At 38.6% G+C, this 70,510-nt stretch overlaps 6 protein-coding genes across 8 annotated transcripts; 1 reads left to right on the top strand and 5 right to left on the bottom strand.

Moving 5' to 3' along the window:
• Positions 1-10,699: 10,699 nt before the first annotated feature.
• On the bottom strand, positions 10,700-14,727 carry LOC121331162 (zona pellucida sperm-binding protein 2-like). The gene is made up of 13 exons (XM_041278385.1): positions 14,700-14,727; positions 14,237-14,358; positions 13,900-14,034; positions 13,491-13,655; positions 13,049-13,151; positions 12,783-12,970; positions 12,489-12,627; positions 12,157-12,326; positions 11,852-11,946; positions 11,569-11,696; positions 11,260-11,449; positions 11,040-11,181; positions 10,700-10,705 (listed from the first exon to the last, which is right to left on the bottom strand). Exons 1-13 carry the CDS (start codon positions 14,725-14,727, stop codon positions 10,700-10,702), a joined length of 1,611 nt encoding a protein of 536 aa, XP_041134319.1.
• Positions 14,728-30,986: 16,259 nt separating this feature from the next.
• Positions 30,987-35,021, bottom strand: LOC121331161 (zona pellucida sperm-binding protein 2-like). Its single transcript, XM_041278384.1, has 13 exons — positions 34,994-35,021; positions 34,531-34,652; positions 34,194-34,328; positions 33,785-33,949; positions 33,343-33,445; positions 33,077-33,264; positions 32,783-32,921; positions 32,451-32,620; positions 32,146-32,240; positions 31,856-31,983; positions 31,547-31,736; positions 31,327-31,468; positions 30,987-30,992 (listed from the first exon to the last, which is right to left on the bottom strand). The coding sequence occupies exons 1-13, from the start codon at positions 35,019-35,021 to the stop codon at positions 30,987-30,989; spliced, it is 1,611 nt and encodes a 536-aa protein (XP_041134318.1).
• A 4,943-nt stretch (positions 35,022-39,964) lies between these two features.
• Positions 39,965-43,013, bottom strand: LOC121330625 (serine/threonine-protein kinase 19-like). 2 transcript variants are annotated; one of them, XM_041277270.1, is made up of 7 exons: positions 42,939-43,013; positions 41,988-42,101; positions 41,733-41,878; positions 41,370-41,605; positions 41,181-41,278; positions 40,324-40,471; positions 39,965-40,230 (listed from the first exon to the last, which is right to left on the bottom strand). In XM_041277270.1, the coding sequence occupies exons 2-7, from the start codon at positions 42,097-42,099 to the stop codon at positions 40,185-40,187; spliced, it is 786 nt and encodes a 261-aa protein (XP_041133204.1). In that variant the 5' UTR covers positions 42,100-42,101; positions 42,939-43,013; the 3' UTR covers positions 39,965-40,184. The 2 variants fall into 2 exon arrangements, with proteins under 2 accessions (XP_041133204.1, XP_041133203.1); XM_041277269.1 differs by lacking the exon at positions 42,939-43,013 and adding an exon at positions 42,636-42,921.
• Positions 43,014-52,381: 9,368 nt separating this feature from the next.
• LOC121294169 (NHP2-like protein 1) lies at positions 52,382-55,031 on the bottom strand. Its single transcript, XM_041217770.1, has 3 exons — positions 54,886-55,031; positions 54,107-54,227; positions 52,382-53,869 (listed from the first exon to the last, which is right to left on the bottom strand). The coding sequence occupies exons 1-3, from the start codon at positions 54,886-54,888 to the stop codon at positions 53,607-53,609; spliced, it is 387 nt and encodes a 128-aa protein (XP_041073704.1). The 5' UTR covers positions 54,889-55,031; the 3' UTR covers positions 52,382-53,606.
• A 419-nt stretch (positions 55,032-55,450) lies between these two features.
• Positions 55,451-64,486, top strand: LOC121331075 (cytochrome b-c1 complex subunit 2, mitochondrial-like). 2 transcript variants are annotated; one of them, XM_041278230.1, is made up of 14 exons: positions 55,451-55,531; positions 56,366-56,443; positions 57,226-57,375; positions 57,547-57,611; positions 57,840-57,896; positions 58,180-58,304; positions 59,283-59,380; positions 59,490-59,547; positions 60,316-60,411; positions 60,620-60,819; positions 60,931-61,011; positions 63,214-63,290; positions 63,500-63,653; positions 63,752-64,486. In XM_041278230.1, the coding sequence occupies exons 1-14, from the start codon at positions 55,460-55,462 to the stop codon at positions 63,833-63,835; spliced, it is 1,395 nt and encodes a 464-aa protein (XP_041134164.1). In that variant the 5' UTR covers positions 55,451-55,459; the 3' UTR covers positions 63,836-64,486. The 2 variants fall into 2 exon arrangements, with proteins under 2 accessions (XP_041134164.1, XP_041134163.1); XM_041278229.1 differs by lacking the exon at positions 56,366-56,443 and adding an exon at positions 56,478-56,576 and having other exon boundaries at positions 55,454-55,531.
• A 1,415-nt stretch (positions 64,487-65,901) lies between these two features.
• On the bottom strand, positions 65,902-67,428 carry LOC121331160 (PDZ domain-containing protein 9-like). The gene is made up of 3 exons (XM_041278383.1): positions 67,341-67,428; positions 66,891-67,083; positions 65,902-66,205 (listed from the first exon to the last, which is right to left on the bottom strand). The coding sequence occupies exons 1-3, from the start codon at positions 67,426-67,428 to the stop codon at positions 65,902-65,904; spliced, it is 585 nt and encodes a 194-aa protein (XP_041134317.1).
• Between the last annotated feature and the right edge of the window lie 3,082 nt (positions 67,429-70,510).

Here is a 70,510-nt window from a genome sequence, read left to right as displayed (position 1 = left end):
TTCTCAGATCTCTCCTGTCCAATTGAAACTGGCGGCTGAGGTAACCTTCACAATTGCAAAGTCCGCTTATAATAAGCAGAATTCTGCTTGTTTTTGAAAGTTGCTGGTTGGAAATTGCATAACGACCCATACTATAGCATGGGTTCGCTTCTTTTGGGCTTGTCTTGAAAGGCCGTGTCGCTTTTTTTTTTCGTGTGAGACTTGGCAACATTGCTAACCTTCCCCGTTTGTCTCACAGCAGTTTTTGGAACGATCTAATGCTGCACTCTAGTCCGTTTCATCAGTATCCTCCACCTCCCTTTCAAGTGCCCTCTGCCTGTATTTGTCCAAGCGTGGTGCTGAATGCTTGCTCAGCAGCTGTGCCGTCTGGACAGGTAGGGCATTTTAGCCAGGGTAATATACGCAGCATCACCTCATTCACCTGATCCCCTATATGCTGTATTGCCTGAATGAAAGGGAAATATATATATATATATATATATATATATATATATATATATATATATATATATATATATATATATATATGTGTGTGTGTGTGTGTGTGTGTGTGTGTGTGTGTGTGTGTGTGTCTGTTTATATGTATAAATAACGTCTAAACGTCGGTTTTCAGCCATGATGATGGAAACGCAAAAAAAATATTTTACACAAGACATTTTTCTTGTGTAAATGCCTCCAGTTAAAAAATAATAATAAAAAAAAAACTTGCATGGAAAACCCACGAACTACATAAAAGCAAATATTCTATTGATCATATCAAAAAAATTATACTCAAAAGCAATTGTGAAAAACATCTAAAAATATACTTTCAAACACATATTTTAAGATAATTAACTCAGTCTGACCATTATCTATTTTGTTTTAAATAAAATGCACCAGGAAAAACTGGAGGCAACAAGGTAGCAGCATAATTGGTATTCTCTTCACTGTCACTCTCTTGACATAGATGTGTGCAACAAACAGCTGAGAAGGACAGAAAGGCAGCTGCTTCTTTTTACTTGCTTTGTTGTTCCCCTGTAGGTGTGTACGTGATCAATTTCTAAATGGATTTGATTGAACTATAAAGAAATAAAATAAACCCTGAGGCAGCGTTTTCCTGCATCCCTGCCTTTCTTTAGCTGAATCAAATACCCCCTGAAGCGCTCATTTTTGAAAGGCACCCCTGCATCTATTATAGAATAGTGGGACTGATAAATTAATTCTTAAAAATCATAGTTTGCTACTAGCTTTGTGAAATGAACAGTTATATTATGCTGTAATTATTCTGACATTAAGTGTGTATCTTACAATAACACGGTTAAGATAATTACAACACACCTATACTTAAAGCCTTTTATTTCCATTATATGTGGTTGTCTAACTATGTGTAATAATTACCAAAGAACCACATGCTCATTTACAGGGGAATTTGTGTCGTTGGTTTTGTGTTTGTGAAGGATTCATTAAATCCATAAAATGTACAAATCAATTCATGATACTTTCTATTCGTGTTTTCTTTAAATCCTCAACTTCCTCATATATACAATTAATAAGGGCTTCCACTTATAATGTTTCTAAATGCCACTAGCTTTTGAACAATCAACTAAATTGCAAGAAAAACTCACTCAACGGCCATCAAAAGTGAAGCAAACAACCACTCTTTCTAACACATTTCATGGGCAATTGTACTTTATGAATGTCATTTAAGAATAAAAAGGAAGCAGATTTGAATGAATTTTAACCAGGTTTAATTGGATGACTAGATGGCATTTGTGGCAAAGAAATTCTTTGTTAACTTAATTTATTTTCATAATAGTTCCAGCAATGTATCAATCTCTATATGCTGCGTCTCTCTGAAGGAAAGGGAAAATGTCACAGCAACTTCCCCTCTGGGAATTCTACCCTCATTAAAACAACAGGTGGTGACAGGCAAGGAGGTCCTTTCCACTTTCTAAAGAGGGTTTCCTATTAATTCACTGGTTTAAAAATAGTATTAGAGAATGTTATTATACATCAAAGGAATTAACTAAAACTTTAGTAAGACTTATTTCAGTTTACTAAAAGTATTTGACTTACCTACAGTACTGATCATCATATTAATCATTGGTAATAGCCTACTGTGTACACGCCACACAAATTGGGTGATGATGTTCCATTGGACTAATATTGAGATTGTATATCCCCAGAACAGCATATATTGTAAGGACTGCAGGCTCAATTATACATTGCAATCAATGGACACTTGTCACCACTGCATCAGCATAATTCGTCAACCCAGAGAAGATAAGCAGCCTACATATAATTGCTGGGAGAATCAGAATTGTGCAGGTAAAATGGAGGGAGATGTTTCAATGAGTGGAATTGCAATACTGGCATGGTGTTGTCTGTTAACATGACCAACCGTTGCGATTTACCCGTTACGCTGAGCTTGGCAAGCTTTCATTTTTGCTCTAAATACTACCATCTTAGTGCTTGGGGGTATGTGGTGATTTATGGTCTTCACTCAAGCACATACAGTGGCTTGCGAAAGTATTCACCCCCCCTGGCATTTTTCCTATTTTGTTGCCTTACAACCTGGAATTAAAATGGATTTTTATTTGGATTTCATGTAATGGACATACACAAAATAGTCCAAATTGGTGAAGTGAGATGAAAAAAATAACTTGTTTCAAAAAATTCTAAAAAATAAATAACGGAAAAGTGGTGCGTGCATATGCATTCACCCCCTTTGCTATTAAGCCTCTAAATAAGATCTGGTGCAACCAATTACCTTCAGAAGTCACATAATTAGTTAAATAAAGTCCACCTGTGTGCAGTCTAAGTGTCACATGATCTGTCACATGATGTCAGTATATATACACCTGTTCTGAAAGGCCCCAGCGTCTGCAACACCACTAAGCAAGAGGCACCACCAAGCAAGCGGCACCATGAAGACCAAGGAGCTCTCCAAACAGGTCAGGGACAAAGTTGTGGAAAAGTACAGCTCAGGGTTGGGTTATAAAAAAATATCCGAAACTTTGAACATCGCAGGGAGTACCATTAAAGCCATTATTAAAAATTGGAAAGAATATTGCACCACAACAAACCTGGCAAGAGAGGGCCGCCCACCAAAACTCACGGACCAGGCAAGGAGGGCATTAATCAGAGAGGCAACAAAGAGACCAAAGATAACCCTAAAGGAGCTGCAAAGCTCCACAGCGGAGATTGGAATATCTGTCCATAGGACCACTTTAAGCCGTACACTCCACAGAGCTGGGCTTTACGGAAGAGTGGCCAGAAAAAAGCCATTGCTTAAAGAAAAAAATAAGCAAACACGTTTGGTGTTCGCCAAAAGGCAGGTGGGAGACTCCTCAAACATATGGAAGAAGGTACTCTGGTCAGATGAGACTAAAATTGAGCTTTTTGGACATCAAGGAAAACGTATGTCTGGCGCAAACCCAACACCTCTCATCACCCCGAGAACACCATCCCCACAGTGAAGCATGGTGGTGGCAGCATCATGCTGTGGGGATGTTTTTCATCGGCAGGGACTGGGAAACTGGTCAGAATTGAAGGAATGATGGATGGCACTAAATACAGGGAAATTCTTGAGGGAAACCTGTTTCAGTCTTCCAGAGATTTGAGACTGGGACAGAGGTTCACCTTCCAGCAGGACAATGACCCTAAGCATAATGCTAAAGCAACACTCGAGTGGTTTAAGGGGAAACATTTAAATGTCTTGGAATGGCCTAGTCAAAGCCCAGACCTCAATCCAATTGAGAATCTGTGGTATGACTTAAAGATTGCTGTACACCAGCGGAACCCATCCAACTTGAAGGAGCTGGAGCAGTTTTGCCTTGAAGAATGGGCAAAAATCCCAGTGGCTAGATGTGCCAAGCTTATAGATACATACCCCAAGAGACTTGCAGCTGTAATTGCTGCAAAAGGTGGCTCTACAAAGTATTGACTTTGGGGGGGGGGGGGGGGGGGGGGTGAATACTTATGCATGCTCAAGTTTTCTGTTTTTTTGTCTTACTTCTTGTTTGTTTCACAATAAAAAAATATTTTGAATCTTCAAAGTGGTACGCATGTTGTATAAATCAAATGATACAAAACCCCCAAAAAATCAATTTTAATTCCAGGTTGTGAGGCAACAAAATAGGAAAAATGCCAAGGGGGGTGAATACTTTTGCAAGTCACTGTACACTGTAAACCATCCGAATCTTATAACACATGCATAAGAGAAGAACCACTTATATTTCTACTAGCTGGCATTCAGATGTTGACTTGGAGTGACCCAGTTCTCTGCCAACCTCTATTAATTTAATACTGCGGTAGATAATGAACTATTATCTATGGCTCGATTTTCACACTGAAAACAAAAAATATATATTAATTGAGACATTTAAAAATAAACTGTCTATTTGTTTTCCTCTGACAGCAAGCAACATCTTGCTAGTGCTATTACTAATAATCAAGTGTAAGAAAATTAATCTTAGATACCCTTTAAATATTCCACTACGGCTATTTGCTTGAAATGTTATTAATCTGTACGATTGTTTAGTAGGTGCTACACACTTCTGGTCTGTTCACAATGGGACTAATGATTTACAGAATTGTAACAAGGAGGAAATGATGTCCAAGTTTCAAGTGTAACCAAGCAATACAAAGAATAAGCTAAAATAAAATAAATAAATAAATAAATAAACCACTTCACAGTCAAAAAAGAAAGACAGCTCCTCATTGAAATTCTAAAGAATAGAACATTATATATTATATTATACCCAAGAATTGCAATTTGATTTTTTATTTAATTTTGCAGGATATGAGATGAATCACTGCACTCACGAATCTATTGCTGTTAAAAAGCATACATTAGAATAAATATATTCCAACTTCAGTACCTATTTCACCTGCTGTGTGAATGCATTTCAATAAAGATGGTTTTTTCCTCCCCATTGAAAATGATTTTACCTTTCTGCTTCATTAACTTTCTTTAGCAGATGAGACATTCTGATGCTTTCAAGTGCACTGTTCCTTTTAGCTTTGTAGACTAAGCATGGTTTAAATCACCCTTGGGCAAATTTAGGATAGATTGTCAGTCTCAGACTACCTGCCTAAGAGGCTAACTATACATAACATAGCGTGATCATATCTTTCTAGATAATCTCAACAATCACATAAAAATCCTTCAGTCCAATTTCATACAAACTACAACATCAGACTAGAATGAGAATACATGGCAGAAACATACACAGTGATGTTCTTGACAGTGGCAGCATCAGCAACAGCATGGCGAGCACAATCCATTCCACTTTGAAGTTCATTTTAATAGGATCTCAGTTTCGTCAGAATACAATTGATTTCCCTCTAGCTATATCCAGATACTGCCAGCATTTTTTTTTAATTGGCTTCAATGCAACCAGCATCTTATGTACCTGGATATGGATCCAGGATACATATTAGCATTCACTACCCTGATATTAATACAAAACCCCATTAAGGCAAGAAAGTACAACAGTGGCAATCACTTCTCATAATACTAACTGAAAAGAAATTACATTTAAATGAATAAGAGTCTCCACTTTTTTATTTTGTATATACAAGATACTGAACAGTGAGCTCAATGGTGCAGAACGATGGGATTTCTTTAAATACAGTTTAAAAAAAAAAAAAAAAGTTAAAAAAAAATATATGCAACAAACTCCAGCCAAAAGTTTAATAGCATACCACCCTACAGAGCAGTCATTATTTGCTGATCTTTCAATGCCTTGGTCAAATATGTAGCAGGGAATGGGCACAGCTTTGCACATTCAATTTTATTTGGAATCAAGAGCTTTGAATGGCTGATGGACTTATTTAAAACTGTGAGTGAGTTTTCCAAAATAACCAGAAACATTTTTTTTTTACCTGGATAGAAGCATTTGAACTGTGAATTACAATAAATAAATATGCTTGAAGCTGCTGTAAAGGTGTTAATTAAGTGTGCTTAATTGAGAAAAGAGACTCCAGAATGTATCAGTTTCAAAACGCTATTTAACAATTGAAATTGAAATTGCATATAAGGGATTTGGGGGGGGGGGGGGGGGGGGGTCCATTTAGAACAACCTTACGAAGTTTATCAGAGTCTCTGGAGCGGTTTGAAAGAATCAGTGTCAGAAATGAAATAGAAATCCTGCAGAAGCCTAGGATGAATTCCATCACATCACTGTTGTCATTGTCCACAGGTGCTTCTGTGTGTGTGTGTGTGTGTGTGTGGATGGTTTGACAATGCTGGGGACCTACAGCACAAGTACAGACATGATAAATCTTCCTCAGTCTCATGTGTGGTTCCTTTCCCCCAGATATCTATTGGAAACAGGAAAAACAAACAAGATACAAACCTACAAATTGGAAACACGATTCAAATTACAGCTCAGAGATAGTGGTGCTAGATCTGGCCCATCTTGTTCCTGAGGTTGCTGGTGATGGAATTAAAGAAAGTGATGCTAAGGCATACCAAATAGGAAATAGGTACTTGGGACCAGGGCTGGTTGACTTGAATGGATGAGGTAGCACAGCAATAACTAACTAACCACTACTCAGTAGTTTAGCTGCACTATACGCTGAAGCAAAGCAAAGGACAGGGGTTCTTGAAGCACACATAGGCAATTTCTCCCTAGGGCAATGCAACACACATGACAAACCCTGTACTTCAAGCATTGATGCTTTTATTGGGTTCACTGCCGCCATAAAGTTTTCAAATATTTTGTGGTTTTCTGTTGCTCCAATTCAGCATTCCAGATGTTGGTTTTGAGCTTTCGTGCAGGCCTTGCTGTCTGTCCATGGCTTTATGATTTCTCTAGTAACATGAATCATGGCCAACTGTCAAACCCGCTAAGCCAGCCCACTGTCACACAGCTGAACTCATTCCCTTCAAATATAAAAACAGCCTTGTCACAACACCTTTCCAATTCACTCAAACTTTTTTAAATCACCGATCAGCTGGGCTACAGTAGCATTTTTGTATGGTACATTTAGGATGTAAAGTTGAACTCCAGATGTGCAACACAACAATGGAAGGCAAGCAGTCAGAAAAATCTTACATGCTCCATTGCTGTTTCAGGCTTTGAGAAGGCCACTTTATAATACTGATATTGCCTTGTTGTTTCCATCTATTTTGAAAAAGTGTTGGATGCTAAGTACTTGAGCTTGAACCCCAATGTCAACTATCAAGGGTCACTATTACTCAAATTAACAGAAAGCATTAAAATAATATTTTAAAGTATGATGACTTACTGAGCCAAGACCTGATTAGACGCCGAGAGTGCAACACAACATATTTGTGACCCGCTCTGTACCAGCCATGCTCCACCTTAGATTTCAGCCTCAGACACATACAGCATCCACTTATATCACTGGATCCCAACCTGTTGTCTCAAAATAATCCAACTACATCTAAACAATCGATTTGTTCAACCAATATTTCTAGTTCTGATTTTGTCCATCTTGAATAGGAGAAAAATATATATATGTCATTCATTTGTAACTACAAAGTGCCCTTTGCAATTACAAAATAGAGTATAGCTATAGCTGTATCAATACTCAGTTTGTATGTGTTATTTGTATGTTTTACAAGAGCATATATTTTTGGTTGTGGTCTCTAGAAACAGCGTTAGTGGATTTGTCCTCAGTGGCCCATACTTTGGAACAGCTGATAACCGTGACACTTCAGTTGTTTACCATGTTTTCATTGTGCTTGACCTGCTTTTTATAAAATAAAATAAAAAATCTGACAAACAAATAAAATCACGTTGGTATTTTCACATACACACCTTCAATGAGGATTTTATTCCTGCTAAAAACACGAAAGTAGATGTATACTCCAAAAGTCAATAAATGTGAGCAAATCAAAAAGGTCTGCATGTCTTTAGGAATTCTATTTTCATTTGCTTGACATACTGTAAACTTATTAAAATTCAGCATCAGAAAGTATTTATCATGCAAAACCTTCTGCCCTCAGAACCTAGAACTAGTGATTACTAGCTATGACAACATGAGTGGATACTCAGTAAATAATTATTTCTCTTGGGGTATATCCACCTCTAAAGCTTATCTATGTATGATTTCTCAAGACAAGTCATTGGGAAAACAATGACACAGGCACACTTAAGCGCATATCTCTGTTCATTAACTAGAAAACAGCTACAGAGCTCTCCATCAAAGGACTAAACATACTCCATCACTATTGTACAACTCTGTGCTGTTCATGGCTCCTTACCTTTAATATCACCCCCTATTGTTTTTACTATTAAGTCATTGATATTTTGATTATAAAAAGGGGTTACAAATGGTTCTCTACTGTAATGCAGCAAATAATTAAATTTGGTAAAATAATCAAATAAGACAATGTGAACAAGATAGACATTTGTTCCAAATAGCAAATAAGTTAAGGGCTGCACCACAGATGCTGGAAAAGTAAAATCAGTAGTTAAACTGAAACATTAACACTACCACACAAGTTTAAGACATACAATACTTATACTTCCACTTTGAAAGCATCCTGTATTGCCGTGGGGTAACCATGTACCCGAGGGCATGCACACCGCTGCATAAAAATCCAAGCTGCTCTGATTTGAACTTTGCTTCCAAATTACCTCTCAGACTTGATACCTCCTTGACAGCTGAGATCAAGTCAGGAAAGAAAGCTTAACAGGGGAGAGCAAGAGGCAGCAATCTAAACTCGGAGCCCTCAAAGTTGAAAAGGAGTTGACAAATCCACACCGAATTACACAGCTGTTGTGCTGATCCAGCTGTCACCTACCTTTTGCTTTTCTGCATTGAAATGTTTGCAGGAAAGAGTTTTGAATAGCAGCCTGCAATTGAGCACATAGATGGGCTACCTAGTTCTAACCTTTTATTATTGATAACCAGAATCCAGTTTATTATGCCATGCATGTTGCTTAATTTCCTCTCTTGGCTAGAAAAGGAATAGTCAGATGTGTTAATCCTCACTTCCACATTCTTTGCATCTACTGTTGATAATTTGCAAAACATTTAAAAAAAAAAAAAAAGTGATTTAACAAAATTGCTAGTTTCCAAATAAAAGTAATAATGCTACAACAAACATAACCTCTAAAAAGTCAGGCATACATATTCTCTAACCTGAAGATGAACAAGAGCTACAGGACTCAAAGTCCTCTGGCTGTAGTACTGTGACAATGGGACACATAGTATTGGGGACAGAGAATGAATTAGAACAGCATCTGTGTGTATAAATACAGAAGCTTTTGGCAGTGCAGCAAAACATGAATTGACAAACAAAGCACCAAATGTTAAATTATAGAATATAAAGCTTGAGTAATTAAAAAAAAAAAAAAAGTGAAACCCCTTCAGCCATAGCAAAGATGCAACAGGGTTGTTAATGCAAATGAAAGAGTGATGCTTTAGGGTTTGACAGCTTTCATGGATATGCATGAATCTGACATCTAAATGTGGAGGTGGTGTTTGGCAGTAAGGATATCTTGGGAAAGAGGGAAGGCTGTCATTGACACGGCTCTTCAAAGTGGGAGCATGCCTTTGCAACGTTACTAAGCACAAAATACACAACAAAAATAAATGTACATGTTGGATGACAGGACTAGAGCTTCACATGGAAAACAGGCATAACACACTTAAGATTAAAAGAAATAATTTCTACCAGGAGTACAGGGCCAGCATCAAATGTCATGCTCCAAAGCAACTCCATCTCCGCATACGAGATGATGCAGGGGCATAAATCTCACTTTCACCCACCGTTTTTGGGATGGGACAACCCAAAAGTGAAATCCAATTCCACATATACACCCAGTCGTCAACTGCTGCAGCTATTTGAGAAGTTGTGTCAAGAGTAGGAGCAGGGTTCTTCCACCAATGTCTGCTCCAACTTTGTCTCTGTGAATGGCGTGTAGGTACAAACTAGTTCCCCTCCCCCCGCCCCATATCTCTTCAGTGCGCATAAGTTGTTCCAATCGTAGGTACATAGTGGGCAACAACTTAACTCGATTAGCCCAGACAAATTGTTAGCTGCAGTAATGACTTCCACTCCTGCAGAGGGACAACTTTACACAAAGCTACAGTATGTGCTGCAGTTATCTAGAATACAAAAATGTTTTGGCAATTTGGATAATTAAAAACAAGAATTTTAGATGTCTACTTCTAAAGTACACACACTTTCCACCCTTACAAAAAGGAAGTCTATAGCAGGATGACTAGACCACAGGAGTTTAAAAAAAAGGTCAAGTTTGAAACCTCTTCAAAACTACCACTTAAAGCCAGTCACACCAAATACTCCAAGTACAATAAGATTTTATTTGTACACGAGTCATTAGAAAATGCACATCAAGCAGTTTGCCTAGGCCAGCGTGGGATGTTACAAAACCTGGAGAGAGAGGAGAAAAGATGTTACACTACTGTAGTTTATATTGCCATTGTATTAAATAATGCACTGGTTAAGTCAGGATAACCCAGTAGGAACTTAGTTAGGGCAGCATATTGCCATTAGTTTAGAGACATACAAAATAGAGTACTGGATTTCTAGATCTGCACACCACCTAAAAGCAAATTGATTGCATACAAAAAAAAAAAAGTCAGTCTGTATGGGACACACTGCTGCAATGCTATTAGGAGATACTTGCCTGTTCTGGAAGCACTCAAAGGACAGCTACAGGGCCTGGCAAGCTGGTTACCACCTCACCCAGGACAGCAGTGGATCGAGCGCTGCCTAGACCTGAAACGAGATCACACATCAGCACCAACACAGGAGCTCTTTGCGAAAAGGAGTAGACAACAGTAGAACCTGCATCGTACCTCGTCTCCTAATTGAAGCTCTACTCGGGCAGGTCTTTGCACACAAATCGGAGTCTGGTTTCAGCAAGTCACAGATCAAGGTGCTGCAGTGGAAATAGATCTGGAAAAGTGGCACAGAGGCTTGTATAGGGTTAAAAGGTCATTCTAGTACGAAACACACAAACTAAGCAGTCACATACACTTAAATCCATTCTTGAACATCTCTCTACTAGACTGATATGTTCAAGCTGGTTTACCATTAGCATTGATCTTACCGAGTTAGCCTGCAGTACTCCTCCAGAGACAAAAGTGAACATCTTCACCTCAAACCTCCTGTAGTGGCTTGGGAATGGAATTCCAAGGAACTCAGACATGGGATGGAATACAGTCATGTAGTTGTCTCCATCATATGGACAGCTGGAAGAGAAAGGGTGCAGATTTAGAAGTCTGCCTGTGCAGGGTTTCCTTGCAACAATTTGGGATGTATGGACTCACCCATCAACAATGATGTTCCAGCGAGGCAAGGAGCTTGGGCTAGGGAATCCAGTTGCCCAGCAGTCATCCAGAACCAGCTTGATGTTTGGGTCCAGTCTGTTCAGCACCTGCACCTCCAGATAAAGGGGGTCCCTCAGATATTTCACTACAGGGTAAGCCTGGTCTCTATAGGGAGTTCTGTACAGAACATCTAAGAAAAGGAGAAAGACATTGGTGACCAAAGTAATGCACCCAACCAATCAGGGGTGGTTTTGGACTTGGTAATGATATGGTTGTGTAGTCATGCAATACCGACTGGACCCATCACACCTGGGTAAGCTCGAAGCACAACAATTAAGTCTCCTTGTTCCACAGCAGGAGGAGGGGGTGCATTGGTCTTCACATCCACAATTAGATTTGCATCAGCTGTGTGATCATAATAGCACTGCACAGTCAACCTGGGGGGGGAATCTGTTTGAATACTGGTCAACTGCAAGAGTATCAATTTGTATGCAACTGTCAGTTGTATACCAATAGATACTCTTTGGGGCAACAGTTACAAATCCACTCTCACAGCAAAAGTGCCAACAGATCAAGTAAAGGGCAAACTTACACATACTCGCTGTCTCTTGTAATTACTCCCAATAAAGGTTGATCTTTCAGTAGTGCACGGATCTCATTTTCATAAACCAGCTTGCCATTTACCACCTGTGAAAGTAGTTAAACTTAAACCCATTTCAGACAATAGCTGTTTGAGCATTTGATCAGATTGTTTGGTTTAAGCCATTGCGGTTTTAATGGGAGCCTAGTCAGAGCTTGCAATCGGAGGACATGGCAAAATAGGCAGATCACCAAAGCCCATATCTAAGCCTAGTTCTGGTTTGCTTTAAATGATAAAAGCAAGGGCCTAAACTTCACCTTTGATGTTGTGCCACAGCTGGCTAAGGGAACGTGGAACAGAAGGCTGTCTTTGGAAGCAACGGAGGGGCTGCATGTTGGATCCCTCAGTCGTACGGTGCTCAGGTCCAGAGGTGGCAGGGTATCATTGCTCCTCACTTCAAAATCCATGAAGCCATCTTGGCAAAGCACTATTGCACAGAAACAATTTGTTGGGAAAGTGGCCAACAGGTTTACATTTCCTATTCTGACAGGCTGGATATTTGGAAACTGAGAGCAAGCTACCACATTGAGCAACACTCCATTTTAAACAAAGTTACATTCAGATTGATTCTTGTTCAATAGGGACTCGCCTTCAGGATCTGCCCCTTTCATCTCACATGGGCAAACAGGTGTGAAAGTCATGGAAGTCTGGGTGCCTCTCACATTAAAAGTCAGTTTCGTGTCTGGCAAGACAGTCTTCACACCAGTTAGGAACCCTAGAGGACAAGCCTGCAAGAAATAAGCAAGCCCAAAATGTAGTTTCTCCACAGCTTTTACAAGATGTGGAGAATGGTGGCTTTCAAAAAGTAGGGGCAAGAACCCCCCCCCCCCACAGCTCCTGAACAGGCTTGTCAGTGGGAAAGATTCCTCATGCAATGCTTTACCATGGTCTGAGCCAAGGGATATCTCTTTGGCACAGTGATGCGCAACATGTTCTGTTGACTGGATATAGAAAGGTCTGAGGATGGCAATGACGGAAGGTACAGACGTGTCCCAATCGCCAAATTAGTGAACGTTCCAACAAAGGAGGGGACCTCAATGATAACGTTCATTCTGTTACACCTCACAGGAGCTAGAAAAGATAAATCAACATTCAACTAGAACACAAAACACCATACAAAGCTCATAGAGGTCAGAGGGAGTTGCTTACCAGGTACACAGATCATTAATACAAGTATTGTGATCTTTCCAAAGCCAGAATCATACTTCAGCGTGAGGTCTGCAAGGTAGAGAACCTTGTCCGACGGGAGTTGCTAGAAGTTAAAACAAACATTATTGGCATTCGATATTAAACCCAGACAGTCCTAATGTGGCAACAGGTTCTAGTCTCATATTACCCAAGTTGCAGAGTTCGCTGCTAATAACAAGCATGTAGCTGGGAACTTGCTTAACTGCATCAGCCAAAGCAAATTTGTTTCAAAAAAAGACCAATGTCAAATGATGCATTATTCTGAATAGACCGATGTCCCCTTTGAAGGCCACCCTACAGGAGTAATCTTGTTTTCAGTTCATACTGCAATACCAATGGAGTCATTGATCAATCTCTGCTACAAAGACTAACTTTACAGATGCCACAGACACACGTTGCATACCCCAAATTCCCGGATTCCCGTAGCTGTAAAGTATGCTCGGACAGTCATCAGGTTGTTGGCAACAGTGAACTCGTAGCCTTTTGAGCGAGCCTGCAGCAAGGTCATGGTAGTTATGGTTTGTCCATTATTTATATCAACAAGCCATTCACGGGGAGTTTCAGAAATCTATAAATGAGAGCAGGAAGAGAGATTAGTCCAGGCACCTTCGGAACATTCAAAGTTGATAGAACTTGAAGTAAACAGGATCGTAGCTCTATCAACTGCTTGGAATATTTCAGGATTAAGTGGTCATACCGCATCAAAGTTAGGAAGCTGTTGGGGGAGCGTCACCTACAAAGACGAGAAGGGAGAATGCATGAATTGCTTCAATCAAAAAGCCCAGTACTGCTATACGAGATGTATTACCAACCTCCATGAAGCTTGGAGTACAACGCGTTTTTCCTACTTCCCTTGAGATTTGCAGGTTGTCAGACTGAGTTGGCAAGCAGACCATTTGGTATTTCTTGGTGACTGTTTGACCAAGAGATTTAGAGAAGTAATTTATCTGCACAGCAAGAAAGAGGGATTTATTCTGTGGAGAAGTGAAAAAAAAACATTATAGTTTCCCCTCAGCCAAGACAATAGTGTTAAAGTAAAATTGAACAGAAGTGTGTAATAGCAGTCAGATTGCTGATACATGACAAAAAGCTGTGCTCCAAGTGATCAGTTACTCAATTTATACCCAATGCCAAATTGTAAAGTCTTACTTGCTCCCGAACTTCACATGCTCTATACCCAACACGCAGCTGAAACACTGGCACCATCTCCACTGTATACTGGCACTTCAGTTCGTATGCTGGATTGATTTGAATGGGCTTGTTGTTTAGATCTGGTGCAATACAAAAAGATAGTTATACCAAAAAACTGCGTGTGTGTGCACACAATTATAATTTATACACTAAAGTTATCCACACCCACCAAAAACAAAAAGCTGATGATCTGCTGCTGCTGCTTCAAGAGGAAGTTCCAAAATCATCGAGTCAGGAAGACAGGATACAGCCCCTATGATCCAAAACATTCTGCATTACTAGAAGCCCAGATCTTATGGACAACTTTAATATAACCGCACAGGAGTCTTACCAGACTGACTCCTTGTATATGTTTAAAATACAAATCATTCAGTTACTATGATAGTAGAGAACAGGGGCAGTAACACCTTGGATTTCTCACTTCCTTCCTTCTGATTGGAGAGTGCCATCACTTACTGTCTGCCTGTGGAAGAGGAGGTCTGTGCCAGAGCCCCAAGACTAGCTACAAAAATCAACTTGACCTAGTAGGGTACATTCTCTCTTCCTCCTTCTCTCCCCCCCCCCCATAAAAATTGATTACTTAGTTTTGCCGCAACACATGTTGCAATTAACTCCACACACTAGATAAACTATTTGGGCACATGCACTAAAGTAAAAAAGAAATAACTGAACAAGTCATGCATCAGAATTGTAGGGATATTAGTTTTAAACAGAACAAAATTGCCTTGTGAAATTGTTTTTCAATAAAGATGCTCAGTTTAAATAAACAAATTTGCTTCATGTGAAATCTGAACTTATTCAATAAAGCATTCAATTAGAGTTCACAGAATGTTACATCTGACCACACAACTGACCCTGGGGTCAACTGTAACAGACACTTCACATTTTAAGCCCTCTTGCTCTTAAAACAGGATAACCCTGGGGACTGACAAGTTGTTTGTATCAGAGTCTGGTCAAAGTAGCTCAAATCTCTGCGTAATGGAGAGAAGGTAAAAGCGTTACAATTGTCCCCGGTCTCCCACCGATTCCTACAAAGAATACATAGAAAGTGCGAGAGATCCAAGGAGGACAATGGGAATCATTTAGTAAACAATGGGCTGGATTTATTAAACAAAAAACGCAGATCACTGGAATCTAATATAATCCCATATAAGCGATTATAATGCCTTGGACTGAAAGATATATTTCAGAACAGTAAACTAAGTTAAATTCTGTAAGTTACACCTCAGCCACGCAAACTAAAAATAAAAAAAAATAATAAAAAAATGATACCGCAAAAAAATTACCTTCGTAACCCAGAACATTTAAATTCATCCATCCGGAAAATAAAATCACTACGGCAGAGTGAATCGAAAGCCACCTGAGTAACATGGGAAGAAAATAAATAAAATAAGAGAACACAATCACATAAACGTGTTTGCGTGCGAGGAAACGAGAGCAACCAGCCAGCACCTTACCCCATTGCTTCTACTGTAACGTGCGAGCGCTGGGCAGCCTAACAAACACAAAAAACAGCTCCTGCCTTACTCCAATTGAGCAAATATCTGGATATCTGCTGTACGCTCCGAATCTTTATATAGCCGCTGTAAATCTCGACTAATTTACCCATTTCAACCTTGATTGTTTAATTAAACCAAACAGCCTCAATCCAGTTGAACTTTTAAACCTGGTGTAGAATTGCTCTAGTGGAGTTGCCTATGCCTCTTCATCATCGTTATCCAACCAAAGCTTCTGGTTCTACGTGGCGGCCCTGTAAGCTGTGTCGAGGAACCGAGGAACCCAACAAGTAGTAACAGGGGCGACAGTTGGTTGTTTTCTGGGCGTACATTTAAAATGGAGAGGATAAACAGCTTTAGCAGCTGAAGCTGGTGGAATATTTGCATTTCATACGACAAATTGGGTAAAAGAGATTAAGGAGATTGAGAAAATAAAAATAATGGAAAGTAGAGATAAAATATTGATGCCAAAATGGGTGTTTAAGAAACCAAACATGTAAACTGTTAGCTACAATAATTAGCAAGAAAGGAAATAAAATGGAAAATAAGATAAAAGAGCAGGAATATGTTAAAAAAAAATCCAAAATCTCGGAAAACATGTTATAGTTTTATATATATATATATATATATATATATATATATATATATATATATATATATATATATATATATATATATATATATATATATATTATTGCTCTGTATATATTATATATATATATATATATATCTGTATATCTATATATGTGTATGTGTGTGTGTGTGTAAAAGGGGAAGATTAGTATTTACTTACTTAGGGCCATAGACAAACTAAAGGAATTTAAAGAAAAGGATAGTGTGATTTTTACAGATTATCTTAGTCGATACAGGCATTAGAATCAGAAATAGGAGACAGGATAGATATCAATTACAAAATTATTCAGTAATGACATACTAGCTATAAAAATGGTAAATATATTCTGGGAGCCTGGATTCCAAGTCACTCTAAAAAAAAACTTGACATAATAATACCTTTGAGTCCTGCAGAGGTGAATGCTGTTGCTAAACAAACATAATGGGAAAGCAGTGAGAAGGGAAGAATGTATTATAAAAATCATTAAAAAATAGGGAAATACAAACCTATAGAGAAAGAGAAAAGCAGGGAGGAATAAACTAATATTAATAGACTAAGGTTAGGACATACAGCATTAAATCATCATTTATACAGGATTGGGAGCCATGAGAATGGGTTGTGTAGTAATTGTGGGAAGCAAGAAACAGTGGAACAAATTCAGGAAATGCAATACATATATTCAGCAAAGAAATATATTCAACAGAAAATGAAGGGAAATATAAATTGAAGCAGCAACAGTAAATGACATTTCGAAGGTAGAAGGGAGAGAAAAAGAAAGTAAGTGAAATGGGAGAAAATAAAAGGGAATAAATAATGTACATATAGAAATCTAGAGGGCAAATGTATGTCTTAATACAATCCACTGTATGTTTGAAAGGCATAAAGAACACATTTTTAAAATGTCCCACTACAACAAACGAATTCAAAGTTGCCACAAAACTATTCCTTGCATGATATACTACTCAGACTGGGCGCCAAGTTAAATAAACCAATTAAGTACAAAATCCATTTTTTTGAAAGAACTCAGAACACAAGCTGTGTTGATGTCATTTGTTCAATTTGTGTTCTTGGTAAGTAAATAGCAGATTCTGAAGTCACCCTCTCTCCCCTCTGAAGATATGGGATTGTGCTTTAACATTTTCATGCTCTCTCTCCCCCATTCTGCTTGCTCGATCCTGCAGATCACAACTACATTATTAATTTATCCACAATACGATCTCAAGTGCCAGTATACAGTGGATGTGGGAAATACATTTTGATTGTAAGCAGGGTATGGTGCGTGTGAAGTACAGAAGGTTGGAGTATGTTATTTACTGAGTGTGGCATTTACATTGAGTTGGTTGCAATGTGCCATTTCATGGGGGGGGGGGGGGGGGGGGGGGGACATTGTGCAAGGAAAGCGCTGGGCTTCTTGGCATATAAATGTTGTGGCAAAACCTGACTCACGGGGGGGGGGCAATTGAATACATGTATGCAGTATTTGGCAGTGAGCTGGAATATGTTTTTTGTGGCATTCTTGGTTGTCTTGTTTAGCTCCATTCTAGATTTATTTTACACTGTAGTTTCAAAATGGTCAAGAATTTGCATTTAGACTTGGTTTATCTACTGGGAGTTTTTTCTAAGTTTATTTTTAGTGCTACAATATTTGATAGTAAACCATTTTACCAGACTAATTTCTTTAGTCTTGCGCTGTTCTTTCCAGATCTATTTTCACTGCAGCACCTTGATCCGTGCCTTGTTGAAACTAGATTTATGTGCAAAGATGTTCCCGAGTAGAGCTTCAGTTATGGGGAAGACGAGGTGGGATGCAAGTTCTGCTATTGTCTACTCTTTCACAAAGAGCTCCTGTATCCCCTGTATTGGTGCTAATGTGTGATCTTGTTTCAGGTCTAGGCAGCGCTCAGTCTACTGCTGTTCTAGGTGAGGTGGTAACCAGCTTGCCACGCCCTGTAGCTGTCCTTGAGCGCTCACTTAAATTGGTAAGCTTAACTTTTTAAAGGGGGTGCTACAAATTCCTGGGGGTGTCAAATTCTGGCATTAATGGATCATGAGCATTATTAAATTGATAAAGTAATTAAAACCAGGAGACTATATTGTACTGAACTGAAGAAACTGCTTGTTTAGCAAATAGCTACTATATACTGTAAATAATGGCATTATGGGGACTAGGGACTGTTAAGTTTACTCCAACAATATTTCACACAAGAGCATAACTTGGGATGCTACCCTTAAAAGCTCTTGCATGTACAGTACCTGTTTTTCCTGCTAGAATACCAGTTAAGATTTTCCTTTTGACATCTAAAATGTCCAGTGCCTTTTACAGGCTGTGTGTATGTGCTTCCAGCTCCAGCTGTCACTCAACATTTAAAAGAAATCCCTGACTTCAAATACTTGTTTATTCACAATTGTATATTACTTAGTTGTATTTAAGTATAGGGTGTACAATGTAGCAAGATGCAAATTGATACTAGATGTACCTTTTAAACTTACCTGTAAGCAATATTGCAGTGACTATATTACTATGGCGACACTTTCATTATGGGAGTGACTAGGACTACATAGTGTTTAATCCATGGTCTATAGATACCCTTAATATAAAGTATAAGCAATGATAAACTACATCAAACCTACCCTGCTGAAGGCATTAGTCTATATCATTTGACACTGTGACCAACACCTTCGTCCAGGTACATTTGTCTGGAGTGTATTGAGCTCAAATCAGTCCATTTTTTGTAAGGAAATGAGATGATAGGGTAGTTACAAAATTAATAGCATCTAAAGTCTGTATATACACTTCTAAAACCTGGCTAATTTTTTAAAGGGTAGAATAATGATACAATAAGTGAGACGGCTCATGAAAACATCAACCCATTCTGGAAGTTTGTCAAAGAAATGAAAGGTCACACATCATTGCTGTGCATGTTTTTTTAATTATATGCACTCAGTAAGTATATCCTGTTAGTGAATGGCAAAATAATGCATATTTCAGTGTAATTCTCAAACTTAAGACCAATAGGAAAAATAAATAAATGCTTGCACAGTAGAGATGTGGAAAGGACTGGCTCAATGAGAATGGAAATACCCAAAGAGCAAGGAACAGCAGGGAAGCAAGAGTTGTAATAACCAAGTTTTAGCTGTACAAATTCCCTTAAAACCTGATGTCCAGTCAAAAGACAGTTGGGATCCCTGCTGTTGATAGAGAGTTGGTGCTGTGTAGAAATGACAGCCTGCACTTTGACATTATATACTCCAGGAAAGCCCATCACTCTGGGTATAGGAAAGGAAAATAAATGCAATCTCTATGCAGTAAAAATATTTAAAAGAAAGCTTACTTTTATTTTTGTACAGCTGAAAAGGGCTTTTTGGCTGAAACATGTATAGCTATCTAAGCACTCTCTACCTTGACACTTTCATTAGCATGGGAGGGGGGTACGCCTCATATCAAGCTGTATTTAGCCTCATTAGTTAAACTGGTGGGGCAGGTAATAACATGAAAGTGGCTGCAGCAACAGAGCTTTGTTATTGTTGTGGGTGAACTGTAGCAGAGACCAGTTAAGGAAAAGGGGTTTTTCTTCCCATAAAGACTGGCAGGGTTGTTCTATATAGTTAACTATAAGTGAATGACATTTGTCACATTTGCATGCTATGTTACTTATTGCACAGATTTAAATTGTATATTACACTTAATAAATTCCTGCTCTGCATTGGAGGAGGGTTAAAGCAAGGCAATCTACCACAATGCCATTTCCTGAAAAAAATAAAACCTGCACTTTTGGTTGATTTTGCACTGAATAAACATGGTTTGTTTTTAGAATTCCACCTTACCTGTTATTTTACACCCAAAGAACTTTGGGTTAGATATTAAAATGATTTCTGCAATTCAAACCTTTTGTATACTCCTTTCCCCCTCCCCACCCACAACATGCTCCCGATACAGAGTCACGGTCATTTCAGGAAAGAATTTAAAAAGGGATGACAAACAAAATTCACACCCACTACCAGACAAATCAGAGACTTTGTGAGCATTTTATTTTTACCATTTACACAGGAGCCTCATTGAAATGCACAAGCAGTTTGCCTAGGCCTTGTGTGAAACCTGCAGAGTAAAAAAAAAAGTGTTGATTAAAACTACTGTAGTTGAAATCAATACTGTATTGGATAAAATGCACCCCACTGGTAGTCTGGCTAAAAATCAGGACAGGCCAATAGGAGCATAACTAGGTCTGCAACAGACCATTGGTTTACTGAGCTATTTGGGCAAAAGGCATACAAAGTGTACTGGATTTCTAGATCTGCACACCACTTAACAAATGTAAAAAGGAATAAAAAAAAAATAGTCAGTCTGTACGGGACACACTGCTGCAATGCTATTAGGAGATACTTGCCTGTTCTGGAAGCACTCAAAGGACAGCTACAGGGCCTGGCAAGCTGGTTACCACCTCACCCAGGACAGCAGTGGATCGAGCGCTGCCTAGACCTGAAACGAGATCACACATCAGCACCAACACAGGAGCTCTTTGCGAAAAGGAGTAGACAACAGTAGAACCTGCATCGTACCTCGTCTCCTAATTGAAGCTCTACTCGGGCAGGTCTTTGCACACAAATCGGAGTCTGGTTTCAGCAAGTCACAGATCAAGGTGCTGCAGTGGAAATAGATCTGGAAAAGTGGCACAGAGGCTTGTATAGGGTTAAAAGGTCATTCTAGTACGAAACACACAAACTAAGCAGTCACATACACTTAAATCCATTCTTGAACATCTCTCTACTAGACTGATATGTTCAAGCTGGTTTACCATTAGCATTGATCTTACCGAGTTAGCCTGCAGTACTCCTCCAGAGACAAAAGTGAACATCTTCACCTCAAACCTCCTGTAGTGGCTTGGGAATGGAATTCCAAGGAACTCAGACATGGGATGGAATACAGTCATGTAGTTGTCTCCATCATATGGACAGCTGGAAGAGAAAGGGTGCAGATTTAGAAGTCTGCCTGTGCAGGGTTTCCTTGCAACAATTTGGGATGTATGGACTCACCCATCAACAATGATGTTCCAGCGAGGCAAGGAGCTTGGGCTAGGGAATCCAGTTGCCCAGCAGTCATCCAGAACCAGCTTGATGTTTGGGTCCAGTCTGTTCAGCACCTGCACCTCCAGATAAAGGGGGTCCCTCAGATATTTCACTACAGGGTAAGCCTGGTCTCTATAGGGAGTTCTGTACAGAACATCTAAGAAAAGGAGAAAGACATTGGTGACCAAAGTAATGCACCCAACCAATCAGGGGTGGTTTTGGACTTGGTAATGATATGGTTGTGTAGTCATGCAATACCGACTGGACCCATCACACCTGGGTAAGCTCGAAGCACAACAATTAAGTCTCCTTGTTCCACAGCAGGAGGAGGGGGTGCATTGGTCTTCACATCCACAATTAGATTTGCATCAGCTGTGTGATCATAATAGCACTGCACAGTCAACCTGGGGGGGGGGGGAATCTGTTTGAATACTGGTCAACTGCAAGAGTATCAATTTGTATGCAACTGTCAGTTGTATACCAATAGATACTCTTTGGGGCAACAGTTACAAATCCACTCTCACAGCAAAAGTGCCAACAGATCAAGTAAAGGGCAAACTTACACATACTCGCTGTCTCTTGTAATTACTCCCAATAAAGGTTGATCTTTCAGTAGTGCACGGATCTCATTTTCATAAACCAGCTTGCCATTTACCACCTGTGAAAGTAGTTAAACTTAAACCCATTTCAGACAATAGCTGTTTGAGCATTTGATCAGATTGTTTGGTTTAAGCCATTGCGGTTTTAATGGGAGCCTAGTCAGAGCTTGCAATCGGAGGACATGGCAAAATAGGCAGATCACCAAAGCCCATATCTAAGCCTAGTTCTGGTTTGCTTTAAATGATAAAAGCAAGGGCCTAAACTTCACCTTTGATGTTGTGCCACAGCTGGCTAAGGGAACGTGGAACAGAAGGCTGTCTTTGGAAGCAACGGAGGGGCTGCATGTTGGATCCCTCAGTCGTACGGTGCTCAGGTCCAGAGGTGGCAGGGTATCATTGCTCCTCACTTCAAAATCCATGAAGCCATCTTGGCAAAGCACTATTGCACAGAAACAATTTGTTGGGAAAGTGGCCAACAGGTTTACATTTCCTATTCTGACAGGCTGGATATTTGGAAACTGAGAGCAAGCTACCACATTGAGCAACACTCCATTTTAAACAAAGTTACATTCAGATTGATTCTTGTTCAATAGGGACTCGCCTTCAGGATCTGCCCCTTTCATCTCACATGGGCAAACAGGTGTGAAAGTCATGGAAGTCTGGGTGCCTCTCACATTAAAAGTCAGTTTCGTGTCTGGCAAGACAGTCTTCACACCAGTTAGGAACCCTAGAGGACAAGCCTGCAAGAAATAAGCAAGCCCAAAATGTAGTTTCTCCACAGCTTTTACAAGATGTGGAGAATGGTGGCTTTCAAAAAGTAGGGGCAAGAACTCCCCCCCCCACAGCTCCTGAACAGGCTTGTCAGTGGGAAAGATTCCTCATGCAATGCTTTACCATGGTCTGAGCCAAGGGATATCTCTTTGGCACAGTGATGCGCAACATGTTCTGTTGACTGGATATAGAAAGGTCTGAGGATGGCAATGACGGAAGGTACAGACGTGTCCCAATCGCCAAATTAGTGAACGTTCCAACAAAGGAGGGGACCTCAATGATAACGTTCATTCTGTTACACCTCACAGGAGCTAGAAAAGATAAATCAACATTCAACTAGAACACAAAACACCATACAAAGCTCATAGAGGTCAGAGGGAGTTGCTTACCAGGTACACAGATCATTAATACAAGTATTGTGATCTTTCCAAAGCCAGAATCATACTTCAGCGTGAGGTCTGCAAGGTAGAGAACCTTGTCCGACGGGAGTTGCTAGAAGTTAAAACAAACATTATTGGCATTCGATATTAAACCCAGACAGTCCTAATGTGGCAACAGGTTCTAGTCTCATATTACCCAAGTTGCAGAGTTCGCTGCTAATAACAAGCATGTAGCTGGGAACTTGCTTAACTGCATCAGCCAAAGCAAATTTGTTTCAAAAAAAGACCAATGTCAAATGATGCATTATTCTGAATAGACCGATGTCCCCTTTGAAGGCCACCCTACAGGAGTAATCTTGTTTTCAGTTCATACTGCAATACCAATGGAGTCATTGATCAATCTCTGCTACAAAGACTAACTTTACAGATGCCACAGACACACGTTGCATACCCCAAATTCCTGGATTCCCGTAGCTGTAAAGTATGCTCGGACAGTCATCAGGTTGTTGGCAACAGTGAACTCGTAGCCTTTTGAGCGAGCCTGCAGCAAGGTCATGGTAGTTATGGTTTGTCCATTATTTATATCAACAAGCCATTCACGGGGAGTTTCAGAAATCTATAAATGAGAGCAGGAAGAGAGATTAGTCCAGGCACCTTCGGAACATTCAAAGTTGATAGAACTTGAAGTAAACAGGATCGTAGCTCTATCAACTGCTTGGAATATTTCAGGATTAAGTGGTCATACCGCATCAAAGTTAGGAAGCTGTTGGGGGAGCGTCACCTACAAAGACGAGAAGGGAGAATGCATGAATTGCTTCAATCAAAAAGCCCAGTACTGCTATACGAGATGTATTACCAACCTCCATGAAGCTTGGAGTACAACGTGTTTTTCCTACTTCCCTTGAGATTTGCAGGTTGTCAGACTGAGTTGGCAAGCAGACCATTTGGTATTTCTTGGTGACTGTTTGACCAAGAGATTTAGAGAAGTAATTTATCTGCACAGCAAGAAAGAGGGATTTATTCTGTGGAGAAGTGAAAAAAAAACATTATAGTTTCCCCTCAGCCAAGACAATAGTGTTAAAGTAAAATTGAACAGAAGTGTGTAATAGCAGTCAGATTGCTGATACATGACAAAAAGCTGTGCTCCAAGTGATCAGTTACTCAATTTATACCCAATGCCAAATTGTAAAGTCTTACTTGCTCCCGAACTTCACATGCTCTATACCCAACACGCAGCTGAAACACTGGCACCATCTCCACTGTATACTGGCACTTCAGTTCGTATGCTGGATTGATTTGAATGGGCTTGTTGTTTAGATCTGGTGCAATACAAAAAGATAGTTATACCAAAAAACTGCGTGTGTGTGCACACAATTATAATTTATACACTAAAGTTATCCACACCCACCAAAAACAAAAAGCTGATGATCTGCTGCTGCTGCTTCAAGAGGAAGTTCCAAAATCATCGAGTCAGGAAGACAGGATACAGCCCCTATGATCCAAAACATTCTGCATTACTAGAAGCCCAGATCTTATGGACAACTTTAATATAACCGCACAGGAGTCTTACCAGACTGACTCCTTGTATATGTTTAAAATACAAATCATTCAGTTACTATGATAGTAGAGAACAGGGGCAGTAACACCTTGGATTTCTCACTTCCTTCCTTCTGATTGGAGAGTGCCATCACTTACTGTCTGCCTGTGGAAGAGGAGGTCTGTGCCAGAGCCCCAAGACTAGCTACAAAAATCAACTTGACCTAGTAGGGTACATTCTCTCTTCCTCCTTCTCCCCCCCCCCCCCATAAAAATTGATTACTTAGTTTTGCCGCAACACATGTTGCAATTAACTCCACACACTAGATAAACTATTTGGGCACATGCACTAAAGTAAAAAAGAAATAACTGAACAAGTCATGCATCAGAATTGTAGGGATATTAGTTTTAAACAGAACAAAATTGCCTTGTGAAATTGTTTTTCAATAAAGATGCTCAGTTTAAATAAACAAATTTGCTTCATGTGAAATCTGAACTTATTCAATAAAGCATTCAATTAGAGTTCACAGAATGTTACATCTGACCACACAACTGACCCTGGGGTCAACTGTAACAGACACTTCACATTTTAAGCCCTCTTGCTCTTAAAACAGGATAACCCTGGGGACTGACAAGTTGTTTGTATCAGAGTCTGGTCAAAGTAGCTCAAATCTCTGCGTAATGGAGAGAAGGTAAAAGCGTTACAATTGTCCCCGGTCTCCCACCGATTCCTACAAAGAATACATAGAAAGTGCGAGAGATCCAAGGAGGACAATGGGAATCATTTAGTAAACAATGGGCTGGATTTATTAAACAAAAAACGCAGATCACTGGAATCTAATATAATCCCATATAAGCGATTATAATGCCTTGGACTGAAAGATATATTTCAGAACAGTAAACTAAGTTAAATTCTGTAAGTTACACCTCAGCCACGCAAACTAAAAATAAAAAAAAAATAATAAAAAAATGATACCGCAAAAAAATTACCTTCGTAACCCAGAACATTTAAATTCATCCATCCGGAAAATAAAATCACTACGGCAGAGTGAATCGAAAGCCACCTGAGTAACATGGGAAGAAAATAAATAAAATAAGAGAACACAATCACATAAACGTGTTTGCGTGCGAGGAAACGAGAGCAACCAGCCAGCACCTTACCCCATTGCTTCTACTGTAACGTGCGAGCGCTGGGCAGCCTAACAAACACAAAAACAGCTCCTGCCTTACTCCAATTGAGCAAATATCTGGATATCTGCTGTACGCTCCGAATCTTTATATAGCCGCTGTAAATCTCGACTAATTTACCCATTTCAACCTTGATTGTTTAATTAAACCAAACAGCCTCAATCCAGTTGAACTTTTAAACCTGGTGTAGAATTGCTCTAGTGGAGTTGCCCATGCCTCTTCATCATCGTTATCCAACCAAAGCTTCTGGTTCTACGTGGCGGCCCTGTAAGCTGTGTCGAGGAACCGAGGAACCCAACAAGTAGTAACAGGGGCGACAGTTGGTTGTTTTCTGGGCGTACATTTAAAATGGAGAGGATAAACAGCTTTAGCAGCTGAAGCTGGTGGAATATTTGCATTTCATACGACAAATTGGGTAAAAGAGATTAAGGAGATTGAGAAAATAAAAATAATGGAAAGTAGAGATAAAATATTGATGCCAAAATGGGTGTTTAAGAAACCAAACATGTAAACTGTTAGCTACAATAATTAGCAAGAAAGGAAATAAAATGGAAAATAAGATAAAAGAGCAGGAATATGTTAAAAAAAAATCCAAAATCTCGGAAAACATATATATATCTGTGATATATATATATATATATATATATATATATATATATATTATATATATATATATATATATATATATATATATGTATATATCTGTATATATGTATGTGTGTGTGTGTGTAAAAGGGGAAGATTAGTATTTACTTACTTAGGGCCATAGACAAACTAAAGGAATTTAAAGAAAAGGATAGTGTGATTTTTACAGATTATCTTAGTCGATACAGGCATTAGAATCAGAAATAGGAGACAGGATAGATATCAATTACAAAATTATTCAGTAATGACATACTAGCTATAAAAATGGTAAATATATTCTGGGAGCCTGGATTCCAAGTCACTCTAAAAAAAAACTTGACATAATAATACCTTTGAGTCCTGCAGAGGTGAATGCTGTTGCTAAACAAACATAATGGGAAAGCAGTGAGAAGGGAAGAATGTATTATAAAAATCATTAAAAAATAGGGAAATACAAACCTATAGAGAAAGAGAAAAGCAGGGAGGAATAAACTAATATTAATAGACTAAGGTTAGGACATACAGCATTAAATCATCATTTATACAGGATTGGGAGCCATGAGAATGGGTTATGTAGTAATTGTGGTGAACAAGAAACAGTGGAACATATATTCAGGAAATGCAATACATATATTCAGCAAAGAAATATATTCAACAGAAAATGAAGGGAAATATAAATTGAAGCAGCAACAGTAAATGACATTTCGAAGGTAGAAGGGAGAGAAAAAGTGAAATGGGAGAAAATAAAAGGGAATAAATAATGTACATATAGAAATCTAGAGGGCAAATGTATGTCTTAATACAATCCACTGTATGTTTGAAAGGCATAAAGAACACATTTTTAAAATGTCCCACTACAACAAACAAATTCAAAGTTGCCACAAAACTATTCCTTGCATGATATACTACTCAGACTGGGCGCCAAGTTAAATAAACCAATTAAGTACAAAATCCATTTTTTTGAAAGAACTCAGAACACAAGCTGTGTTGATGTCATTTGTTCAATTTGTGTTCTTGGTAAGTAAATAGCAGATTCTGAAGTCACCCTCTCTCCCCTCTGAAGATATGGGATTGTGCTTTAACATTTTCATGCTCTCTCTCCCCCATTCTGCTTGCTCGATCCTGCAGATCACAACTACATTATTAATTTATTCACAATACGATCTCAAGTGCCAGTATACAGTGGATGTGGGAAATGCATTTTGATTGTAAGCAGGGTATGGTGCGTGTGAAGTACAGAAGGTTGGAGTATGTTATTTACTGAGTGTGGCATTTACATTGAGTTGGTTGCAATGTGCCATTTCACTGGGGGGGGGGGGGGGGGGGGTGACATTGTGCAAGGAAAGCGCTGGGCTTCTTGGCATATAAATGTTGTGGCAAAACCTGACTCACGGGGGGGGGGCAATTGAATACATGTATGCAGTATTTGGCAGTGAGCTGGAATATGTTTTTTGTGGCATTCTTGGTTGTCTTGTTTAGCTCCATTCTAGATTTATTTTACACTGTAGTTTCAAAATGGTCAAGAATTTGCATTTATACATGGTCTATCTACTGGGAGTTTTTTCTAAGTTTATTTTTAGTGCTACAATATTTGATATTAAACCATTTTACCAGACTAATTTCTTTAGTCTTGCGCTGTTCTTTCCAGATTTATTTTCACTGCAGCACCTTGATCCGTGCCTTGTTGAAACTAGATTTATGTGCAAAGATGTTCCTGAGTAGAGCTTCAGTTATGGGGAAGACAAGGTGGGATGCAAGTTCTGCTATTGTCTACTCTTTCACAAAAGAGCTCCTGTATCCCCTGTATTGGTGGGAATGTGTGATCTTGTTTCAGGTCTAGGCAGCACTCAATCCACTGCTGTTCTAGGTGAGGTGGTAACCAGCTTGCCAGACGCTGTAGCTGTCTTTGAGTGCTCACTTAAATTGGTAAGCTTAACTTTTTAAAGGGGGTGCTACAAATTCCTGGGGGTGTCAAATTCTGGCATTAATGGATCATGAGCATTATTAAATTGATAAAGTAATTAAAACCAGGAGACTATATTGTACTGAACTGAAAAAACTGCTTGTTTAGCAAATAGCTACTATATACTGTAAATAATGGCATTATGGGGACTAGGGACTGTTAAGTTTACTCCAACAATATTTCACACAAGAGCATAACTTGGGATGCTACCCTTAAAAGCTCTTGCATGTACAGTACCTGTTTTTCCTGCTAGAATACCAGTTAAGATTTTCCTTTTGACATCTAAAACGTCCAGTGCCTTTTACAGGCTGTGTGCATGTGCTTCCAGCTCCGGCTGTCACTCAACATTTAAAAGAAACCCCTGACTTCAAATACTTGTTTATTCACAATTGTATATTACTTAGTTGTATTTAAGTATAGGGTGTACAATGTAGCAAGATGCAAATTGATACTAGATGTACCTTTTAAACTTACCTGTAAGCAATATTGCAGTGACTATATTACTATGGTGACACTTTCATTATGGGAGTGACTAGGACTACATAGTGTTTAATCCATGGTCTATAGATACCCTTAATATAAAGTATAAGCAATGATAAACTACATCAAACCTACCCTGCTGAAGGCATTAGTCTAATTATATCTATATCATTTGACACTGTGACCAACACCTTCATCCAGGTACATTTGTCTGGAGTGTATTGAGCTCAAATCAGTCCATTTTTTGTAAGGAAATGAGATGATAGGGTAGTTACAAAATTAATAGCATCTAAAGTCTGTATATACACTTCTAAAACCTGGCTAATTATTTTTTAAAGGGTAGAATAATGATACAATAAGTGAGACGGCTCATGAAAACATCAACCCATTCTGGAAGTTTGTCAAAGAAATGAAAGGTCACACATCATTGCTGTGCATGTTTTTTTAATTATATGCACTCAGTAAGTATATCCTGTTAGTGAATGGCAAAATAATGCATATTTCAGTGTAATTCTCAAACTTAAGACCAATAGGAAAAATAAATAAATGCTTGCACAGTAGAGATGTGGAAAGGACTGGCTCAATGAGAATGGAAATACCCAAAGAGCAAGGAACAGCAGGGAAGCAAGAGTTGTAATAACCAAGTTTTAGCTGTACAAATTCCCTTAAAACCTGATGTCCAGTCAAAAGACAGTTGGGATCCCTGCTGTTGATAGAGAGTTGGTGCTGTGTAGAAATGACAGCCTGCACTTTGACATTATATACTCCAGGAAAGCCCATCACTCTGGGTATAGGAAAGGAAAATAAATGCAATCTCTATGCAGTAAAAATATTTAAAAGAAAGCTTACTTTTATTTTTGTACAGCTGAAAAGGGCTTTTTGGCTGAAACATGTATAGCTATCTAAGCACTCTCTACCTTGACACTTTCATTAGCATGGGAGGGGGGTACGCCTCATATCAAGCTGTATTTAGCCTCATTAGTTAAACTGGTGGGGCAGGTAATAACATGAAAGTGGCTGCAGCAACAGAGCTTTGTTATTGTTGTGGGAGAACTGTAGCAGAGACCAGTTAAGGAAAAGGGGTTTTTCTTCCCATAACAAAGAGTGGCAGGGTTGTTCTATATAGTTAACTATAAGTGAATGACATTTGTGTCACATTTGCATGCTATGTTACTTATTGCACAGATTTAAATTGTATATTACACTTAATAAATTCCTGCTCTGCATTGGAGGAGGGTTAAAGCAAGGCAATCTACCACAATGCCATTTCCTGAAAAAAATAAAACCTGCACTTTTGGTTGATTTTGCACTGAATAAACATGGTTTGTTTTTAGAATTCCACCTTACCTGTTATTTTACACCCAAAGAACTTTGGGTTAGATATTAAAATGATTTCTGCAATTCAAACCTTTTGTATACTCCTTTCCCCCTCCCCACCCACAACATGCTCCCGATACAGAGTCACGGTCATTTCAGGAAAGAATTTAAAAAGGGATGACAAACAAAATTCACACCCACTACCAGACAAATCAGAGACTTTGTGAGCATTTTATTTTTACCATTTACACAGGAGCCTCATTGAAATGCACAAGCAGTTTGCCTAGGCCTTGTGTGAAACCTGCAGAGTAAAAAAAAAAGTGTTGATTAAAACTACTGTAGTTGAAATCAATACTGTATTGGATAAAATGCACCCCACTGGTAGTCTGGCTAAAAATCAGGACAGGCCAATAGGAGCATAACTAGGTCTGCAACAGACCATTGGTTTACTGAGCTATTTGGGCAAAAGGCATACAAAGTGTACTGGATTTCTAGATCTGCACACCACTTAACAAATGTAAAAAGGAATAAAAAAAAAAGTAGTCAGTCTGTACGGGACACACTGCTGCAATGCTATTAGGAGATACTTGCCTGTTCTGGAAGCACTCAAAGGACAGCTACAGGGCCTGGCAAGCTGGTTACCACCTCACCCAGGACAGCAGTGGATCGAGCGCTGCCTAGACCTGAAACGAGATCACACATCAGCACCAACACAGGAGCTCTTTGCGAAAAGGAGTAGACAACAGTAGAACCTGCATCGTACCTCGTCTCCTAATTGAAGCTCTACTCGGGCAGGTCTTTGCACACAAATCGGAGTCTGGTTTCAGCAAGTCACAGATCAAGGTGCTGCAGTGGAAATAGATCTGGAAAAGTGGCACAGAGGCTTGTATAGGGTTAAAAGGTCATTCTAGTACGAAACACACAAACTAAGCAGTCACATACACTTAAATCCATTCTTGAACATCTCTCTACTAGACTGATATGTTCAAGCTGGTTTACCATTAGCATTGATCTTACCGAGTTAGCCTGCAGTACTCCTCCAGAGACAAAAGTGAACATCTTCACCTCAAACCTCCTGTAGTGGCTTGGGAATGGAATTCCAAGGAACTCAGACATGGGATGGAATACAGTCATGTAGTTGTCTCCATCATATGGACAGCTGGAAGAGAAAGGGTGCAGATTTAGAAGTCTGCCTGTGCAGGGTTTCCTTGCAACAATTTGGGATGTATGGACTCACCCATCAACAATGATGTTCCAGCGAGGCAAGGAGCTTGGGCTAGGGAATCCAGTTGCCCAGCAGTCATCCAGAACCAGCTTGATGTTTGGGTCCAGTCTGTTCAGCACCTGCACCTCCAGATAAAGGGGGTCCCTCAGATATTTCACTACAGGGTAAGCCTGGTCTCTATAGGGAGTTCTGTACAGAACATCTAAGAAAAGGAGAAAGACATTGGTGACCAAAGTAATGCACCCAACCAATCAGGGGTGGTTTTGGACTTGGTAATGATATGGTTGTGTAGTCATGCAATACCGACTGGACCCATCACACCTGGGTAAGCTCGAAGCACAACAATTAAGTCTCCTTGTTCCACAGCAGGAGGAGGGGGTGCATTGGTCTTCACATCCACAATTAGATTTGCATCAGCTGTGTGATCATAATAGCACTGCACAGTCAACCTGGGGGGGGGGAACAAAATCTGTTTGAATACTGGTCAACTGCAAGAGTATCAATTTGTATGCAACTGTCAGTTGTATACCAATAGATACTCTTTGGGGCAACAGTTACAAATCCACTCTCACAGCAAAAGTGCCAACAGATCAAGTAAAGGGCAAACTTACACATACTCGCTGTCTCTTGTAATTACTCCCAATAAAGGTTGATCTTTCAGTAGTGCACGGATCTCATTTTCATAAACCAGCTTGCCATTTACCACCTGTGAAAGTAGTTAAACTTAAACCCATTTCAGACAATAGCTGTTTGAGCATTTGATCAGATTGTTTGGTTTAAGCCATTGCGGTTTTAATGGGAGCCTAGTCAGAGCTTGCAATCGGAGGACATGGCAAAATAGGCAGATCACCAAAGCCCATATCTAAGCCTAGTTCTGGTTTGCTTTAAATGATAAAAGCAAGGGCCTAAACTTCACCTTTGATGTTGTGCCACAGCTGGCTAAGGGAACGTGGAACAGAAGGCTGTCTTTGGAAGCAACGGAGGGGCTGCATGTTGGATCCCTCAGTCGTACGGTGCTCAGGTCCAGAGGTGGCAGGGTATCATTGCTCCTCACTTCAAAATCCATGAAGCCATCTTGGCAAAGCACTATTGCACAGAAACAATTTGTTGGGAAAGTGGCCAACAGGTTTACATTTCCTATTCTGACAGGCTGGATATTTGGAAACTGAGAGCAAGCTACCACATTGAGCAACACTCCATTTTAAACAAAGTTACATTCAGATTGATTCTTGTTCAATAGGGACTCGCCTTCAGGATCTGCCCCTTTCATCTCACATGGGCAAACAGGTGTGAAAGTCATGGAAGTCTGGGTGCCTCTCACATTAAAAGTCAGTTTCGTGTCTGGCAAGACAGTCTTCACACCAGTTAGGAACCCTAGAGGACAAGCCTGCAAGAAATAAGCAAGCCCAAAATGTAGTTTCTCCACAGCTTTTACAAGATGTGGAGAATGGTGGCTTTCAAAAAGTAGGGGCAAGAACTCCCCCCCCCCACAGCTCCTGAACAGGCTTGTCAGTGGGAAAGATTCCTCATGCAATGCTTTACCATGGTCTGAGCCAAGGGATATCTCTTTGGCACAGTGATGCGCAACATGTTCTGTTGACTGGATATAGAAAGGTCTGAGGATGGCAATGACGGAAGGTACAGACGTGTCCCAATCGCCAAATTAGTGAACGTTCCAACAAAGGAGGGGACCTCAATGATAACGTTCATTCTGTTACACCTCACAGGAGCTAGAAAAGATAAATCAACATTCAACTAGAACACAAAACACCATACAAAGCTCATAGAGGTCAGAGGGAGTTGCTTACCAGGTACACAGATCATTAATACAAGTATTGTGATCTTTCCAAAGCCAGAATCATACTTCAGCGTGAGGTCTGCAAGGTAGAGAACCTTGTCCGACGGGAGTTGCTAGAAGTTAAAACAAACATTATTGGCATTCGATATTAAACCCAGACAGTCCTAATGTGGCAACAGGTTCTAGTCTCATATTACCCAAGTTGCAGAGTTCGCTGCTAATAACAAGCATGTAGCTGGGAACTTGCTTAACTGCATCAGCCAAAGCAAATTTGTTTCAAAAAAAGACCAATGTCAAATGATGCATTATTCTGAATAGACCGATGTCCCCTTTGAAGGCCACCCTACAGGAGTAATCTTGTTTTCAGTTCATACTGCAATACCAATGGAGTCATTGATCAATCTCTGCTACAAAGACTAACTTTACAGATGCCACAGACACACGTTGCATACCCCAAATTCCTGGATTCCCGTAGCTGTAAAGTATGCTCGGACAGTCATCAGGTTGTTGGCAACAGTGAACTCGTAGCCTTTTGAGCGAGCCTGCAGCAAGGTCATGGTAGTTATGGTTTGTCCATTATTTATATCAACAAGCCATTCACGGGGAGTTTCAGAAATCTATAAATGAGAGCAGGAAGAGAGATTAGTCCAGGCACCTTCGGAACATTCAAAGTTGATAGAACTTGAAGTAAACAGGATCGTAGCTCTATCAACTGCTTGGAATATTTCAGGATTAAGTGGTCATACCGCATCAAAGTTAGGAAGCTGTTGGGGGAGCGTCACCTACAAAGACGAGAAGGGAGAATGCATGAATTGCTTCAATCAAAAAGCCCAGTACTGCTATACGAGATGTATTACCAACCTCCATGAAGCTTGGAGTACAACGCGTTTTTCCTACTTCCCTTGAGATTTGCAGGTTGTCAGACTGAGTTGGCAAGCAGACCATTTGGTATTTCTTGGTGACTGTTTGACCAAGAGATTTAGAGAAGTAATTTATCTGCACAGCAAGAAAGAGGGATTTATTCTGTGGAGAAGTGAAAAAAAAACATTATAGTTTCCCCTCAGCCAAGACAATAGTGTTAAAGTAAAATTGAACAGAAGTGTGTAATAGCAGTCAGATTGCTGATACATGACAAAAAGCTGTGCTCCAAGTGATCAGTTACTCAATTTATACCCAATGCCAAATTGTAAAGTCTTACTTGCTCCCGAACTTCACATGCTCTATACCAAACACGCAGCTGAAACACTGGCACCATCTCCACTGTATACTGGCACTTCAGTTCGTATGCTGGATTGATTTGAATGGGCTTGTTGTTTAGATCTGGTGCAATACAAAAAGATAGTTATACCAAAAAACTGCGTGTGTGTGCACACAATTATAATTTATACACTAAAGTTATCCACACCCACCAAAAACAAAAAGCTGATGATCTGCTGCTGCTGCTTCAAGAGGAAGTTCCAAAATCATCGAGTCAGGAAGACAGGATACAGCCCCTATGATCCAAAACATTCTGCATTACTAGAAGCCCAGATCTTATGGACAACTTTAATATAACCGCACAGGAGTCTTACCAGACTGACTCCTTGTATATGTTTAAAATACAAATCATTCAGTTACTATGATAGTAGAGAACAGGGGCAGTAACACCTTGGATTTCTCACTTCCTTCCTTCTGATTGGAGAGTGCCATCACTTACTGTCTGCCTGTGGAAGAGGAGGTCTGTGCCAGAGCCCCAAGACTAGCTACAAAAATCAACTTGACCTAGTAGGGTACATTCTCTCTTCCTCCTTCTCTCCCCCCCCCCCATAAAAATTGATTACTTAGTTTTGCCGCAACACATGTTGCAATTAACTCCACACACTAGATAAACTATTTGGGCACATGCACTAAAGTAAAAAAGAAATAACTGAACAAGTCATGCATCAGAATTGTAGGGATATTAGTTTTAAACAGAACAAAATTGCCTTGTGAAATTGTTTTTCAATAAAGATGCTCAGTTTAAATAAACAAATTTGCTTCATGTGAAATCTGAACTTATTCAATAAAGCATTCAATTAGAGTTCACAGAATGTTACATCTGACCACACAACTGACCCTGGGGTCAACTGTAACAGACACTTCACATTTTAAGCCCTCTTGCTCTTAAAACAGGATAACCCTGGGGACTGACAAGTTGTTTGTATCAGAGTCTGGTCAAAGTAGCTCAAATCTCTGCGTAATGGAGAGAAGGTAAAAGCGTTACAATTGTCCCCGGTCTCCCACCGATTCCTACAAAGAATACATAGAAAGTGCGAGAGATCCAAGGAGGACAATGGGAATCATTTAGTAAACAATGGGCTGGATTTATTAAACAAAAAACGCAGATCACTGGAATCTAATATAATCCCATATAAGCGATTATAATGCCTTGGACTGAAAGATATATTTCAGAACAGTAAACTAAGTTAAATTCTGTAAGTTACACCTCAGCCACGCAAACTAAAAATAAAAAAAAAATAATAAAAAAATGATACCGCAAAAAAATTACCTTCGTAACCCAGAACATTTAAATTCATCCATCCGGAAAATAAAATCACTACGGCAGAGTGAATCGAAAGCCACCTGGGTAACATGGGAAGAAAATAAATAAAATAAGAGAACACAATCACATAAACGTGTTTGCGTGCGAGGAAACGAGAGCAACCAGCCAGCACCTTACCCCATTGCTTCTACTGTAACGTGCGAGCGCTGGGCAGCCTAACAAACACAAAAAACAGCTCCTGCCTTACTCCAATTGAGCAAATATCTGGATATCTGCTGTACGCTCCGAATCTTTATATAGCCGCTGTAAATCTCGACTAATTTACCCATTTCAACCTTGATTGTTTAATTAAACCAAACAGCCTCAATCCAGTTGAACTTTTAAACCTGGTGTAGAATTGCTCTAGTGGAGTTGCCCATGCCTCTTCATCATCGTTATCCAACCAAAGCTTCTGGTTCTACGTGGCGGCCCTGTAAGCTGTGTCGAGGAACCGAGGAACCCAACAAGTAGTAACAGGGGCGACAGTTGGTTGTTTTCTGGGCGTACATTTAAAATGGAGAGGATAAACAGCTTTAGCAGCTGAAGCTGGTGGAATATTTGCATTTCATACGACAAATTGGGCAAAAGAGATTAAGGAGATTGAGAAAATAAAAATAATGGAAAGTAGAGATACAATATTGATGCCAAAATGGGTGTTTAAGAAACCAAACATGTAAACTGTTAGCTACAATAATTAGCAAGAAAGGAAATAAAATGGAAAATAAGATAAAAGAGCAGGAATATGTTAAAAAAAAATCCAAAATCTCGGAAAACATGTTATAGTTATATATATATATATATATATATATATATATATATATATATATATATATATATATATATATATTAGTATACTTATAGGGCCATAGACAAACTAAAGGAATTTAAAGAAAAGGATAGTGTGATTTTTACAGATTATCTTAGTCGATACAGGCATTAGAGTCAGAAATAGGAGACAGGATAGATATCAATTACAAAATTATTCAGTAATGACATACTAGCTATAAAAATGGTAAATATATTCTGGGAGCCTGGATTTCAAGTCACTTTAAAAAAAACTTGACATAATAATACCTTTGAGTCCTGCAGAGGTGAATGCTGTTGTTAAACAAACATAATGGGAAAGCAGTGAGAAGGGAAGAATGTATTATAAAAATCATTAAAAAATAGGGAAATACAAACCTATAGAGAAAGAGAAAAGCAGGGAGGAATAAACTAATATTAATAGACTAAGGTTAGGACATACAGCATTAAATCATGATGTACACAGGATTGGGAGCCATGAGAATGGGTTGTGTAGTAATTGTGGGAAACAAAAAACAGTGGAACAAATTCAGGAAATGCAATACATATATGCAGCAAAGAAATATATTCAACAGAAAATGAAGGGAAATATAAATTGAAGCAGCAACAGTAAATGACATTTCGAAGGTAGAAGGGAGAGAAAAACAAATGGTGAAAAATAAATGTAAAGTCAGATTTATAGAGTATAGAGAAATGGGAGAAAATAAAAGGGAATAAATAATGTACATATAGAAATCTATAGGGCAAATGTATGTCTTAATACAATCCACTGCATGTTTGAAAGGCATAAAGAACACATTTTTAAAATGTTCCACTACAACAAGTGAATTCAAAGTTGCCACAAAAGTACTCCTTGCATGATGTACTACTCTGACTGGATGCCAAGTTAAATAAACCAATTAAGTACAAAATCCATTTCTTTGAAAGAACTCAGAATACAAGCTGTGTTGATGTGATTTGTTCAATTTGTGTTCTTGGTAAGTAAATAGCAGATTATGAAGTCACCCTCTCTGCCCTCTGAAGATATGGGATTGTGCTTTAATGTTTTCATGCTCTCTCTCCCCCATTCTGCTTGCTTGATCCTGCAGATCACAACTACATTATTAATTTATCCACAATACGATCTCAAGTGCCAGTATACAGTGGATGTGGGAAATGCATTTTGATTGTAAGCAGGGTATGGTACGTGTGAAGTACGGAAGGTGGGAGTATGTTATTTACTGAGTGTGGCATTTACATTGAGTTGGTTGCAATGTGCCACTTCACTTAAAAAAAAAAAAAAAAAACAAAAAAACACGTTCCTTTCGTGACCCGAAGAACCGTATATGGCATATAATGTTGTGGCGAAAACCGTATTTTTGACTCACCCAAAACCTGGGGGGGGGGGGGGGGGGGGGGGGGGGGGGGGGCTCAATTGAATACATGTATGCAGTATTTGGCAGTGAGCCGGAATTTGTTTTTTGTGGCATTCTTGGTTGTCTTGTTTAGCTCCATTCTAGATTTATTTACACTGTAGTTTCAAAATGGTTAAGAATTTGCATTTCGACTTGGTCTACCTTGAGAATATAATGACTGGGATTTTTTGTAAGTTTGTTTTTAGTGCTACAATATCTGATATTAAACAATTTTACCAGACTAGTTTCTTTCCAGATCTATTTCCACTGCAGAACCTTGATCCATGCCTTGCTGAGACTAGATTTATGTGCAAAGACATTCCCGAATAGAGCTTCAGTTAGAAGACGAGGTGTGATGCAGGTTCTGCTATTGTCTACTCTTTCACAAAGAGCTCCTGTATCCCCTGTATTGGTGCTAATGTGTGATCTTGTTTCAGGTCTAGGCAGCGCTCAGTCTACTGCTGTTCTAGGTGAGGTGGTAACCAGCTTGCCACGCCCTGTAGCTGTCTTTGAGCGCTCACTTAAATTGGTAAGCTTAACTTTTTAAAGGGGGTGCTACATATTCCTGGGGTGTCAAATTCTGGAATTAATGGATCATGAGCATTATTAAATTAATAAAAACCAAGAAACTATATTGTACTGAACTGATGAAACTGCTTGTTTAGCAAATAGCTACTATATACTGTAAATAATGGCATTATGGGGACTAGGGACTGTTAAGTTTACTCCAACAATATTTCTCACAGAGCATAACTTGGGATGCTAACCTTAAGAGCTCTTGCATATACAGTACCTGTTTTTCCTGCTAGAATACCAGTTAAGATTTTCCTTTTGACATCTAAAATGTCCAGTGCCTTTTACAGGCTGTGTGCATGTGCTTCCAGCTCCGGCTGTCACTCAACATTTAAAAGAAATCCCTGACTTCGAATACTTGTTTATTCACAATAGTATATTACTTAATTGCATTGAAATATAGGGTGTACAATGTAACAAGATGCAAATTGATACAAATAGATGCTAGATGAACCTTTTAAACTTACCTGTAAGCAATATTGCATTAACTATATTACTATGGTGACATTGTTTCATTATGGGAGTGACTAGGAGTACATAGTGTTTAATCCATGGTCTATAGATACCCTTAATATAAAGTATAAGCAATGATAAACTACATCAAACTTGCCCTGATCAAGGCATTAGTCTAATTATATCTATATCATTTGACACTATGACCAACACCTTCATCCGGGTACATCTGACTTGAGCTTATTGAGCTCAAATCAATCCACTTTTTTTGGAATCAAATGTGTTGATATGTTTGGGCAGTGGTACTCAACTCTGGCCCTCGAGATCTAGTCCAGTCCTGGTCTTTATTCCAACCAGATCTAAATTATTTAATTGCCTCTTAGCAGATTCAATTAACTACATTAGAAGTTATAACATCTAAAGCAGGGGTCTGGTTCTGGAGAGCTGCTGTAGCTGCCGGTTTTCATTTCAACCAATCTCTGTTACTTAACTGAACCAATTATTGTCTTAATTAGTTAAGATAAACAGGTCTTCCAGATCTTTAGCTACTGATGACGTAAAGACACCTAGAAAACCTGCTGGATAGGGGCTCTCCAGGACCAGGGTTGGAGACCCCTGATCTAAAGTCTATAGATACCCTTCTAAAACCTGGTTATTAATTATTTTTTAAAGTGTTTCTATAGACTTTAGATTATATCATTTTGGCATCACATATTTAAAATTAAATAAAATACAAATCAGTCTCTGAATGCTAAAAACGTGACTGATTCACAATTGCTCAAGTGATAACAAACTAGTCAATGAAGGCACTGATCAAAACGTTTGTCTATTTGAAATTTATTAAACTAAAATAAAAAATAAATCTCCAAACTTTAGAAGCGCCACAATAAACTTTAGTCTTTATTGTACATGTTTGGCATCAAACAAATTTATAATTTGACACTGGAAAATAAACATACTGATAAATGTACAGTTGTGATTGACTTAACCAAATAAATATCTCTTCATGGTCAGTGGAAATGGTCCAAGATATGAAGTAAATGATACATTTTATGAAGGTATCTGGGGTCAGGTGTCTGTCAGGCGCAGTAAGACCCCTGAAGTTGTTGGAACGCTAGAGACAAAAAGGGAGGTTAGTCAATGGCACGATAGGAGATGGCCCAGTAATATGCTTTGTCACAAACGTCCCTATAGCTTACATTCTTACCATTCTACTAAATCTGCACCAATGATGTCATGGATGTGATACTGAATGCCAAGTTTCACATGGGAAGTCATCTTTCTGCATTCCAGGTCTGTCTGCAAGACTTCCTTGTATGTGGACTTCTTAATCATGCCAAGCACAGCTTTACGACCTGAGATGAAAGGAAACCACACCAGATTATCAGTAATAATTTGGTATTAACCATGCATTGCTTTATTCTGTGAAAAAATGCAATACAGTAAGCTGTCGCATATCTGACTGCGGTGTGCCCAGTCAGGGCGGAGATGTAAAACAGCGGATACATGAACCCTGTTTTAAATACCATTATACACAGCTGTAACAATTACTATATTCTCACAATTATTGTTTTGAGATTCAGCTTTTATTAAGGTGCTTCAGTCACCCCCTTGTTTGGAAAATTCAGGATATTGATGCTTGTGACAGAGCAGACATCAGCCGTGTGGGTGCGTGCATTTGCTGCTGAGTGGCAGGAGATCGAGACAGAGTTGAAGTTGATACACCCTGCAGGCGAACAGGACCTTAATTTACATATCAACACAATGAACAGCTCATGTGATACTACCAGCAATGGTGGCGCACAGACTACATACATGAAACCTTTGGTAGAAGCTACAATTTCCGATCTAATCTTGTATGTTCAATAACAAACTAACGTGGCTGAAGAGCTTGATCATGACGGATAAACGGTTAGGACTGATATGTGACGGGTGGGTACCCGTTTGAAGACCTGGTGAACTGCAGCTGATATTTGTATTTTGGGCTACAAATTTCTAAACATAAGCCGACACTGCAAATGCATTTACTTGAGTTACATATAATTTAAGCAACGCTGAACTAACCTTGAATAAAGAACTTAGTAAATCGACCGGAATTGGGTATAGCCAGCCACCAGCTCCCTGCATCCCTGACTGTGAGCACTCCAGACTTAACCAGCTGCCTAAAAATAACAGACAGAAACAACAAACAAATTTTGCAAGTGCAATTTTCTTCTGCAAGACACTTGCTGGATAAAACAATAATTTGCTTACGTAATTTCTTGGTCCCTGAACAAAAATGTCTTGAGCATTTTATCTTTGTTGAAACTCAAGTCCATGCAGGAGGGCAATACTGTCTCTAAGAATTTCTGCACCGTTCCCAAGGTCTCTCGTCCGGCTTCAGCAGCCAGGGCTTTTAATTTGTAGTCCTCCGCAAAGACCACTGCAAAGGCATCTGTGTCGAAGCCCATCTGGAACATGAAGATTTCCCCCTGGTCTTTCAATTCATTCTGGCAGCAGAGAAAAAAGAAACTAGTGCAGTCCAAAGAAAGCAGCAACTTTGCATATTGAACAGACAAACAGATTTCTTAATGGGTAATACATAAACAGAATGAATTGAAATAAAAGTATTCTTACTAACTGCCGATCAACCAGTGTTCTGTCTTGTTTAATGCTGTAGAGCTGATGTTTTAAAACTATGGGAGGGAGGGAGTCGTTGAACAGCTTGCGAGGAAACAGCGAAGCGAGATACTGAAGGGCTGCCTTGGTGTCGAGAGGCACATCTGAAGTCAAAACACATTTTTTTTTTTTTTTTTTTTTTTTTAAATAGCAGTTAAACCGTCTATATCAGAACATAATTTAAGCGTTTTAAAATATTTTGCAAATGATTACCTTGTAAAATTGAGTTTTTTCCATTTCCTTGAACTCCAAAGCGGCTTTCTGTCCCAAGCCTTTGTTTTTTAACTTTGAAAGTATCAGATACTAATGATCTTTTTCTGTTCATTGCTATAAAAACAAACAAACACACAAACAAAAAAACAATACATTATATTAATATATTATTTGTTAATTTGGTGGGAGGGTGCAACAGATATAGGACATAGGACTGCTACCATCACTAGCCAACACATGTGTTAGATGTAGAGGGAATGTTATCTCTTAAATTATTATGGTAGGATAAGATACCATCCTCATAATTATCATCTCTTTATTAAGAAAGGTTATGTGGCAGTTTGTGTTATCCAAAATGGACCAGATCTATATTTCTGGATTTTAACCTGGATGTTTACTAGAACCTGGTACCATCTATCTATCCATCTATATCCCTTCCTGGTGCGTGTATATAAAAGTGTCTAGCCCTGTCCCTTTCTCGACCCTTGTTTTTCTTAGCAGACTTACATCTGTTACAAGTTACCACAGTACAGCGTATCACATTATAAAATATCCCGTTACAGAATATCACAATACAGACAAGAACAGGTATGTAAGTACAATAAAATCAATTCAAGGAAGAGCAAAATAAAGACTACAGTAACTTACAAGCAAGAGCGAATTCGACTAATAAAAGCTGAATTCCGTTTGTCTCATGTATGCAGTATTCCACCTTTGCTTTATCCCTTTTGTTAAAGAATTCAAACGCGGTACAAATAGCAACAATTCAGATTTGAAGCTAAACTTTTATTCAAAATCAATCTGACACGAACCGTTTCAAAGTGCACCAAATCTTAATCCAACATGCAAGAATCCCAAACTGGGTTTTTATTCCAAATCAACCCAATAATGAAAGGTTTGGGACAGACAATTGTCGGTACATTGTAAAGAAAAATAAAAAAAAATACTTACTAAACACAGCTTTTATATACAACACCGAGTTTAGTACAGCTATCTGTTGGCTATGTCGCGGATCTTTGGCGTCAAATGTTTACGCTCTCTCGTAATGTTGTGCTTCCGGTGGTGTCCAAATTGTAGTCGCGGCTGATTTGATAAAAAAAAGGGGGGGCAAGTCTGAGGTGTATAATGCTGTACGTTACTGAACGAATAATAATATGTAATAATCTTATATATCATTTTAAAGACTGTCTTCGTGGATCTCGTTAGTATAATGTAATGTGCGCTGGAGTTGCAATGTTTATCAGTTCCCAGCGTAGTAAATATATGAAATACAGTATACATCTTGCTCAGACAAATCTTAAGTCTACTTACTGTATGTATCTGCAATGTCATATAGATGCGTGCACATCTTTTCTCCGGAGTTTCTTCTGGGTTAATTTGATTCAGATTTGAAAGTTTGTTCTTTGCAATGTATGTGCAGGTAAGCGTCAGACAACTCAATGCATGAATAAAAGTCAAACTCGCCAAGGGAATGGGGGCCTTGAAAACACGTTGCTCCCAGTGACAGATCCGATTGTGGTTGACGATACCTGTATCACCCGTTGTAAAACGTGATTTAAAAAGTAATCACAATGGCATTAATAGGTTTTTTTTCTGTGTCCCTTTCCCCAGTACGTGTTGCTTGGTGTTGGTAGCTTTGTCTTTAATCATTTTTCTTTGCTAACATAACATAACATAATTTTTATTTATTTTTTACTCCCGAGGAGAATTGATGACAGATTTACAGATCAGCCTCCATATAAAAGAAAAAGAAAAGGAAACGCATAGAGTCATAATAATAAATGAATTGAGACAAATTATTACAGTGATGACGTGTCTTCCAGTGTTGCCTGTTCACATTCTCCAGTGTTTAGTGTGGGAGACACCTTTACCACATGGATTGTCCACTCTGTAAGTAACATCTGGCTCTTCATGGTATTAACACTGCTGAATGGTCTGCTGTTTAGTCAGATTTCTTTGTATTTTCTAATCTGTGACAAAGATTGAGAGGAATACACATTTCAATGGGTACCTACCTTCAGCCAACGCCCATATTTAAGGTCAGTATATCAGTCCAAGTAGGATTACTCTCTGACCACTGATGCCTCTATGCAAGTCCGAGGAATGGCAGTGCATTTAGATAACAGGTATGGAATTACTTTACAGGGTTTGATTAATTGTATATCTTATTGTTGTTATTATTCAGTCGGCTGAGAGCATTCCTCACAACTCCCTATGAGACCCATGAGGGCTGGCTCTTGGCAGTGACCCTATTCCATGGGACCTATTACATCAGCAAGGTGGAGACTGAAGCAGCCAGAAGGAACAGGGACAACCGCACCGAGAGACATGCTGAAATGATCTACTGGGGATATAAGTTTGAACAGTACATGTGTGCCGGTAAATACAAAGAGAGAGGAAGAAGGAAGGGGGCTTGGGAGTTGGGTGTATACATGTCAGTGAATTCGTTACCCGTTGCTGACTAGCTCAAAGCTACAAGCAGAGGGCATTCTTGTTAGTATTACCTTTTCCTTTATGAACTGTATGCTTTTGTTTTCTGTATTATTCTCCAACATTAAGGGCCAGATTCTCAGAGCTATTTACTCCAAATTGTCATGACCCTGTTTTTTTTTGTTTTGTTTTGTTTTTCCAGATAGCAAAAACGCTCACAATAAAATTTTCAGACCATAATTAAGCAGCTCAGTAGTCTAAAGCTGTTTATTATTCATTTTAGAAGTGTAATGTTTTTTTTTTTTTCTCTCTTTCAATCAAAAGTGCTAATGACAATTTGGAGTAAATAGCTTTGGGAATGCAGGCCTAAGAGTAATAAAACTTGTTCTGTACTGAAGCTTTCTGTGCTGTTGTGCAGACCAGGCTCACTGATCACTCCTTGTTCTTTTCTGGAGAGCTTGACTGCAGAGATGACAGCTCCTGTGTCAAGGTCCACCTGGTTATTAACAATACATAGAGCTGAAAACATCTGCTGAAATTTGCCCCTCCCAAAGCAAAGCAGTAACGTGCAGAGGTCAACAGCCTCCTAGCCCCGTGCCTGCATGTCTGTGGTGGATAATTTCAATTTAAACCAGCTTTGGAAAGATGGAACATATCAATACAAAATGTGTAGATCCAGAATACGTATCTGATCAGCTGTCACCTAAGGCTTTTAAAAATTCAAATCCTTTCCCAACGAAGCCGAAAAATGGATAGTTCTCAAATAGTATTTCAGGTAATAAATAATACTCCAGTCTCGCTGTCATATTTTCTGTCAGGCAGAAGCACAAAATTGCACCTTGCAGCTCTCATAATCAGAGCCTGTCAAGTCCATTCCATGAGCAGAGGATACTTTCAGCAGAGTGTGACTCTGACTCTGAGTGTGACTCAGAGCCCACGGTCATGAGAATATATGTATGGGCAGAGGTTACTATAACATTTTCTTCAGCACCTGCAAACAAGGTACAGTTTTGAGGCAAAACTGTTTAAAAACAAATACTGTTACAAAAAAACAGTTTTATGTAGTTGTAGTAAACAAGTAAATAGTTGTTCCTTCCAGTTTCTATTAATTTTAACTGGTTGCTTTTTCCTGTTAGGTACAAGCTTTTGAAATGGTGGGCACAGTCCTTCCTATCTTGTGTGTCTTGAATCGTTGCTGGCTTCAGAGATAACGATGGGCTTGTGGTCTCGCTTGAGATTTTTGAAACTGCCAAGAGTTCTTATTTGATCAAGGTTAATTTGATCCATCAGCTTTGACTAGGCTCTATGCACATGTGGGTGGTGAGCAAGGTGAAGCCCTAGTCCATAATTACTTTGTTGTAACCAATGTGAGTCTTGCTGCCAGGAACTAAAGTGCATTTGAAATGTTTTTTTTGTGTGAGGACTCTGAAATATTAAGTGTCACATTGGTTAACTGTCTTTTTTGAATGCAGCATGAGCACAATTTTTATGGATCTCTGCAATGCCTTGCTGTCCTTTATAAAGAAGGATGATTACAGGTAAGGAATTACAGGAGCTCTCAGTGTGTTCCTATGATCATTCATCCATGCTTTTTCTCACTGTTTCATGTGGCCTGTGCCTTCAGATGTGCAAATGCTTGTTATTTCTTTATGGTGGTGTGTCTTTTCTCCTAATGATGTCTCTTATTCAGTTCACAGGGACTCTGAATGTACTTTCTTGCATGATTGGTATGTAAGGAAAATGGCAAACAGAATTCCTTGTCTCCAGCAGTCTTTCTGCAGCAAAAGTTTTTTAAGTAAGGTGCAGATTTTTTATTTATTTATTTATTATATTCTGGAATTCCTTCTAATTAGAAAAAGTACAAAACGTCAATGGAAAACTTTGCCAAATACCTGTCTGGTATTTCTTTCCTTGATATTACTGTTGAGTTGTGAACTTCAGGTGTGTGTGGAATAGATGCAGTAATTCATATCCCCAATGGGGACATACACTGGTTTGCAGAAGCATTCACCCCCCTGCAAAGTTTTCATATTTTGTTGGCACCTGAGCATATTCCACGACGCTTTCATATTACACTTTACATGTACAATCTACACAAACTACTTCACACTGATAAAGTTAAAAATGCATGTAGAACATAAATAAGATTTACAGAGAAAAACTGAGGTGCAAATGATTTGTTTGAAAGGTCACAAAATGATGTATGTACTCAAAGTAGTTTAACTTGTAGATCATTTCCCTCAAGTATGTAAAGACTTTCAAGCTGCAACTCACATAGTGATCCTACAAGGCAACCAAGAAGACCAAGGAGCTTACGAAACAAGTCAGGGATAAAGTGGTTGAGAATGCATTTTTCAAGGCGTAGAAACTGTTGTGTGTTGAAAGCTCAAGTCACCTTGCACGACACTACATTACACCTTATATATCAGTGTATAGATTCAGTAGCAGCACACATTATATATGTAATTATTACATATAATTAACACCAATAATAAATCATTTTAAAGGGTACCTACCCTGTTAGTAACAGGTTTAATGACCTGTTATAAATGTCTTGGCATTGTGCTGGATCTTAGATTGATTCGATAGTATATCTCAAGTCCCCTCCCATCACCAGGCTTTTTATTTATTTATTTATTTATTTATTTTTTATTGTGTTGTATTTTAATAAGACATGTGCAAAAGAAAAACAAATAATAATACATTATATATGATCGCAAGGATCAAACCAGTGATTACTAACTCCTAGAGCTAAATGAATACTCGGCTAACCTTGCTGGTGCAGTGGGTATATCTTGGGCTAACATAAAAGACTGGGCATTCTGTACTCTGTTTTGCACTGCTGTATTTTAATATGCAAAGTAACATAAAAAAACAGTGCTATAGTGGTTTGCATTACTCTTTTAAAGCAATAATCTGATTCTTGGAAACCTGCCTTTCATGTGAATTTTCCTGGTGATTTTCTGGCCTTTGTGAAGTGGGAGGGGGGTGGGTCACACAGTATCATCCCATGTGAGATATTTTACAGCACAGTATTTTTCCTCTGTGCTTGAATGTTCTTTGCAACCAGATCTGTTAAAACCCCAGCCACATCAGTAAAAACCAAATTAAATTCACCAAGACATTCACAGCATGCATAGACTAGCATATGACAAGAAACTGACACACTGGCTATATCCATCAAATGCTTTAGAAATTCATTCTAGGAGTGCTACTGCACTTATTGTAAACTATACTGTATTTACATTGCAACCCTGTACTGCCCTGTAAGACCGGCAAGTCGCCTTGGATAAAGGCATCTGCCAAATAAAATAAATACATAATTCAGACCTAAAGAGTGTCTACAGTAATATCTCATAACACATGCCCATTCAATGTGTAATCAAAATCTAAAATCCAAGTTATTCATGTAGTAAATATGCCCTTTTCAAATTTTTCATCATGTTTTATCTTTTACGGTAGTATATCTGTTCTCTTACCTATTACTCGAGTCACAAGGACTCTGAATATACTATTTTTTTCTTACTGTGATACAAGAAGTATTACGTACAGTATTTGCCCTTACAATAAATATGCAACTGAGGATAACAGTCCACAAATTTGTCACAGAAGTCTACCGGCGCCATCTGCTGGAGCATAAAAGAACTTGCTTGTCATGTGCAGCTAGCTTCCTGTTCTAGCACACAACTGATTAATTTGAGAGAGATCTCAATAGTGCCATAATGCTACTCAAATTAACTTCAAGTACCCTGATTTGGTAAGTGGGTTTTGCAGGATTTTGTTGGGTTCTTATTGCCGCAGAATAACCAGTTTTCTTTGTTTGGAAAATCCCCAGTATGTGTCATTCCACTGTATTTGCACTGTGTCGACAGTGTCCTGCTCTATCATTCAGACGTGTTTTAAAACTCCACAAGCGATGGTACAGCATTATATTGTTTTACAGAAATACAAACGTCTAGTATATCAAGATATACCAGTTTAGAAGTGCAGTAAACACAACAAAGCAGGTCTGCACAGCCCCAGTGTCACCAGTCACAAAAGAGGTAGTAGTGACATCTCCCAGTGCTGTAAACTTGAGGGATCTGAATGAAAACAGTGCTGGTGGATCAGAAAACCCACCATTACTGGGGCTGGCTGTTAATCTGGGCAGAGAACAGACACACCTCAGTGCCTGACCTTCCCCGACAGTCCCAAGACCTTGAAGGTGGCGGCAACGATCTTCTCATAGACCACAAACATCAGAGCGGCAGTCAGCACTGTCTGCTGCAGCTTGGCTTCCAGTCCTTTATACAGGCCCAGCACACCCTGCTTTCTAGAGCAAAAAGAGAGAGAAATTGAAAGAACTGTTCACATCATTTCAATCAACATCATTCCTGCCGTTTACTTACTGGACTCTATCCATTAGCAATTGAAAAACCTCCAGAATGCTTCCAATAAGTCAGTTTCCGGACTCTGGTTTGTACTGTACAAACTAAAAAGAAAAAAAGATTAGAAGTGCATTGCATTGTATGAGATACTCAACATGACTGGTATGTGCAAAGCAAGGGCTTTTGTGGGTAACAAGCTTAGCTTTGTGATTGGATTGATGACCAGGTACCATATAACAATCCAGTTTTAGCATTTAATGCATTCTTTTTTTAGGTTTCTTTTACATTATTATTGTCAATCTGCCTCTGGTCAACCATTACCCTGTTTACTCTGTAGGGAGTTAATACAGATCCTGCTGTGGCTGGGTTTTTGTTTCAATGCTCAGTAATAAAATGTTCTTACCCTCAGTATAGCCTGCACCATCTGCAAAGGATAGGTCACTGTTGTTGCAGTCGCTTCGCTATGGCTTCAAACAGGAAGATCTCCAAAGAGGTAATCTGGACAAAAATTTTCATTTCAATGCGATTTCCTGCTGAATCAGCCACATAAAAAGAACTAATAAAAAAGAGAAGATAGATAGCTAGATAGATAGGTAGATAGATAGAGCTGCTGTGTGTGCAGGTCAATAATCTCTACCTTCCTGTCCCTCTGGCTGGCTCTCCTCTTCATCTCCTCTTGCACACAGTGTCGGAGTGATTCTTCTCTGAGTCATTCTTCTTGGCAGATTTGCTCCAGGTTGTTCAGGTTGGTCTGACTCAAATACAAAATAACTAGAAATAACAAAAAAAAAAGGTAACATTCCCACTCGTGGATCATTTTAATTAGCAGTTTTAAAACTATAAATAGTCTGGCTAAACGGCGGTCAGGAGTTCAGTTCGAAGCGACAGACAAGCAAACCCAATGCGAGAAGGAGAGATGGTCGGGCGAGGGGAAGAGCGGAAGAGCCAGGTTCGGCTGTCGGAGCGGGGCTGAAGCATCTCGTCTACCGGAGAAAGCTGCAGCTCCTCTTGCAGCAAAAAAGTAAGTACATTAGGAAAGATAACCATGTAATAGGCCTAATATTCATTTAGTTATAAAACGAATGCTATATAAGATGTCTCTGTTATAAAGTGCCAGCGCACCTTTTCTTCAGTTCAGATACTGTATCAAAAGGGAGAGACAGAAACGGAAGTTAGACTGAGTTTACAGTTTGAACAACACTGGCATTGAGAGACATGCTGTAGGAGTGTTATTTGTTTATACACACACACACACACACACACACACACACACACACATATATATATATATATATATATATATATATATATATATATATATTAGAGATATATATATATAATATAAGTTAGCACTGCCACCTCATAGCGCCAGCCAGGTTCCTGGGTTTGAATCTGGCCTAGGGGTCTGTCTGTGTGGATTAAAAAGGTACAGTAATTGACTACTATTACAAATCAATTATCAGGACATTTCGGACTATAAATCCTTCATCGGCTGAATAAATAAAAAAACAGTACTTTAAGAAGTTGATTTAAAAAAAAGAAACAAGTAGGCTTTTAAACAAAATTCCAGAATGCTGATGATGTTAATGATCTCAGAACAGAGCATTCATTCCAAATGACTCCAAAATGCAGTTCACATTTTTTTTGTTTCCCAGCAGCATTAGTTCCATAACAATGAACTATCCCACAAATTGTGATGTCTTCTATAGTGTGGGCATCTTTTTAAGTACCTAAAATATCATTTTCTTTTTTCTTATTGATCATTTTGGTACACAACAGTCTTCCTTTTTCTCAAGCTTTATATATACACATACACCCAGGACTGGAAGACTTAAAACGCTGTCTAACAAGGGTGAGCAATATTTGAGGATAGTATCCTTAAAGAATAGAAAGAAGAGAAGTGTTGATGATAACAGAATTGGCAGAAGGCACAGGTGTTGTTGTCCGTTCATCCACCCATCAACAGTCCAAAGCACCTTTGACCATTGTTCCATAGTCCAATTTCTATGTTCTTGTGCTTATTTTAACCTTTTACAAAGCAAAACACAGGGGATACCAAATTAAACAGCTGACAATAGCATAGGCTGTATTATTTGGTATCCCCTGTGCGTTTCAGGCAGTGACACTCTCAGAACAAAGCAATTCACACAGTATATTTGTCCAGAAACACATAAACATGCTTTGAATGGTGGCACATTTATTTCCAAAAATAAAACTTTATAAGTTGTTTTACATGCAATTTTCACACCAGTGTTAAATATATTTTGGGAAACTGGGGGTTGCTTGAAACTGTATCACTATCTTCTTGTATTAAAATGATCAGCACTCAAACAAATGTGTTTAAAAAGGATAGTACCTGTAAATGTATTAAAACAAATAAAACAAACGACTAACTCCAAAGTGTAAACTAAGCTTTGCAAGATCCCTGTCTCACAACAGGACGCCTAACCAACCCCCCCCCCCTCCAAAAATCGAAAAAGAATTCCTGAAGCGACTTAACCCCTATCTGTATAATGTAAAATCTGCCTCATTTCCTATTCCAATTCTTCTCTTTTTAAAACCATTGCATTTCTAAACTCGAATCACCTCGATTTATTTAGAGACACCCCTCTTTAACACACACGTGTTTTTACCTGGCCTGACAAGGGCTCTTTATCGCAGAATTGCCACTGTCATGCATATTCATAAGCAGTCAAGACTGGGGTGTGGTTTGGTTTGGTTTAGTACTAACTTGCAGTTAGTTAAATTGCGTACCAGCTAGTAAAGGACCATCTCGGGATCAACCCCAGTTGTAAACTGGGGACTCGCTGATCTCCAGCTTTAGTACGGTACTAAGGATTGTGGTTTGTTTTGGTGTGCTTCCAAACAGGAACTGAAGAGGGCCGGAGCTCAAAATCTGAGCGGTTGGTTTTTCGTAAAGTTTTTTTTTTTTTTTTTTTTTAGCAAGACCTAAACATCTTAATTATTTTTATTTGTATTTATTCATGCTTAAGTTTTAAACTTGAAAGGGTACATTTACGCACACTTTTAAACTTGAAAGGGTATATTTACGCAGTTTTAAACTTGAAAGGGTATATTTACGCACAACAAATACTGAATTGCCACTTGCGTTTTTTGTTTTGTTTTGGGTTATTTTTTATTTATTTATTTATTTATTTAAGTCAGGGGTGTAATCGAGCCGGAGCAGACCACAGCGTCGCTCCGGTATCTTTTATTTTTCAGTACTGATCCACCCCATATTTATTACCTAAAGTGAATATTGTATTTTGACAGCACCCAGTGCATACTCCAGTCACACAGCACAGGTACCTCGGCGATGAACTAAATGCATGGCAGTCGAACAGTACATTCCCCTTCGATTCCTATGAGGAGCAGGAGCTGTATATCTGTATAGTCGCCCACTGAAGAAATAAAAATCAATCCATTTTTTTTTTTATTGCTGGACATCGATGTGCCATAAGGCAGTGAAAACCCTTTTTTTTTTTCTTTTTAACAGATCATTTTTCACCATCTTTTATTTACTGTATCACAGCTGGTGGGATTGCAACCCAGAATTAATTATATGTACCCTACTGTTAACAGACTTTCACACAGATGTGCATAAAACACTTTATTTAACATTATATTTTCTTGGCACTCTCCAATGAGGGCATTTGTATTTCACAATGTAACCAGGAAGAAATCCCAATCGCTACCGTTTTGTCTTAGAATCGGTTGGTATATGATTTAATAATTCAACCTAAAATGTTGTAAAGGTTAATGTTTATAATGTGCCATTGATTTTAGGCCAGCTCTGGTATTATTTTTTGCCACTACATCCCTGACTGTTATGTTGGTAAAGTTTTTAAGTTGCTTGCAGACATGCATTGAACCCCCATTACCAGACTGTCATACAACCCTTTATACGTGTGTGTGTGTGTACGTGTGTGTGTGTAAGGCTTTGGGAGTGCACCATTTCAGAGTATACTGTGTGTAATAGCTTGGTTACTGTATTGAGAAGCCATATCTTGTTGGTGTGAAAACCTTGCAGGACAATGCGATACAGCCAAAGTACTGAAAAAGTAAGGCTTGTGAGGCTACAAAAATACTAATATAGAGGGGGGGGGGGGGGGGGGGGGACTTAGCATTCTATCAGGATACAGAAATCAGCATGACAGGGTTAATATACAATACTGCATAGTACTGCTTTTAAAATACATTTTTCTATACCTGATTGCCTTGCTTATTAACATGAGCAGCTTGGAAATGTGCCATTTTCAGTGCCGTGTTTGTGCGTACAGTACTCCACTTGATGTTGGTCTATACACTTATTTAATACCAAATCAAAGACTAAACATGCATTAGCCTCACTAAAGGGGCCCTCCATGACCAGTATTTTTAATTTAGTGCATGTAAACGAAGGCAACAATTACACATTTGAGTTACTTTGAATTGGATCAGTTTACACTATAATGCCTTCCTCCGTGTTCCTTTGTTGCCTTTTTAAATGTACTTTTAGGACAGCATTTGCTGCGGAGTAATTGATCCCATTTTACTCTGGAGTGCATGGAGAAACCATTAAGAGAAACAAATGCAACTTTTTAATTTTAAAGAAAGTGAACGCAAAATGAAAAGAAATACATATTTGTACAGTGGAACAGGCATCGGTCTGTTCTGTCATTCTGCATAGGCAACTAGAACAAAGAAAATGGAAAAGAAAAATAAAGGATGACTTAAAATAAAATCATCTAACCCTAGAAGGTTCTCTTCACCTTTAAAACAGTCTTTTCATTTTGCCCAGGTAACTAAACAAATCTTATGCCTGCAGATTATATATACGCAATTAGACCAGCAGTCTTTCAATAGCCAGTTGAACAGACTGAATCTGCGGCTTCAGCTGAGATCCCTCCTTAATGGTCACTGATGTAGCGATGACAGGTCGGGACACCCCACACGCACGCCCAAGAGCCTGCTTGGAGCGCACGAACACGTAGGGCACATTCTTATCTTCACAGAGCAGCGGGAGGTGCAGAATGATCTCCAGGGGCTCAGCATCAGCAGCCATCACAATAAACTCTGCAATTCCTCTGTTGAGTGTCTTGGTGGCTAGAAAAAAAAAAGAAAAAGGAAAGAAAAACAATGCTAATGTTGAAGGTATCACCTGTGTTGACATGCAATGAATTTACACACAACTTTATAAACACAGGATTCCTCCATGCCTTCTCATTTCATAGCACAGGCCATTCCAGATCAGGGTCAAGACCCATTTTTTTTTTAAATCAACTGCCCCAACCCTGTTCCTGGTTGTTTACATTATCAAGGGTAGTTTTCATGGGGCCTCACCTTCATTTGCTCCCTTCCTCAGCTGCTTGTAGTTGGACGCTTGCTGCACCAGGTCCAATATGGTTTTGGTCAGTGTAGCATCAGCGAGGGGGTAGGCCTTGGGATTAACTTCTGCATCAGTCTAAATTAAACATAAAACAATCGTCTACATAAGCAGAGATCGACTAAAACACCCAGGCCCACACTCAGGCACAGAACAACTGCTACCCAACAATTACTGAACGAAGCAAATGGGATAATTCACATACAGCCAAGTTGTTGCTTAACAAAACCACTATACTGAACATTACGGACTGTGCTGCACGCTAGTATCATTCCCGCGGCTAACCCAGTGAAAACACGCGGGGATCGACTAAAACGCACATGTTTACAGTCACATCTTTACCAATATAGAATTTAAACAAAACAAATCGTATGCAGTGCATTTAAATCGCCCAATTATTTAATGCATCGCCGTGTACCAACACAGGGGACACGTGGTTCTGCATCTGTAAGTCTACGTTTGCTTATTTAGTCCAACGTTCCTCTTATCCGTACCGTACAGCATTTACTGCGCAGTACAAAACACGTTTAACGAGAATGACTTCTTAATTAAATATGCAGCTTTGACAAGACCTGGTTACAGAACACTCAGCCCCATTCCTGCAAGTCACAACACCCAATATGCAACACGACGTGGGAGGAGGACTAGGAAAATCGACATTACAACACTTCCTTTAAAATGAATTTCACACTTATTTCATATTCATACAACAATGGAAGATGCGTTAAACACTCACCATGGTTCGGCTGTATTTCAAAAAGTCGGCAGAATTTATGAAAACGAGTCCTCTCGGCGTGCGCTTCACGGAGGAATGAACACTATAACCTCTTAGTGTTGCAGCGAATCTGGTAAACTACTACCTACACCCACAATGCAACTCAAAACACTTGCCCCCCCCCCAAAAAAAGGGAAAGTAGCCGGTAGCGGAAAAACACTTGTGAACAGTGAGTGCAACACAAAAAAAAAAAAAAAAAAAAGATTAGTTCGGGTCACTAGGAAATTGCAATCCCATCCACGTTTTTCTTGTAACACTATATATTTATTAATGTTTTTGAGGGTGTTTTATGCAATATATCATTTTACTTTCTATTATATCGTTACTGCAAAGTGAAAGGGGATAAGAAACCAGCTGAAACTAACGCCATTGTGTCTCCAACGAACGGTAAAGATCGTGTAGTTAACCGTACTGAAAGTAGAGCCAATATGGCTAACACGTTGCTACAGTTTCACAACGGTTGCCTTGGAAATGGCTTGCGGTTATCTGATTGGTCAAGGGGAGCGTGGCAGTCTGGGTACGCTGTCCGTCGTCCATGTTGTCTTCGCTCCTGCTAGTGGCTAAAGGAGACATCATGAAGGGGATGCGGAATATTAGTTATCTTTCTGTAAGCTCAAAATAACACGAACGCGTACGGTTTGCTCTGTAGATTTCGCAAAAATACATGTTTAATAAACAGTTGCTAGAAAGTAGTTAGTGTCGAAGCGCGTTGGTTATTTCAAGTAAGGCTTCGCTAAGCGGACACCCGGGGGTCAAGTCTTATTATCTGAGAGTTTAATAAGACATACACATTATTCATTTGTGTTTCAGCAGTTGAAGAAAACTAGACATGGGCTAGTTAATTTATTTTAAACGGGCTTACGGTGGCATGCGGTTTGCGATAGGAAAGGATAAAATGGGTTTTCTTAAGCAAGTGGCTGAAGTGAAGGTCAATGTGTTTACTTCTGTGTTCCTGACAAAATGACCACGGAACTTGCTTTAAAGAAAGCTATTTTAGAAAACACAATAGGCCGTCAACAGGAAGATAGTATTTGTAAACTTATTTTTTTACTTGAAAGGCAACCACTGTTCGGGACTTTTACCATCTCGTATTGAATTAATTTGGACTTGATCAAAACGATTGGGTGAAACATTAGTCAACGGTAATCCTTAAACTAGTAAAAAGCTATTACACTGATTTGTACTATTCAGTTGTATAAATACTAGATTCTGCTGTTGCCATTTCATTCTGTAGTAGCAGTAATTAACACCTCTATTTCGTGGGAGTTGGAGGTGGAAATCAGCAGCTGTTATCCTCTATCGGCCTGTCTTCTGTCTGGTTTATCTTGACTGAAACTGACTTACAACAAGGCGACACAGCTTTCAAAAAAATTTTCTTTTGTCTTACCCCAGTAATAAACCTGCTATGTTAAACCTGGCTTTCCTTAATTCTGATTTGCAGAGGAGACTTTATTCAGCCCAAGCTGCCCCTAAGTTTGAAGCTGCGGAGCGAGTAAGGCTTCCTGTTCAGAATCCCCAGGTCAGTGTGCGTTAACTTCTGCTTGTTTCTGCAGAGACGGTTCTATGCAGTCAAGAGCAATACCTGTTTGAGTGAACTGCTCGGTGGCTTCAAGGCCCCTTCAGGTGCAAGCCATCCTCTGCAAGATGTTCACGTATGTGCTTTATTGCTTTTACTACAGCTTTGTAATTGGAAGGCTGACCTGCACTGCTGGCATTTGTGGAGTGTGTCCTTTGTAACTTATACCTGCGTTTTATACACATGCATGCTTTCTACTCCTAAAAGTATGCAGTACAGGTAGAACCCTTGACTGTCACAGCACTCATGTAAAACAGCTGCTGTGCAGTTTAGGGTTTCTATTTGAAAAATTACATTTAGGAATTCATATTTGCAACTTGTTTGTTAGAATGGGAATTGTTTGCAGTCTTCGGCATAGTAATGTATATAATGATGGCACGTTATGCCTTGTTATAGACCAAGTGCCTCAGTTTTGTTGGCCCACAGTTTATGCTTATTCCATGATCATGTCCTTTGCTTCAGATGTTGGGTAGTCATTAAAAGAATAGTGTGCATCTGTGTTTTGACTTGTATGGATTAGTTTTATATAACATCTGCTCAGTTAGGATTTCTTGCTGGTAATTATTAACTTTTCTTATCCCCATGTATGCAGCATATAACTTCAAGTACTAACAGTGTTTTGCAGGTATTTATTTTAATACTTCTTTGCCTGTCCTGAAAATGGGTAAAGACAGGGTATCCCTGATAGGTGAGACAGTTTACATTGGGTTCTGATTTCTCTTTAGATCACCAAGCTGCCCAATGGGCTGGTTATTGCCTCCTTGGAGAACTACTCTCCTTCCTCCAAGATTGGTGTGTTTGTGAGGGCAGGCAGCAGGTACGAGAATGTGGGCAACCTCGGAGTCACCCATATCCTCCGACTTGCAGCAAACCTGGTACGTGATGCCAAGCTAATGCATGTATAACAGCTAGATTTGTCAAGAAACAGTATTATTTTAGATTGAAGTGAGCTTTGTCCTCTTATGACAACAGCACTGATTTTCTGTTTTGGAGTTTTCCCTGCTTAGCTGTTTTTTTGTTTACTTGTTTTATCTCCCACACCCCAGACTACAAAAGGAGCCTCTGCATTTAGGATCACTCGAGGTGTTGAAGCTGTTGGTGGTGGTCTGAGGTCAGTGAAAATAGAAACAAGTTAACTTCACAAAATAGGAAAATAGTTTAAAATAATATTTTGTTGTCATGTGTGTTAAAATAATCCACCCTTAACATACTGGAGAATAAGTATTTGGAATGTTAGCAGTTTTAATTATCGTTGTGCTTGTCATTTAATAAACCAATTCTAACTTTTAAAATTATCTTGTTGTACTATGTATTCATTTGTTTGCTGTTTTATTTTCAGTGTGACGTCTACCAAAGAGAATATGGTTTACTCTGTGGAATGCATGCGTGACTATGTGTGAGTATTGATTTAAATACTTACGTAATGCTATTGAGGGGTTACGTTGATGTTTGTCACAAGGAGAGACAGCTTGATAGTTTAGCCTTTTTCATTGGCTTTGTTGGCCTACAGATTCAAGTTTTCATTGTACAAGTCCATAAGTTACATTGTCTGTTTACTGGTTGGTGAAATCATGGTAAAGTTTCCTGTTGCCATGAACCAATAATAAAATAATACTTTCCAAACTTAAGCATAGAAAAAACACTGCGTCCAAGGAATTGGTGTTCTGTTTGTTTTGCAGTGACACCGTAATGGAGTACCTGATCAATGTAACCACTGCACCTGAATTCAGGCATTGGGAGGTGGCTGACCTCACACCCAGGATAAAGGTGGACAAAGCGCTGGCTTTTCAGGACCCTCAGCTCGGTATGTTCTCAGTAAATCAAGAAAAGCACCCCACTTCAACAGCACCAGCATTGAAGTGATTTGTTTTTTTGTATGCTTTCACAAAAAGAAACCCTTCTTGTGTAAAAGTGCTTTTTGGCTGCAAGTGCTGAGAAGACAAGATGGATTAACTCTAGCAGGTGACAGGCAGCTTTGTTGAAATTGGGATACACAGATGTAGGGCATGTTATAAAGAAATTGAACAGCATAAAGGGGATAAATTAGGTGTTCAAATGCCAGTTGTAGAGCAAGAATGGCTTAGCTTTGTTTTGTGAGAAGTGATTTGACAGTTCTAGACACAGTAGTACAGTCAGCACTCGTATACACGTTGGTCGCGTTTTACCTTCCTTAAGAAACAAATCAATTCCCATTTTATATACAGTACAGTCAAAAGTTTGAGTACACCTGCTTGAAACCAGGTTTTTCATGATTGTCTTTGCTTTTAACTGTATAAACTTGTCTATAAACACTTAATATTTCATTATATAATATGTGTACTTATATAAGCTGATAAGCATAAGTGAATTGCATTCAAAAATTTAATTTTTTTAAATGAAAATGTAAATCTAATTCAATGAAATGGTCACCCAAAGCAAGGGGATTTCAGTCTGAAGCCCAAGTCAGTTAAAAGTCTGAAATGTGTATAACACAGTGTTAGAACACTGGCCTAAGTATAAAAGTGTCTTTGTTAGATGTTCTCTGAGTTAACTAGCATGTTACCTAGTTAACCTTTTGTCACCAATTATTGTTAACATGTGACGGTATGGGTCAGATGTATGAGTGCTGACTGTATTTACGTAAACTTTCATTAATCGTGCAGAATACTTTTGAAATATTTACAATGTGCCTATCATTGTACAAAAACGCGCTTGACTTTTGTTTAATTTTGGGGATGGGAGATTCTTGATGGTTTTAAATCATTTTGAGGACTGCTTTAACCTTTTTTAAAAAATGTTTTAGGTGTTCTTGAAAATCTGCACACTGCTGCCTATAAAAGTGCCCTCTGTAACACACTGCACTGTCCAGATTATATGGTTGGCAAGATCACTTCAGAGCAGGTGAGAGGTGAAAATGTTTACTATATTTAATAATATACCCTTTTGAAAAAATATATATTGTCATTTAAGAAATGGCTTTTTCTTTGAATATGTGTTTTTTGTTTTTCAGCTGCATGCGTTTGTCCAAAGCAATTTTACAAGTGCAAGAATGGCATTGGTTGGACTTGGTAAGTGTGTTTATTTTCTTAAATATACAGTGCTCCCTCACTATAAGGCTCTCCCCCAATTCTCTGTACTAGTGATTCATGCAGTATTTCTACAGTAAATACAGTATTGATCAAACTGTAAACAACTTCTCAGTTTAATTTCTGTTTCTGTCTCTCTCTGTTGATACAGTATCTGAACTGAAGAAAAACTGCACTGGCACTTTAGAATAGACATCTTATTCAGCATTTGTTTTATAACTAGATAAATATTAGGCCAATTACGTGGTTCTTTCCTAATGTATTTACTTTTTTGCATCAAGAGGAGCTGCAGCTTTCTCCGGGAGACAAGACGCTTCAGCCCCACTCCGACAGCCAAACCTGGGGCGAGCCTATTCCCTCTTCCCCTCGCCCGTCCCGCTCTCCTTCTCGCACTTTGTTTGCTTGTCTGTTGCGCCTGACCGCCATTTAGTCGGGCTGTTTAGTTTAAAAACTGCTAATTAAACTGATCCACAAGTGGGAAAGTTATTTTATTTTGTATTTTAGTCAGATATGTGTTGTCCTGTGGCGCCTCCCTCCCCTGTTTTATAAAACTCTTTGGTTATAACGCTCATGTTGTCCCCCGTCCCCCAAGACCTGCGTTATAGTGAGGAAGCATTGTATATATGTTCTATATAATTTGGTTTAAGTAGTTTTTCCAAATAAGGTGGAATTAGAGCTGATTTTAATTAAAAATAAAAAAAAATAGGTAAAACATTGTCTGAAAGTGAAACTCTTCATTTCTGCTCGCAGGGATTGACCATGCTGTTCTGAAGCAAGTGGGAGAGCACTTCCTCAATATCAGGAGTGGACAGGGTGCTGCTGGAGCCAAGGCAGTCTATCGCGGGGGTAACCAAATTCTTACAATATTACTGTACATGGTGAAGCATCCTTGTCATTTAGGATTTAAACAAAATATTTTGTTAGTAACAATTAGAATTAACATTTAATATTCTGGTTCAACAATTCCAATTTAGTCAGGCAACTGATTCCTTAATGTGCTGAAGTCAGAGAAGTTTGCTGTTGGGGTTCAGAGTTAAGCAGTGTGTGTTTGCAGGTGAGGTCAGAGAGCAGAATGCAGACAGCCTAGTCCATGCTGCTGTGGTAGCTGAGGGGGCAGCAGCAGGAAGTGCTGAGGCCAACGCGTTTGCTGTCCTTCAGCACGTGTTGGGGGCTGGGCCTTACATCAAGAGGGGGACCAATGTGACGAGCAAGCTAAGCCAGGGAGTAGCCAAGGTCACAACCCAACCATTTGACGTGAGTGTTACATTAGAATTGAGCTCAAATATGAAGCTACATAACTAACATGAAGTACTCTTCAAATCTCTTGTTTGCATTGTTGACATTTTAAACTTCTCTGTTCCACAGGTCACAGCATTCAACGCAAGCTACTCTGATGCTGGACTGTTTGGTTTTTACACAATTTCCCAGGCGGGTGCAGCTGGTGATGTAAGTACGGTTGTACATTTTTTAAAGAAGATATTGATATTGTTAAATATTCAAAGTTCAATAAAATAAAATCTATGGGGAAAATGTAAAATCCATTTTCATACACATACATTTTATTCATATAACCCATCACTGTGCCCTAGGCAAACATACAGTTCTGGGTCCCTACCTTCCTTTGTGAATAACAACAAATAGACAACAATTTATTTATTTATGTATATATATACACACACACACACACACACACACACACACACATATATATATATATATATATATATATATATATATATATATGTATATATATATGTATATATATATATATATATATGTTTGTGTGTGTGTGTGTGTGTGTGTGTGTGTGTGTGTGTGTGTGTGTGTGTGTGTGTATATATATATATATATATATATATATATATATATATATATATATGTGTGTGTGTGTGTGTGTGTATATATAAAATAAAAAATAATGTAGCTTCTATAACTTACACTGCACTAATTTGCAGAAAGTAACATTTTTGTTTAACTTATTATACATGGCTTTGATCAGTCAATTTGCCAAAATTCTAGTTTCACACATTGCTCTGAACTGATCAAATCTGACAGAAACAGTGTAATCGAAGGCAGTGTGCCAGTGAGCGGAGCTTGATAATCACCTTTCCCGATTTGCTGAATAAAAATACAGCACTTCAAATATGGACAAGATTGTTATCCAATTTAAAAAACGTAAAGCTTCTATGTAGGTGGGTGCTCAAACTTTTGTCCACTAACTAGGTCCACTATAGTCAACACAAACAAATAAATAAAAATAAAAACACATACCTGTACATTGTTGTGCTGCCAACATTGTAATTTTGTTTTTACTGACAGTTACACTGGCCTTTTTTTTACTGTCATTTTAAATAAATAAATAAATAAAATCTTAAAATACATTATACAATAGGCTAGTTTTGTGTACTCGCATTTCTTTGGGTCTTTTATTTATTTCTGGACATATTTGCTTCGTTGGTCTGAGGCGGGTGCTGTTTTAACAGTAGTCTTGATGGTCAGAACTCCATTCAGAATGTCTGTAAGCAATTGATTTCTTATGTCTGCTTTTACAAGGTTCCTCTGAGAGACTCATTCTAATTCTGCATTATTCTCCAGTCTGTAACATATTCATGGCAAACTTGGCAAGTGTAGGAAAACGTGGCTGTCTGCTAGGGGTGTAGACGAGCACAGTTTTGTGCCAGTTTTCATCAGCTGCCATATCCCGTCTAAGATCAGTCAAGTCAGTCACTTGTTACTGCATAAATTCCATCTAAGCTATCCAGCATATTTCCAATAACAAAAAACTATTGCAGACTGGATGATGTTTCAGGGTTCGCTGTGCTTTGGCTACTTGGTTGAAGAACATGTATACTAATTTCAGCATAGTATTGTTAATTGGCATTCTTCTTATGATACTTTTCATTGCCATCACATAAGGGCAAAGCCACCAAGCAATAAGAAGTATACCATATTTATTTCAATCCAAAATGAAATTTATTTACGTTTTCTTTCAAATGTGCCTTTTTTTCTGACTGGCCTTAAATGTATGGACGGTTGGCAACCTTAAGTCAAATGCACTTTAATGTGGCTTGCTTACTTTCTCAATTGCCACACAACAAAGGCAGTGAGCTTTCCTTCTTTACTGTTGATTGGCTTTGTTTTGTGACGTGCTTCGTTAAAGAAAATGCTCATTCTCCAGGGTCAGGGGTAAGGTTTCCAGGGGTTCAGGCTTTCAGCACCGATTCTAAATAAATATTTCTAGTGCCCACCCTTTGCTGTTTGCATTCTTCTCCTTCCGGTTTCTTGTGTATGATCTTTGCTGCCCCTGAAAGAGACATTATTTGCTGTATTCAAGCAAAAACAAACTGACTGACCTGGAATTTACTTGTGTTGCCGTGCAGAAATGAGCAAGTAAGTTCCTGGTCAGCCAGTTTGATTTTGTGTCAGATGCACTATCTCGGTTGAAATGTCAGTGAGTGAAGTTATTCCAGTTTTCGCACAATTACTTATCTGTTAAAAATAAATAAATAAAAACTTTGTTTGCCCCCTCCATGACTTTGGGCCCTAGGCAGCTGCCTAGTTTGCCTACAAGTTAATCCGGCCCTGTTCTGTTTTAGTAAATAACCTTTTGGGTTTAATTCCTGAGCATTGTTTCTTTTGACTGTGCAGGTCATCCAGGCAGCTATGGCCCAGATCAAAGAAATTGCACAGGGAGGTGTCACTGCAGCTGATGTGACAAGAGCAAAGTACGTTTTTTTCACTTCATTGCAAGTGCATTTTAAATGTGATTGCAAAAAGTACTGGAAGACTATTTATTGTTTTGGAGCGTCATTAAAGTAATAACAGACTTACATTACACAAGTATTCCTTTTTTGTGACTGCATAATTTATTATTATTATTATTATTATTATTATTATTTATTATTATTATTATTATTATTATTATAAACCACAGGAACCAACTCAAGGCTAGATATTTGATGTCGATGGAAAGCTCTAATGGATTGTTGGATGAGATTGGCGCCCAAGCACTTGCAACTGGTACTTGCGTACAGCCAAAGTCTGCAGCCCAAACAATTGATTCTTTGTCTGCCAATGATGTTGTAAATGTAAGTGCAATTATACTGATGAGACTTTTTTTCTCTCCATTCCGCTATTTTTTTATACTTAAATGGCTTTGTACATTAACACTTTTTTACTGTTTTAGGCTGCCAAGAAGTTTGTTGCTGGCAAGAAGTCTATGGCAGCAAGAGGAAACTTGGGGAACACGCCCTTTGTGGATGAATTATAAAATAGAATATTTCAATAAGAACTTTAAAGAAATGTGTTTATTGCTGCTCGTTGAAGAATTTTTGAATGGCCCCAGTTCCATAAATATTCTGTCTACCCAACTTGCTGGGTTCATTTCACTTGTTAATTATCATTTTTAGAAGAATGTTTTCAAAAGTGTGTCAGGATAAAAAGGTTTTACTTTTGCCATTTCCTGTATATGGGATGTAAATGCATTTAAAAAAAAAAAAAAAAAAACACTTCTCTATGTAGTTGTTTTTGTGGGTGTTTGTGTTTTAATTATATGTATCTTATATTTAGGGTAGGATAATACGTATTAGAATCAGTATTCTGTATAGCAAAAAATATTTTGTAAAAATTCTAATATGGTTATTGTTGTCCAACGTAGGCAGTTTGGTCTGCCTGAAAAAATTGGATGCAGCAAAGCATGGAGCATGTGAAATGCAATTAATATAAACACCTGGAATCAAAACAGTAAGGAAGTCATGAAATCCTCCATCTTTCCTGAAGACATAAGATAAATTATAACATGGACAAAGACATGTGGAATTACACATTATAACATAACATCCGTTTTGTAATTATATATTTTTTTTGTTTTTATAAATGGTATCAACACAATGGAAGTGAGTAAATCCTGCCCTTTGATGTATGATTTGGCTTAATTTTAAAAAATTGTGGGTTTATTTTTGTTTGTTTTTTTGGTGATTTTTAAAAGAAGAAATTTAATGCAAAATGTATGTTAAATACCAGTTGATTTCACCCCACTGCTGTACACTCAGTTAATTGAGGTGGTAGGTTCAGGAAGAACACACAGGCTGTTACCCTGTCTACTGACTAGATTATTAACAAAACATAGTGTGGAGAATCATGTTACAACAATTTTGCAGATTGAATGATAATAATCCAAAAATATAAAATAACCTTGTAAGGTGCTTGTCTTTAGTTATGACGTTCATCTTCGAGCCTCATGTTAGATAATATTCAAAAGGCCCTCAATGTGGATATTGAGCAAATCCTCAATAATAGTTATGGAATTAGTATAGACTAACGATTGTAAATATGTCTACCCATGGTTAACAAGTTGAAGAGATTATATAAATATTATTGAAAAACACTTCTTATTGTTTCTTTTCATCTGTGGAAATCAGATATCAATGTTTGAATACTCTTTAATATAAAACAAATAATACAAAATATGATACAGCTTTTTTTTAAATTTAAATAACATTTCAGGTGAAGGCTTAAGGTAGATCTTGACTGAACATTCTGTTTCCAGCATATCCAGTATAACAAATTTAACAAAGCAGTTCTATACTGTGTTTTGGTAATTTGTCTCCTATGTATAAGTGTCAGGGATAATAAACCTGAGTGTGGATGTCATTTGTTATTTATTTATATATTTTTAAGCCTTCTAAACGTGAATCTACTTAACTTTGAATGCACTAGAAGAATGTTTTATTTAATTAAAAAAAATACACTAACGAGGCCAGAATCAGCAGGAATCTAAATAGAAGCCATTTGTTTATATTGGTAAATTGATTAATTTATGGGAATTTCACTTGTGACATTGAGCTGCAACTAAATATTATAATATAAAGGGGGAGGGGGTCCAATCATTCTGCGTATATATCACAGGAACAATAGGTTAACTTTCACTCTGAGTCTGCATTATTATAATCACCTCTTATTGTGGCTATATAGCTCAGAGGAGAGCCCTTTAAAAACAGATTGTATATATTATTTCTACTGTCTTTTGTGTAGTGCAACTCCAACGACAAAGCAGAGGGTGGAACAAAAGAAGATGGAGAACAAGCTGATATGAGTAAAAGGAAGGTGGAACAGTCAGTGAAGATCGTTTGGCAAAGAGCAGAATGGGATTGACCAAGGGGATAAGAGGTTTGAGTATTGAGGACAGTAAAGTTAAGGATTGAGAAGGTAAATAGGAGAATTGCAGAGAAGAATAGGTAAAGAGGAATGAGCAGGGAGAGAAGGCAATAATGGAGGTGATATGACACAAGGGTCAGCAGCGAAAGGAGAGTTTGCACAAGATTGAGCCAAGAAAAACTAATCTGAGGAGGAAGAAGACGATGAATCAGTATCACACCAGAAAGAAGAGTCAAAGTCTGTTTGGTTGTCATAAAATGGACGGTGAATCATAATATCATAACCAATGTCAATGCCTACTGAAAACACTTTCTTGGTTTTCTTCTTTGCATGCCATGCTTTGGAGATGGAAGGCAGAATGGTAGTGGAATCATGCCAGAAGCTCCGGGTTGGCTTGAGAAAACTATTACTAGCTTCAGCATCATCATAGTCTTCATCGCTGGTCCATTCTTCAGATCCTTCATCTTTGATGCTTTGTTCAGACCTAAAAGATACAGGATGCTTTCTAGACTTTTGTCTATACCTGTTCTTGCTTTAAATCTCAACCAATGTATGCACTTAAAAATGATCCAAGGCTTTGCATTGGAGTCTAGAACTTGATCTAGCCTTCCATTCCCTTAGTCTTGGATATGCACGTGTGTGTGTAGTAGTTTTTAATGTTTTGCATGAAAATTTGGATGTGGAATAATGTTATACAGTTATTCATGTCCATCATGTTTCATTACAATTGGAAGGATTTTCAAGATATATCTAAAAGTGTAACATGAAGGACTATATAAAGACACCTCCACTATACATATCCTGGGGGGGGGGGGGGGGGGGGGGTGTTTAAATAATTAAAATAAAGGTTTAACTGAATGAATCATTAATAAAAAGATGGTTGTATGAATTTAAAATAATTGCTGTGCATTAAAGAGAAACCCTTTCAACATTATTGAACAGCAGTGTTCCAGGAGCATTGCTAATCAATTCCAATTGTGTGCTTTAACTACACCCCACAACAGCCAATGCACTGTATTTCATGAAAATAAAATATCTAAAAAGAAAACTATATACCGGTAATATTCATTATTTGTTTTGCACATATCCAAATCATATTACAAAAAGCTACTATCCTTACCTAATTGCTTTCTATATGCATAATATCTGGTAAAAATGTAGTTGCCGACCTTTCTTTTATTTTTTCTGGCAGACCAGTTATTTGTGAAGCATTGTTTTTCCAAACAGCGGGTATATTAATGTAATCTCGGTACACCGCCACCTGCAAGTTACTCCATGCCGGGAGGCCATGTAAAAGTCGTTGCAGTTCACGGAGCTGGTACCCCATAACATTCACTGGTCCAACTTTGAGCAGAACATCACCTGCACAACACATAGCATTAAAGTAAGAATAACTAAGACTGTACCTTCTAATGTCTTTCCCCATAGTAATACAGTTCTGAGCATCAGTTGGTAAGCATTCTGCTTATTTATTTTCCATTGAGATACGTGTGTTATTGCTTGCAGAATTGTGGGGAACTTCGTACAAGAACTTCAAATCAGCCATTGCTACCACTACAGTAAATTCGTTGTATTCACAAACAAACTGGTCCATGATAATGAATCACCTGCTTTATTACCTGGCTTTAATCGCCCATTCGTAGCAGCGGGTCCCTTGTCAATTAAACTGACTATCTGAAGAAGCAGCCCGTGTTCAACGATTACCATTCCCAGGCCATTGGGTCCAACTTGCAGATTCGCTTTTAAGACACTTGCCAGTGTGTGCTCAGAAACATTTTTTAATGGGTCTGTTTAAAAAATTAGAAAATAAAATGGGTTGGCGTGTGTCGTAATCGTTTCATAAGAAGTTCACATGGAGGGACATGCTTAAAACAGATATGCTATAAATAGAAATTAAAAAAAAAAAAAAAAACTTAAAAATAATATAGCACTAAAGACTGACAGGTTTTTTTCATATATTTTTCAGTAATTACATAGATCATTAACAAAACTACGTTATAACTTTTTTATTTAATCAAACAATACATTTAAAAAAACGTGTAGCTACACGTTTTATATAATAGTTGTAATTAATTAATGTAAATAAATTGAATACTGATTGTCTAAGTACTGTATTTATAACTATTTGAATAATACATTGAGTTGCGGAATTATGTTAATGTGGTAAGGTGTAATATATGCCGTTTTCATAAATATGAAAAAATATAAAAATAACCTGGTACCTTTTCTTTCGATGCTTTCTTCTTCGTCTTCAAGCTTCATATTATACAACATTCTTTGTTTAATTGTAAGATTAAAGGTTACAGACATAAAAACGGAATTATCTAAAATAACTGTTTGGAACGTTAAGAATTTAGACCATGAAAAAATTCAAATGGATGTTCCAGGCGAATAGCACAAATACTGCATGACCATAATAATGAAATGTGTAGGCTTAAACAGCAGATCTATAACATGTAAATACGTCTGACCATAACGAACAGATCTACTATAGAAAAGGGAGGACGTTATGAGAATGATTCTAACTAATTCTTCTTACGTTTCTTTTCTATTGAGACCAGAATTATAAAGATTTGAATACAGTACAAAGAAAACAAATATTATAGAGCCTGTTTTATTATTATGTGTTATGGAAAATACTAATAGCATTTCAGACAATCGTCTTGACTGTAAAGGGGCTGTGCTTTTCACAATGCTTCTGCTTGTACGAGTCTTAAATCAAAGGCACATGTTAACTTTTGGTCTGTATTGTCATCGTCACCTCTTGTGCTGGCTTGTTCCAGATCCTAAGCGTCCCCATACAGAATAAATCTCTGTTATTTCTACATCCTGCAACTCTATGGAGGAAGCAGATAAAGCTAAAGCCAGGGGTGCTGAAGAGGATGAATTAGTGAGAGAAGAGGAGGATTGAGAATTAGAGCTCTGAGCTAGAAGGGAAGAGGAGGGTTGCCCAGGGAGATAATGCAATAAAGAAGAGAAAGGACTTAGACAGGAGGATGAAGAAGAGATAGAAATGAGAGAAGATACAGTAGAAGAAGGGCGCTCAAGGGAAGATGTAACAGAAGAGGAGAGGGAAGAGGAAGAAGAGGAAGTTGACAGCTGTGCAAGTGATAAATCTGAGGACAGAGATGATGAAGAGGACGATGATGGTGCAAAGTCATGTGTCACTATACGCCAGATTGAGCGATTGTCAAACAGGGAGAACTCCTCAGGCTCTGAGTGAACTGTGAGATCGCAGGACGCTCCTATGCCAACAGTAAGTGTCCTTGGAAGGGAAACTGAGTCTTCGTAATCTGCTTGCAATGATGGGACCTCTGTGCTGGATTCGGTGCGGGTTGGTGATACAGACATCATTGATGTACGGAAAGCAGTGTCTCGTTGCATCTCATCAAGGATATCTGCTTCCTCCTTACATCTTTCTATACTGCAACTGGTAGTGCTACATTAAAAGAATACACAAAGACAGCTTCCATTAGGGTTGTGAATTTAAAATAAACAAACTCTCAGCACGCCATTATGAAAAGAGGCTATCTGGCTAAAAAAAATACCTAGGAAATATCAAAATACAAAGTTTAAAACGTTTCAAACCTTCAACACTTTTACATATCTCATTGCAAAATATTAGGTAAGTATTTTTAAAACATTACATTTCACATGTTAGGTGCAATGACTATATAAACAGATATACACACCTCTTGCTGGATTTATCTGTGCCGTCTCTCCTCTCCCACCCCTCGGGAATGAGAAGGTAGTCTCTGTACACCATGACAGACAGCACCGTCCCTACTGGGATTCTTCTAATCTGTTGCATGATTTCCCTCAGCTTGCATCCCAAGGCTTCCACGCTCCCAATTTTAATGAGGACATCACCTGGGGAGATTACCCACAGAACAGGAGCTTTATCAGCAGAAATACAAAACACATTTGGAGAAACACCATGAGCACCACAAAACCGAACATGATTGTGGGGCTTGAAATGCCCAACCACTTTGTTTTTTTTTTTTTTTTTTTACCTCCACGATATACTGGAAATTATCTAACTATTACTCTATCTAAGGATTCTCTTCAAACATTTATCTTGTGAGTGAGAAAGACCTTAGCTGGGTATTGACTCTGCCGTGATGAAATGCATTTCCCTACAAACACACACCCTTCTGGAGCATAGCCAGAATTATCAAGCATTCACATAGTGGTGTAATACCATCCATAAAAATGAGATCCTGGGAATGATTAATTACATTACATAGTTCATCTTAACATATTTTTCAGCAATAAATTTCATTTGCAGTAAGTACTGAGTGCTGTATACTATAAAGGTGCCAGGAGAGGCACTATAGTGTATACAGAAATGGCTGGTATAGAAATGTGCCAGTAGTACCCTTATATAAGTCACCCATAATAAAAGCAAAGCACAGTGAAATAAAGCACAGTGCAAGCATATAAAACAAAGGCAAACTAAGAATACTGAGATATGGTCAATCATATTAATAAACAAGGCATACCAGGCAAACTATGGTATGTGCATAGTATAACCATGGGAAAAGCAGGACAAAAACTGCAAAAATGCCATAGTAATATTGCACAAGGGTAGATCCATGCAATTACTGATTATATGGTTGTGTGGTGTGACTCATACCAGGTTGCAATACCCCGTTGTTGGCAGCAGTGGTACTTTGGCTGACTCTGGTTATCTGGAGGAAATGCTTGTTTTCAATGACAGTCAGTCCCAAGCCATGGGGCCCCATCTGGAGATCTGTTTCCAAGACCTTTCCCAGTTCATGACAAGAAG

Source organism: Polyodon spathula, chromosome 18, assembly GCF_017654505.1.
Source record: "Polyodon spathula isolate WHYD16114869_AA chromosome 18, ASM1765450v1, whole genome shotgun sequence".
In the NCBI taxonomy this organism is placed as follows: Eukaryota; Metazoa; Chordata; class Actinopteri; order Acipenseriformes; family Polyodontidae; genus Polyodon; species Polyodon spathula.
This window is presented reverse-complemented; position numbering and strand designations above follow the sequence as displayed.

Excerpts from the sequence above, each read along its gene's own strand:
- LOC121331161 (XM_041278384.1), bottom strand. The coding sequence starts at position 35,021 with ATGGCACTCTCCAATCAGAAGGAAGGAA. Across the intron at positions 33,265-33,342 it reads ATTAATGATCTGTGTACCTG|CTCCTGTGAGGTGTAACAGA; the intron begins GTAAGCAACTCC and ends TATCTTTTCTAG. Across the intron at positions 32,922-33,076 it reads ATCCCTTGGCTCAGACCATG|GCTTGTCCTCTAGGGTTCCT; the intron begins GTAAAGCATTGC and ends TATTTCTTGCAG.
- LOC121331075 (XM_041278229.1), top strand. The coding sequence starts at position 55,460 with ATGTTGTCTTCGCTCCTGCTAGTGGCTAAAGGAGACATCATGAAGGGG. Across the intron at positions 56,577-57,225 it reads ATCCTCTGCAAGATGTTCAC|ATCACCAAGCTGCCCAATGG; the intron begins GTATGTGCTTTA and ends ATTTCTCTTTAG. Across the intron at positions 57,376-57,546 it reads TCCGACTTGCAGCAAACCTG|ACTACAAAAGGAGCCTCTGC; the intron begins GTACGTGATGCC and ends CCCACACCCCAG.
- LOC121294169 (XM_041217770.1), bottom strand. Across the intron at positions 53,870-54,106 it reads GAGGAAGGGAGCAAATGAAG|CCACCAAGACACTCAACAGA; the intron begins GTGAGGCCCCAT and ends TTTTTTTTCTAG.
- LOC121331162 (XM_041278385.1), bottom strand. The coding sequence starts at position 14,727 with ATGGCACTCTCCAATCAGAAGGAAGGAA. Across the intron at positions 13,656-13,899 it reads GTACTCCAAGCTTCATGGAG|ATTTCTGAAACTCCCCGTGA; the intron begins GTTGGTAATACA and ends TCTCATTTATAG. Across the intron at positions 11,450-11,568 it reads TGTGCTTCGAGCTTACCCAG|ATGTTCTGTACAGAACTCCC; the intron begins GTGTGATGGGTC and ends TCCTTTTCTTAG.
- LOC121331160 (XM_041278383.1), bottom strand. The coding sequence starts at position 67,428 with ATGGTAATCGTTGAACACGGGCTGCTTCTTCAGATAGTCAGTTTAATT. Across the intron at positions 67,084-67,340 it reads GAATGGGCGATTAAAGCCAG|GTGATGTTCTGCTCAAAGTT; the intron begins GTAATAAAGCAG and ends TGTGTTGTGCAG. Across the intron at positions 66,206-66,890 it reads CCAGAAAAAATAAAAGAAAG|GTCTGAACAAAGCATCAAAG; the intron begins GTCGGCAACTAC and ends TGTATCTTTTAG.
- LOC121330625 (XM_041277270.1), bottom strand. The coding sequence starts at position 42,099 with ATGAACAGAAAAAGATCATTAGTATCTGATACTTTCAAAGTTAAAAAA. Across the intron at positions 41,606-41,732 it reads CACTGGTTGATCGGCAGTTA|AATGAATTGAAAGACCAGGG; the intron begins GTAAGAATACTT and ends CTCTGCTGCCAG. Across the intron at positions 40,472-41,180 it reads TACTAAGTTCTTTATTCAAG|GTCGTAAAGCTGTGCTTGGC; the intron begins GTTAGTTCAGCG and ends CTTTCATCTCAG.